The following is a 72,089-nucleotide window of genomic DNA, read 5'->3' on the forward strand; positions in this document are numbered from 1 at the left end:
AGTTAATAAATAACATTTCCCACATGTCTACTTTACATCAGCACAATTTTGGAGCCAAAATTTTTTTTTGTTAGGGAGCTATAAGGGTTAAAAGTTGACCAGCGATTTCTCATTTTTCCAACAAAATTTACAAAACCATTTTTTTAGGGACCACATCATATTTGAAGTGACTTGGAGAGGTGTTTTTGACAGAAAATACCCAAAAGTGACACCATTCTAAAAACTGCACCCCTCAAGGTGCTCAAAACCACATTCAAGAACTTTATTAACCCTTCAGGTGCTTCACAGGAATTTTTTGAATGTGGAAGAAAAAAATGAACATTTAACTTTTTTCACAAAAATGTTACTTTAGACCCAATTTTTTTTATTTTCACAGGGGTAACAAGAAAAAATGGACCCCAAAATTTGTTCTGCAATTTCCCCTGGGCACGCAGATACCCAATATTTGGGGAAAAAACACTGTTTGGGCGCACGGCAGGGCTCGGAAGGGAAGGAGCGCCATTTGACTTTTTGATTGTAAAATTTGCTTGAATAATTAGCGGACGCCATGTTGTGTTTGGAGAGCCCCTGTGTGCCCAAACTTTGGAGCTCCCCCACAAGTGACCCCATTTTGGAAACTAGACCCCCCAAGGCACCTTTATAGATGCATAGTGAGCACTTGGAACCCCCAGGTGCTTCACAAATTGATTCGTAAAAATGAAAAAGTGAAAACAATTAATACAAAAGAGGATAGTGAAGACCTTCAGAGGGATTTGGATAAGCTGGGTAGGTGGAGCATTAAATGGCAAATGAGGTTTAACGAGGAGAAATGTAAGGTCATACATATGGGAAGGAAAAATGGAAGTCACCAGTACTCACTGAATGGGAAATCATTGGGGAATTCAGAGATGGAGAAGGACTTGGGCATCTTGATTGATAGCAAACTAAATTGGAGTGCCCAAAGTCAGGCCGCTGCTGTAAGGGCAAACAGGGTAATGGGATGTATCAGAAGAGGTATAGCTGCAAAGGATGAGAACATTGTTCTTCCACTGTACAAAGCACTGGTCAGACCACACTTGGAATACTGTGCTCAGTTATGGGCCCCAATATATAGAAAGGATATAAATGAGCTTGAAAAGGTACAAAGGAGGGCAACAAAATTAATAAAGGGAATGGAGGGACTGCAATACCGAGAGAGGTTGGCAAAACTAGGACTATTCAGCCTGGAAAAGAGAAGGTTGAGGGGGGACATAATAAATGTGTACAAATATGTTAGGGGACAGTATAGAGACCTTGCCCGGGATTTGTTCAAAAGGAGGGATATTACGGTAACAAGAGGGCACTCACTAAGACTGGAAGAGAAAAGGTTTCAGCACCAGCATAGGAAGGGGTTCTTTACGGTAAGAGCAGTGAGAATATGGAATTCACTGAGTGAGGAGACGGTAATGTTGGATTCACTACACCAGTTCAAGTGGGGACTGGATGCTTTTCTAGATACCAGGCAGATTTCTGCATATACTTAAAAATAGAATAAAATAGTAGGTTGATACAGGGATTTATTCTGACTGCTGGTTTCAGAGTCGGGAGGGAATTTTTCCTCAGGTGAAGATTGGCTAAATCATTTGGGGTTTTTGCCCTCCTCTGGATCAACTTTAGCAACTACAGAACTTACAGGTCGAACTTGATGGACGCAAGTCTTTATTCGGCTTTACAAACTATGTATCACTATGTAAAAAAAAAACAACACTTTTTCATTTTTACGAATCAATTTGTGAAGCACCTAGGGGTTCCAAGTGCTCACTATGCATCTAGATAGGTGCCTTGGGGGGTCTAGTTTCCAAAATGGGGTCACTTGTGGGGGAGCTCCAATGTTTGGGCACACAGGGACTCTCTAAATGCAACATGGTATCCGCTAACAAATTGAATGGAAAATCGGCTCAAATTGTTAGCGGACACCACATTGCGTTTGGAGAGCCCCTCTGTGCCCAAACTTTGGAGCTCCCCCACAAGTGACCCCATTTTGGAAACTAGACCCCCCAAGGCACCTTTCTAGATGCATAGTGAGCACTTGGAACCCCCAGGTGCTTCACAAATTGATTCGTAAAAATGAAAAAGTGAAAAAAAAAACACTTTTTCATTTTTACGAATCAATTTGTGAAGCACCTAGGGGTTCCAAGTGCTCACTATGCATCTAGATAGGTGCCTTGGGGGGTCTAGTTTCCAAAATGGGGTCACTTGTGGGGGAGCTCCAATGTTTGGGCACACAGGGACTCTCTAAATGCAACATGGTATCCGCTAACAAATTGAATGGAAAATCGGCTCAAATTGTTAGCGGACACCACATTGCGTTTGGAGAGCCCCTCTGTGCCCAAACTTTGGAGCTCCCCCACAAGTGACCCCATTTTGGAAACTAGACCCCCCAAGGCACCTTTCTAGATGCATAGTGAGCACTTGGAACCCCCAGGTGCTTCACAAATTGATTCGTAAAAACGAAAAAGTGAAAAAAAAAACACTTTTTCATTTTTACGAATCAATTTGTGAAGCACCTAGGGGTTCTAAGTGCTCACTATGCATCTAGATAGGTGCCTTGGGGGGTCTAGTTTCCAAAATGGGGTCACTTGTGGGGGAGCTCCAATGTTTGGGCACACAGGGACTCTCTAAATGCAACATGGTATCCGCTAACAAATTGAATGGAAAATCGGCTCAAATTGTTAACGGACACCACATTGCGTTTGGAGAGCCCCTCTGTGCCCAAACTTTGGAGCTCCCCCACAAGTGACCCCATTTTGGAAACTAGACCCCCCAAGGCACCTTTCTAGATGCATAGTGAGCACTTGGAACCCCCAGGTGCTTCACAAATTGATTCGTAAAAATGAAAAAGTGAAAAAAAAAACACTTTTTCATTTTTGTGAATCAATTTGTGAAACACCTGGAGTTCCAAGTGCTCACTATGCATCTAGATAGGTGCCTTGGGGGGTCTAGTTTCCAAAATGGGGTCACTTGTGGGGGAGCTCCAATGTTTGGGCACACAGGGACTCTCCAAATGCAACATGATATCCGCTAACAAATTGAGCCGACAATTTGTTAGCGGATATCATGTTGCATTTGGAGAGTCCCTGTGTGCCCAAACATTGGAGCTCCCCCACAAGTGACCCCATTTTGGAAACTAGACCCCCCAAGGCACCTATCTAGATTCATAGTGAGCACTTGGAACCCCAGGTGCTTCACAAATTGATTCATAAAAATGAAAAAGTGTTTTTTTTTTCACTTTTTCATTTTTACGAATCAATTTGTGAAGCACCTGGGGGTTACAAGTGCTCACTATGCATCTATATAGGTGCCTTGGGGGGTCTAGTTTCCAAAATGGGGTCACTTGTGGGGGAGCTCCAATGTTTGGGCACACAGGGGCTCTCCAAACGCAACATGGCGTCCGCTAACAAATTGTCGGCTCAATTTGTTAGCGGATATCATGTTGCATTTGGAGAGTCCCAAAATGGGGTCACTTGTGGGGGAGCTCCAATGTTTGGGCACACAGGGGCTCTCCAAACGCAACATGGCGTCCGCTAACAATTTGAGCCGATTTTCCATTCAATTTGTTAGCGGACACCATGTCGCGTTTGGAGAGCCCGTGATGTGCCTAAACAGTGGAGCTCCCCCACAAGTGTCCCCATTTTGGAAACTATACCCCTCAAGGATTTTATTAAGGTGTATAGTGAACATTTTGAACCCAGAGGTACTGCACAGAATTTGTTTACATTAGGTCATCATATTGAATAAGTTGTCATTATTCTTGAGCGCAAGTGCTCGCTAATTGTGATTACAGCAATGCCAGAATCATATGGGGTTTTTATGACTGACAGCTGTCACACACTAAAAGACGCATTTTTTGTAAAATCTAGTTTTTGCATCGCCATATTTTGAGAGCTATAATTTTTCCAGATTTTGGCAGACAGTCATGTGATGGTTCGTTTTTTGCGGGATGACTTGACGTTGTTATTGATGCCATTTTCAGGCACGTGACATTTTTTGATCGCTTTCTATTCCGATTTTTGGGAGGCAGAATAAACAAAAACCAACAATTCAGGAATTGTTTTTTTTTTTTTTTTTATTCTGTTCCGCGTGTGGTAAAATTGATGAGGTAGCTTTATTCTTCGGGTCAGTACATTTACAGCGGTACCACATTTGTATCATTTTTCTATGTTTTGGCGCTTATACACAATAAAAGCTATTTTATAGAAAAAAATATTTTTTAGCATCGCTTTATTCTGAGAGCTATAACTTTTATATTTTTCGGCTGATGGAGCTGTATGGCGGCTTGTTTGTTGCGGGACGAGATGACGCTTTCAGCGGTATCATTTTTATTTATATGCGTCTTTTTGATCGCGTGTTATTCCACTTTTTGTTTGGCGGTATGGTGATAAAGCATTGTTTTTTGCTTCGTTTTTTTTTTTTTTTTTTACCGTGTTCACTGAAGGGGTTAACTAGTGGGACAGTTTTATAGGTCAGGTTGTTCCGGACGCGGCGATACCAAATATGTGTACTTTTATTGTTGTTTTTTTTTTTTTTTTATAATAATATTTATTGATGGGTACATTATATTTTTATTTTTGGTGTATTATTTTTTTTATTTTTTTATAATATTTTTGCACATTTTTTTTTTTTTTCCACTTTCACACAGTTTATACACTTTATTACTTTGTCCCACTCTGGGACTTTCACTTTTTTTTTTCTGATCACCTGCATGGCACAGGAATGAAGCACCATCCCTATGCCATGAAGGCTGTCAGAAGTGCAAAGTGTGAAGATTGCTTGGAGATGCACTGCGCATGCCCAAGCAATCTTCCTGCTCTCTGGTGACCCGGATGTTGTCATGACGACATCCGGTCGTCATGGCAACACCCGGGAAGCCTTTGCAGACTGCGCTGGAAGCCGGAAGAGGAGGTGAGTATCGCCGATCACCTCCCCTTGCCCCCGCAATGCCGCGATCGACGTCGATCGCAGCATCGCGGGGGTTAATGTGCTGGGAGCGGTGCAGGACCGCTCCTTGCACATAGTACCGGGTGTCAGCTGTGACAATCAGCTGACACCCGGCGGCGATCGCGCCCGCACAGCCTGTGTGCGCGCGCGATCGCCATGACGTACTAATACGGGTCTGGCTCTTAAGTCCCAGGGCACAGACGCGTATTAGTACGTCAGATGTTATTAAGGGGTTAAAAACGGGTCTTAGAAAATTGAAACACAAGCCAAACAATTTGTTTGCAAAGTTTAGAATTTTTTGAAAGCAGTAAAATGTTTTTGTTTTTTTCTTCTGCACCATTTCACTTTATTTAGAATTCATTGCCCTTGTTTTCTATATCTTGCACAGTAAAGTGAATGGTGTCTTTCAAAAATGCTGTAATTTTGTCCCACAAAATACCTCTCAACCCTGCTGTATTGAGTAGTGTCTGTGTTATTCAGCAAGTAAGAAAAAGATCTTCAGCTCACCTGGCCCAGCCTGCCAGTCCTCCTTTCCATGATCTCGGTGCTCGGAATTAGTCCATCCCCATCTGGGAGAAAAATCCTCAGTGAAAGTAAAAAATAGTTTTCCAGCACACGATGTAGAAAAATTAGAAAAAGCCTTTATTTAATCAATCGTTAAAAAATACAATTCCAACAGAGATAAAAGCATGTGTAAGCTTCCGCGTTTCGGATCATATTTGACCCTTAGTCATAGCATAAAGTACTGAATAAATGTTGCACTTTTCAAGGAAAACAGTCAAGGGAAGCTGCCAAGGGTAACACCCACCAAAATCAGCTGTGATATTAGCTCACTAATTCAAGGCTAGCAGTGATCTAAACACTAGTATAACCCTATACTACATCCATCCTCTACAAACATATTACAATGTGAACTGTCACTTAGTAATGCACTAATTATTTGATCACTTTTTACCCAAGTTTTTTATATATATGAATTCATTGAATAAACAATTGATGCACTATTTAAATATATATGTAACAATAAGAGCTTCTAAAGATATCATTACCTATTTTCTAAAAATTATTGTTCTAACATTTGATTTCAAGGGCATACTTTTCCCCCCAAAAAATAAAATAATATCTCTATTTTAAAACCATATGAGAATGGCTGGAAATTATTACAAAACGTAATTAGCATGCTTTGTTTTGTATACTATTGATTATAGAGTCCCCTAGATTGATCACAAAAAATAAAAAAAATAAAAAATGTATTTAATAAATTCCTCAATTTGTTCCAACTTTTTTAATATAGATACATCAATTCATGTCTTAGATTTAGTCCTGCTGGGTATCTGGTATTTAGTTTTAGAATCTATCGAGCTTCAGTCATCTGGAGTAATTTAACCCTATCTCCACCTCGCCGTGGAGCAGAAACAAATTCCAAAGCACTTACTCGCAGGCTACTTAAATCCCCCTTGTGTTCATTCAAAAAATGTTTGGAAGCCCCCGAAAGACTGCGGGTAGTGACATTGTTAATGTCATAAATGTGCTCCGACAGTCTTTTTCTTACACTGCGGCTTGTAGATCCCACATATTGTTTTCCGCATATCGTGCAAAAAATGATATAAACCCAGTGGTCAGTAGCACAGTTCATGAAAGTCTTAAGATGAAATACTTGACCCTCATTACTTATGACAGACTTGTTATTATTTATCATGAATTTGCATAAACCACATGACTTCTACCCGCATCTAAATGAGCCCTTAGTGGACTCATTTAAAAAATGGTTGTAAATTTGTTCCAAAAAAATCCCTGACAATAGGAAATGTAATCTCCCTGAGTGAACCCAGAGAAAATACAGGCAAAATAGGTCGTACATGGTTGTCCACTCAGTATCAGCAGATTCTTGACAATAATGTTCAAGAATCAGTGACAAAGTTGAAGTTACGCAGGGGATGGATCTTTCAGCAAGACAATGATCCAAAACACCGCTCCAAATCTACTCAGGCATTCATGCAGAGGAACAATTACAATGTTCTGGAATGGCCATCCCTGTCCCCAGACCTGAATATCATTGAACATCTGTGGGATCATTTGAAGAGGGCTGTCCATGCTTGGCGACCATCAAACTTAACTGAACTGGAATTGTTTTGTAAAGAGGAATGGTCAAAAATACCTTCATCCAGGATCCAGGAAATCATTAGAAGCTACAGGAAGCGACTAGAGGCTGTTATTTTTGCAAAAGGAGGATCTACTAAATATTAATGTCACTTTTCTGGTGAGGTGCCCATACTTATGCACCTGTCAAATTTTGTTTGAATGCAGATTGCACATTTTCTGTTAGTACAATAAACCTCATTTCAAGGCAGAAACATTACTGTGTCCAACAGTTATTACATATATCAAACTTAAATAGCTGTTGCAAAAACACCAATTTTTATAAAACATTAATAGGGGTGCCCAAACTTTTTCATATAACTGTATATATGTTCATTCTAATATCAAAAAATATACCATTCTAGTACACAGAATGGTGTTAGAATGTAATGTTGAACAACTACCCACTCTCCTAACTTAATTGGGGTGCGGTGTCAATCCTAATCAATTCAACCAAGTCAAGGAAAGGGAAAAAAAAAAAAAAACACGACATCTTAAGAGTAACCAGTCTATAAAGATTGTCTTTCCTTAAAGTCCTTACAAGTGCATATTATACCTGATGAAGGCCGTTGCTGGCAGAAACGCGTTGTTTGTTCTTAATATAGTGTCCGAATAAATCTGATTTTGAGAAAAATAATTCATCTGTAACGATCCTTATCCTCTGGAAGCGCTGAAAAAGGGAAATCTTCTCTCCACTACAATATCCAACATGCAAGCCTTATACCAGGGCTGACATACTTCCCGCATTTGTGCTGCAGACCAGAGGATTGCAAAGAGCTGATCCACTATACGGATCATTTGAGTGAAAATACAAGACATCTAAAGGGTGAGTGCAAAAAACAAATATTGTTGTGGCAAATGCACATATTCATCTACACTTAGACTCTGCACCCCTTGTCTCCCCTTTTATTCTTTTTTTATATCAATGGAATTTATGGAAGACCTCCTCTTGGCAGTAAGAAGAACGATGGAAGTGGAAGAAGAGAAGCCCTCTAGATCAGTCCAGGAAGAGATGTTCGGTGGTCTCCGCTCAAAGAAAAAGATGGTGTTCCCGATACATATAAACATTCAGGATCTAATCCTGGACGAATGGGAAAATCCTGAAAGACGACTGAATACACCAGCGGAATTGAAAGACAGGTTTCCCGTAGATGAAGAAACCTCAAAAGGTTGGACGGAGATACCTAAGGTCGATATTCAGGTGACAAGAGTCGCTAAAAAGACAGTATTGCCATTCGAAGACTCATCGCAACTAAAGGATCCTCTGGACCGCAAGATGGACAGCCTTCTCAGAAAATCCTGGGAAACATCAGCAGTCCTTCTGGACACAAACAGTCTCCACGTGTGTTGCACGGTCCATGTCAAGATGGCTCAACCAGCACATCCAGAGAGGAGATACAAGCTTCCCTACCTTTACTGCAGAAAGCCACTGACTTCCTGGCGGATGCTTCAGCGGAATCTGTGAGGGTTACGCCAGGGCAGCAGTCCTATCGAACTCCACAAGGCGAGCACTATGGCTGAAATCGTGGAGCGGTGACGTGGCTTCTAAAACAAAACTTTGTTCCATTCCCTTCAGGGGAGAATATATGTTTGGCCAGGCCCTTGACCCTCTCCTGGAGAAGGCGACTGATAAAAAGAAATCCCTGCCTGAACCCAGACACTACAAGAAGACCCCCTTTCGCCCCCCTCGGGAACAGAATCCCCAGTACAGGGGGAACGGCAAGTCTGGTCGGTGGAGCTACCCCAAAGGGGGGAAAGATAGGAATATTTTTTTCCCAAAAGGACAGCGACAACAGAAGCGGTGACGCCAGAGCAGTGGGGGGACAAATCATGAAATACCTTCCCCAGTGGCAAAAGATCTGCTCCAATCAATGGGTCTTGAAGGTAATTCAAGAAGGGGTAAAGATCGAATTCTCCTCATATCCTCCAAGAAAAGTAAGGATAACTCGTCTAACCTCCCCGAGATTAAGAACCGCAATGATGTCAGGCCTAAAAGACATACTATCCTTGGGGGCTATTTCACCAGTCCCAAAAACAGAAAGACACACAGGCCACTATTCACGCCTGTTTATGATAAAGAAACCAAACGGCACCTACAGAATAATAATAAATCTGAAACCCTTAAACCAATACATCATCTACCGAAGATTCAAAATGGAGTCCATCAGATCAGCAGTTCCCTTGATAGGACAAGGATATGTGATGGCAACCATCGACTTACAGGACGCATACTATCACGGTTTGCGGTGGTTCAAGAGGATCAAACGCTGCATTTTCAATTCAATGTATTGCCGTTCGGGATATCCTCAGCACCAAGAATATTCACCAAAATTATGTCAGAGGTAGTGGCTTCAATCAGAAAAGAAAAGATCTGCATCATTCCCTACCTTGACGACTTCTTACTAGTATATCCCTCGGTGGAATCACTCCAGGAAGATCTGCAGAGAAGAATCCTAATCCTGACCACCCTAGGGTGGTTGATAAATCATCAAAAGTCAGACCTGGTCCCTGCCACAGAAAAAACATTTCTGGGTGTTCTACTAGACTCCGCCAGACAAACCTCCTTCCTAACGAAAGACAAACAGATACTTTTGAGATCCAAGATATCGAATCTGAAGGCCCTGAACAGAGTGTCCCTAAGGTCTGCCATGTCAACCCTCAGCTCCATGACAGCCTACATCCAATCCATAGCCTGGGCTCAGGCTCACACCAGGGTGTTGCAAACCCATATTCTTGCACAGTGGGACGGATCCCCAGACTCCCTAAACAGGATGATCATGATCCCTCATTATGTGAAGACATCCCTATCATGGTGGCTCAGCCCAAAAAACCTAGGAACAGGGGTTCCATGATCTCAGTTCCCTCTGATAACAGTCACGGTAGACGCCAGTGACCAGCCCAGGGGATGGAATGTGACGCCCAGCTGCACTTGGTATCACAGATCCTGGAAGAGTGCATTGATGGATTCCTCCACAAGAGGCCCCCATAAACATTCACACATCTCCACCTTTCACCTCAGACCACCAGAGGGAGCCTGTTAGGGATATAAATAGGGAAGGTGGAGCCAGGCAGTTCAGTCTGGAGTGCACAGAGAGTGATTCAGCAGTTCCTCTGGAGAGTTCAGCAAGTACAGGTCTGAATACAGAGTCGAGCTCAGGTCAGTTGTAGCTCAGAATAGTGAGCTTTAGGTGTGCCGGCGTCATAAGATGGGTGAAGCGCGGCAAGCTGCCGTTAGTGTGTATAGCCTAGTGAGGGCCCGAGTTGGCCGAAGGCGAGGGGAGAGTTAGTACCAAGGGGGCAGAGGAGCTTAACTAGCTCACCCCGAAGAAGTTACCGGACACCGGGTCCAAGCTTACCGGGATCTCTATGACCCAGTAAGGCATAACCGGAATCCCTGGAGAACTACAGGTCCCAGGATCGCTGAAGTACTGATACGTAACAGAGCCAGGAGACACATAGGCCCCGTAAGGCTTTCTTACCCGTAGAGATGGCAGAACTCCTTGAACAACTCAGCCTCAAAGGCCGAGCCTTGGTCTGTCAGCACCTGCTTAGGATAACCATGGGGTCTGCAGAAATACGCTTGGAACGTCTTTGCTGCTGTCTCTGCCGTCAGGTCTTTGACGGGGGCGACCACCAGGAAACGCGAGTAGTGATCCACCATGGTCAGAGCATAAAAGTACCCTGACCTGCAGGGGGACAGCTTGACATGGTCCAGGGCCACGATCTCCAGGGGTCGAGTCGTCTTGATGGGTTGCAGGGGTGCCTTCTGGCTGCTGTAGTCTTTTCTTCTAAGGCCACAGGGTGCACAGTCCCGGCACCACCTCTCAATTGAGCTGCGCATTCCTACCCAGTAGAATCGACACTTCAGCAGGGTCTCTAACTTTTTCCAGCCAAAGTGCCCTGCGTGATCGTGGTAGGCCTCCAACACTATTTGGATGTCTGTCTTGGGGACCATTATCTGCCATACCATCTCATGGGTTTTTGGATTGACGTACCTCCGGCACAGCTTCTCACGGTAGATAAACAGCCGGCTTCTCTCGTTCCACAGCTGCTTTGCTTGCAGAGATGTGTCTTTTTCCAGGGAAGAACCTTCTTGGGTTATCAGTTCCTTGATGTGTCTGACAACCGTGTCACTGTCCTGGGTCTCTTTCCAGCTGTGGTGAGGCAGAGGGTTTAACGTCTTTCCACGCTGCCTTCTAGAAGCTCGTTGCTCGTGGATCATCCCATTCCGGTGAAAGGCAGGTAGCTCAATCTCTTCCAGGTCATCCACTTCTTCTTCTGTGTCTGACTGGCGAGGCATCCTGGACAGGGCATCGGCGTTGGCGTTCTTGCGGCCCGCCCGGTATTTAATTGTAAATTTATAATTTGACATCCGAGCCATCCATCGTTGTTCCAGTGCTCCTAGCTTAGCTGTTTCAAGATGGGTCAAGGGGTTGTTATCAGTGAAGGCAGTGAACTTACTGGAGGCTATATAGTGCTTGAACCTTTCAGTGATGGTCCAGACCGGGGTCAGGAACTCCACCTTAAAGCTGCTATAGTTCTCTGGGTTCCTCTCGGTCGGGCGGAGCTTCCTGCTTGTGTATGCGATCACTTTCTCTTGGCAAATCTGCTTCTGACTTAAGACAGCTCCCAGTCCTTCGTTGCTGGCATCTGTATACAGCAGGAACAGTTGGCTGTAGTCAGGGTAGGCTAGGATCTCATCGCCTGTCAGTATCTCCTCAATTTCCTGAAATGACTCTGCTTGCTCCTTACCCCAGTGGAATGGGGGATTTCTGCCTTTGGGGGACTGCCATACCAGGAGGTCTTGCAGAGGAGCTGTTTCTTGATGTAGTCTTTTACAAACCTCCGGTAGTATCCTACTAGTCTCAAGAACTGACGCACCTCTTTGAGATTCTTCGGCTCCGGCCACTTCTGGATGGCAGTGACCTTCTCCGGGTCTGGTGCTACCTCTTCCGGACTAACGATGTGCCCCAGGTACTGTACCTTTCTCTTGAGCAGGTGGCACTTTGAGGGCTTCAACTTCATCCCGTACCAGGACAGCGACTCAAATACCTCTGCCAGGTGTTTCAAGTAGTCTTCGTGTGTTCTGGAGTACACTATCACGTCATCCAGGTATAGTAACACAGTCTCAAAGTTGCGGTGCCCCAGGCAGCACTCCATCAATCTCTGGAACGTTCCGGGGGAATTAAGAGTCCAAACGGTATACTGTTGAACTCGCAGAGTCCCATCGGGGTTGTAAAGGCCATCTTCTCCCGATCCTCCTCAGCCACAGCTAATTGCCAGTACCAACTAGTGAGGTCAAGGGTGGAAAACTAATTTGCAGACTTTAAGGCAGCTAGAGACTCCTCTATGCGTGGTAAAGGGTATGCATCTTTATGTGTAATGAGATTTACTTGTCGGTAATCTACACACATTCTCATGCTCCCGTCCTTTTTCCTAACTAGAACTAGGGGAGCTACCCAGGGGCACCCTCCCATTGCGTACATCTACCACTCCCCTGGCGGTTAAGAGCGTGGGTCTGTGCTCGGAGCAAAGGGGTTCTACTACTGCCTGATAGCTCTGTCCTCTAAGACCTATAGCAGCTCTACACCAGATAAGCATTTCATTCATTGGGGGGATGACAATGGGTATGGGATCCGTCACCCACACATTACCGATTTCACCGTCTGTGAACCTTACTTGCTGTTGTTACATCAGGACTCGGATCTCCTTCTGCAGCGCCCTCCTCTGTCTTGGTCTGGCAGTGTCAGCTATCTGTTGGAGCAAGAACACAACTTCTCCCAAACAGTTACCAACATTGTTAGTGCCAAGTACCATATACGGATTGGTGTCATCAGGATTAGTCTCCAACTACAATTAGCCCCTGGTCCTTCAGCTCCACTCTCCCCACCTTTACAGTCACATTCTTAACCCCGATTAGGTTAAGGGGGAGTCCATTTGAGGCATAAACAGAAAGATTTGGAGCTGGCGGACGTAGATCGTCCATGGACCAGAACCTCTTGTAGAGGACATCAGGCATGATGGTTACCTGAGATCCTGTGTCCGACAAACCTGTTGTACCAGTCTGCTGAGCCTGGGGAATTTACTCCTGGGTGTCGGCCCTCGGACCCAGGGTTTTCTCATTTAAAGGACAATTCTGGGCGGTGTGTCCGGTCTTGCGGTAGCAGGTAGGGTCCTTTTGTGAACAGCGCTGGTCACTGGTCCTCGTAGAGGGTGGTGTTGGTCACCTCCTTCGCATCCAGGGGACATCCTCAGGGCTATCGGCTAACAGGATTTTCCCTCCTTCCTCGGGCTCCGTCCGCAGCTGCAGAGCACTCAGCACAGTGGTCAGGGTTTTGCTCAGCTGGCGCACCTCAGAGCGCAGACTGTCCAGCTCTCTAGGGGACGTTGCTGGAACCTTAGCTTCAGCAGCCACTGGGGAAAAGGTGGGTGTAGCAGGCACTGGGGTAGCCCCACCCTGGTAACATTGGATGGCATTTGTCTCCAGGGGCTGCAGTCCTTTTATAGCCATGCCCTTGAGATTGTCAAAGGTGGCATCTGGATGATCCAGGGACCACCAACGCACAGTCTCCTCTGGAGACCACAGTCCCCGGCCAAACTGGTCCTTTAGCATTTTGTTTTCATTTTCGATGCTGGTCGGACTAACCTGTTTCAGGGCCCGCAGGGCCCCTTGTAAACGCCAGGCGTAGTCCCGAACATTGTCCTCCGACTGTTGGGAACAATTGTAGAACCTCATCCGGAGGTCCGCCTCAGTAAGATCCTCAAAAACAGTCTGTAGCTTTTTAAAGATTGTGGACACTGACTCCTGGTCTGCGGCCGACCATGTTTCCACTTCCCGTTCCGCAGCACCAGTCAGTTGTCCTAATACAACAGCGGCCCTCTGCTTGCCTGTCATAGAGTACATGTTCAAAATGCCGCATATCTTCCATTTGAATCCAGACAGGGTATCTGGTTTGCCGTTGTACTGGGGGAGCCACTTTGCTCCAGGAATGTACGGTAGAGTTATGGGAATGACAGGACTTACAGGCGCTGCTGGTGAAGCGGCCGCCTTGGCCTGCTCAGCATCGGGCGCGGGTTGAACATCAGGGCCGTTGACCGGTATTCCGGCGTTGTGCTGTTCGTCAGACATTCTGGCGCCCCCCTAGCTAACCGTGGTCTACCTTCTAGTTTTTCTTCCGGTAGGCCGCAGCTCCGCAGGTGACGGTCGTCTTCTGGACCTTGCGTTGCTTGCGTCCTACGTCAGAGCGTTCAGAGACGCTCCTTACAGGACCTGGCGCTTCTTGGTTTGACGTCGAGGCGTGGGGCGTGTCCGGGGCTTCGCGCTCTTTTGCAGGTACGCCCCTCAGTTTCCCGCGGTTACACCCTTCTTCTCGCTCGGCGACCCAACAATGGCGGCAATCTTCACCACAGTCAAATATGCAGTTCACTTCAACAAAGGCGCACAGTACCCGGTGGCAACGGGCATAACACTCCGTCGTTGCAGCGTGCACGCGATCCTGTTCATGACGCCAGAAGAGATGACCAGCCCAGGGAATGGGGATGACTCGGTACCCGGGCCTTTGCCTTGGGGATGTCGCGGTGGTCGGCTCCCGGGCCCGTACCCTGGGGTCACTCTTTGAAAGGGTGGATATTTATTAATTTTATAAGAGTTCATGATGCCACCTGTGGTTTCTGGTGAGAATCACCAGTGCTGCGCAGTCCACTGAGGCCGGTGATAAGGCAGCTTGATGGTATAGCTCCCCACAGGTGGAGCTAGGCCTCAGGGCAGCGTACAGAAAGGAGAAGCGGGACAGGCGAGACCCAGCCGGGTCAGAGCAAGAACAGGGACAGACACGATAGTCACTTCAGTACCTTTTACTGATGGAAATTCAGGCACATCCCGGAGCACTGTAGGGTGAAGGGTGAATATCAGGATCCTCCCCAATGAGCAGGTGTAGGGCCTCCTGTCTCTTGCCTCTGCGTACTAAGTTTCTGACCTGTCTGGAGCTAGGCCTAACTTTGTCTCTGTCCTGCGCTGGCTGACGTAGTGGTTGGGCCTTCTCTTGGAGTGCACGCTCCCGGCTTACGGGGCCTATGTGTCTCCTGGCTCTGTTACGAATCAGCACTTTTGCGATCCTGGGACCTGTAGTTCTCCAGGGATTCCGGTTATGCCTAACTGGGTCGTAGAGATCCCGGTAAGCTCGGACCCGGTGTCCGGTAACAGCTTCGGGGGAGCTAGTTAAGCTCCTCTGCCCCCTATGTACTAACTCTCCACTCACCTTTGGCCAACTCGGGCCCTCACTAGGCTATACACATTAATGGCAGCTTGCCGCGCTTCACCGATCTTATGGCGCCGGCACACCTAAAGCTCACTATTCTGATCTACATCTGACCTGAGCTCGACTCTGTATTCAGACCTGTACTTGCTGAACTCTCCAGAGGAACTGCTGAATCACTCTCTGTGCACTCCAGACTGAACTGCCTGGCTCCACCTTCCCTATTTATATCCGTAACGGGCTCCCTCTGGTGGTCTGAGGTGGAAGGTGCAGATGTGTGAATGTTTATGGGGGCCTCTTGTGGAGGAATCAATCAATGCACTCTTCCAGGATCTGTGATACCAAGTGCAGCTGGGCGTCACACCAGCAAGACAGGATGGGGAGCCGTCGTGGCTCAAACCCCCTTCCAAGGGGTCTGGACAGAAGAGACCAGCAGGAGATCCTCCAACTTCCACGAGTTAAAGGCGGTGGAGGAGGCACTCAAAATGTCGGCTCCAATCATTACGGGCAAACACGTAAAAGTCTATTCAGACAACATGACTACCGTAGCTCACCTGTCCCATCAAGGGAGTACAAGGTACGAGAATCTAAAAAGTATCTCGGCAAGAATATTCTTCTGGGCAGAAGGACATCTTCGTTCCTTATCAGGTCTGCACATAAAAGGCTCAGACAACATCCAGGCCGATTTTCTGAGCAGAAGGAATATCCATCCGTGGGGATGGGAGCTGGACTCAGACATTTTTCACATGCTGACCAGACAATGGGGTCGTCCGGAGGTGGACCTCTTTGCAAGACGCAAGAACACCAAAAATACTTCTCCCTAGATCCAGACAACGTATGCCTGGGGATAGATGCATTCTCTCACCCGTGGCGTTTCCATCTGGCTTACGCTTTTCCCCCAATTCCATTGCTAGCCAAGACCTTACAGAAAGTAAGGACCGAGGAGGTCAAGATAATTTTGACAGCCCCGCTTTGGCCCAAAAGGAGCTGGTTCTGTGCACTAAACAGTTTAAGCATAGAGGGACCCCTCATTCTGCCAGCAATCAAGAACCCCTGTCCATCAGGGTCCAATACTCCATCCAGATCCAGAGAACCTCCATCTAGCGGCCTGTCTTCTGAGTTCACAATCCTGAAGGCCAAAGGACTCTCAGAAAGAGTAATTCACACCCTACAAAAAAGTAGGAAACAAATCACAAACTCCATATACAGCAAGATATGGAAGACCTTCCTAACATGGTATAAACCAAATATACCAGATCTTCGGCATCCTGACATGACCCAGATCTTGGATTTTCTACAAGAAGGGCTGGAGAAGGACCTTAGACCTAGCATCCTCAAGGTTCAGATCGCAGCACTGAGTATTTATTTCGACAAGAGCCTAGCCGAACCCCGATGGGTAAAAAGGTTCATGACAGCAGCTAATCGCCTGCGCCCCAGAATAATTAACCACGTTCCCTCCTGGGATCTTAATATCGTCCTTAAAGGTCTGACACTACCACCGTTTGAACCTTTGGCCTCAATAGAGCTGGATAAATTAGCCTGGAAAACAATATTTCTAGTAGCGATTACCACTGCCAGGAGAGTGGGAGAAATCCAAGCCTTCTCAGTGAATGACCCATATCTGAGAATCCTGGATGATAGGATTATTCTACAACTGGACACATCTTTCTTGCCAAAGGTAGTCTCAGACTTTCATAGGTCTCAAGAGATAATTCTTCCTTCCTTCTGTCAAGACCCAAAAAATAAAAGGGAAGAAGAATACCATACTTTGGACGTAAGGAGGGTTGTTCTTCACTACCTCCAAAAAACAGAAGCCTCGAGGAAGGATCAGAACCTCTTTATTCAGCCATTTGGTCAGAACAGAGGGAAGAAGGTCTCAAAGGTTACCATCGCCACTTGGATCAAGAAAGCAATTATAGAATCATATCAGATCCAAGATCTCTCACCACCAGAGAAGCTGAAAGCACACTCTACTAGAGCCATGTCTGTCTACTGGACAGAGAAGGCTAGCGCTTCCCTCGAGCAGATATGTAGAGCAGCTACATGGTCCTCGGTTCATACCTTCACCAAGCATTACAAACTTAATTTAATGTCCATTAAAGACTTGGCCTTTCGGCGGAAAGTGCTTCAGGCCATTGTCCCTCCCTAAACATGAGTCTTTGGTACTTCTCCTATGGTGCTGTCGTGGGAGGTTATTGGAGAAAATAGAATTAGACTTACTGGTAATTTGGTTTCTAATAACCCACCACGACAGCACTGGTAATTCCCTCCCAGGCTTGGTTAGCCAATCATTTAATTTGAATAAATATAATTTGAAGCATCCATACTTGTGTGGTCCTTTATAAAAACACTGGAGGGAGGATGAGGGAGGGGCTATTTCACCTCTTTGTGTTTCCTGTCCCTATTAGGGAGGGGTGACATCCTCCTTTGGTGCTGTCGTGGTGGGTTATTAGAAACCGAATTACCGGTAAGTCTAATTCTATTTTTTTCACAAATAAACACAAGTTATATCGAAGAAATTTTACCACTATCATGAAGTACAATATGTCATGAAAAAACAATCTCAGCATCAGGGGGATCCGTTGAAGCGTTCCAGAGTAATTACCTCATAAAGTGACAGTGGTCAGAATTGTAAAAATTGGCCTGGTCATTAACGTGCAAACCACCCTCGGCGGTAAAGGGGTTAAAGTGTATCCATCGTTTTAATTTTTATTTCATAAATGAATAGTTTACATGAAAATAAGAAACTTTGTAATATATCTTATCAAAGAAATTTGCTTCTTTATTTGCTAAAATTGATCAGTCATCATCAAGTCTCAATTCTGAGGTTTTAAATTTGTATTCAGTGAACACAGACTTTCCCATTACTGAGATAGGAGATGGCAGCTGCTACTGATAAGGGGGAAAAGCTGTCTCAAGCTCCTCCCTCTTCCTGCCCACATAGAATTGTATCAGTAGCAGCTGCCATCTCCTATCTCAGTAATGGGAAAGTGTCTTCACTGAATACAGATTTTACCTCAGAATTTCATAATGAATGATACATTTTGGCAGAGAATGAAGAAAATTATAAAGTTGTTTAATTTCATGTGTACTATTGATTCATGAAATAACAATTAAAATGAGGGTTACTCTTTAAGATAATCGGGAGCCTTAAAGGTCATATGCTGGAGATGTCGGCTTCACTGCTGATGCCAGTACCTTAGACACATGAATGATGTAGGAAAGTCTGCAGGAAGTAAGCGGAGACCAGTGCGGACTACTGGAGCAATAGTGATGGAGCCAAGGGTGGAACAAAGAGGAGAGAATAGGGATTTTGAATTGAACACCTTTCCTGCTGTTTCCTGAGTTTTTGGAAAACCATTTTAAGCTATGTGCACACGGCTTCTCTTAGATTTCGGCACCGCCACCGAGATTTTCCAGACAAAGCCGCTTCAGGAAGACCTCGACGGTTGTTTTCCTGAGGTGTCCTTTCCAGCGGCTTTGCAGCTTTTTCACTTTATACTGGTAACTATAGAGAGCAGGCGGCTTCCTAGCGAAAACGCTCAAAGAATGAACCTGTTCCTTATTTTAACCACTTCAGTTTCCGAATCCTAAAGTGGTTAAAAGACATAAGACAGAAGATGTGCACAGCCATGTTGCTTTGACATTGCTGTGCATTATGTTCATATTATGGGGTGCTTTATCTGGCAGATTCCAGGCTTGGGGTAAGTTCACACACAGTATTTTGATGTGGATTTTTTTATGTGCATTTATTGAGTGGCCATACCCACTCCCAGTTGAGTTCTGACCACCGTTCAAAAACTTGGCAAAGTGGTCCTAGATGGGAGAAAAAACCCACAAAATTTTAAGCAATTTTACACTAGAAAACGAACGTAAACTGCTGGATGAATCGGCCCCTTCGTTTTCTGAAGCAGTCAAAAAACTCAGTGTGAACATCCCCTAAATGTGGTTTTTGGAGCAGAATCCACTTCAGAATATTGTGGGAACATACCCTAATGGTTTCTTTTAACTTTCTGTTCCAGGAATGTTTCCAGTTGACCAATCCGAATACAGCAATTTGAAGAGTGCGCTGGAAAAGCTGACCTTGGACTATTCAAGTGTGTCTGTTAGTTGGGACAGTGTAGCGTCGGCGTCCCTGCCTCCTGCTAGGCAGGGACGCTGTTCCCCTCACCTCTCCGCTCCGTGCCCGGCGTCTTCCTCCCTCTCTGCTGGCAGCGCGCGGTGCTTCCCGGCCACGGTGCTTACAGCGCGCGCTCCCCCTCTCTTAAAGGGGCCGCGCGCGCCGTCCTAAAGAGTCCCCGGCCAATGGCCGGAGGACTTCACCATATATAAGGCACCTCCTCCAAAATGGAGGTGCCCGAGCAATGTTGTAGCACAGTTCATCACTCTGCTTCAGCCCCCAGGTCCCGTTTCCAGTTACCTGCCAGTTACCTGCCAGTTACCTGCCAGTTTCCTGTCTGATACCTGCCTGACTCTTGTCTACCTGCTGCTATTCCTGCGGTCCGACAGTCTGCCTACCAGCCCTGCCAGTCTGTCTATGGATCCGTCTGCCCGCTCACCTGGGAGCGCACATCTGCTACCTGCCTGCTAGCCTACCTGGAGGCTCCGCCGTCACGTGCTGTGACCACCTGCCTGTCCAGAGACTCTTTCCCGCTCACCTGGGAGCGCTCACCTGCTACCTGCCTGCTAGCCTACCTGGAGGCTCCGCCGTCACGTGCTGTGACCACCTGCCTGTCCAGAGACTCTTGCTCGCTCACCTGGGAGCGTCCACCTGCTACCAGTCTGCTAGCCTACCTGGAGGCTCTGCCGTCACTTGCCGTGACCACCCGCCTGTCAAGAGACTGTCCCGGTCACTTGCTGTGATCCCTGCCCGTTAACCCAGAGACTGTCCCGGTCACTTGCCGTGACCACCTGCCCGTTTACCCAGAGACTGTCCCGGTCACTTGCCGTGACCACCTGCCCGTTTACCCAGAGACTGTCCCGGTCACTTGCCGTGACCACCTGCCCGTTTACCCAGAGACTGTCCCTGTCACTTGCTGTGACTACCTGCCCGTCTTCCCTGGGCGCCACCCGCTTCCTTACAAGGACCGCCCCCTTGTATAGTTGCTCAGAGGTTCCGCCTCCCAGACCCGTTACAGTTTGCTCAGGCCATGGAACCCGGTGGCACCCAAGCTCCCTCGCTCTCGGACCTATGTCATGAACTGTCCCGTCAGAGGTCCCAACAGGAGTCCATCCTGGGTCACCTGCGGAATGTCAACTCTCGCCTGGACACTCTGACTGCTCCACCAGCAACCACCGCTAGTGTCATGACTCGCAACCCGGCAGCACCGCTGCCTACCAATACCATGGTATCCTGCCCCAGACCCCGGCTTTCTGCACCTCCTCGCTTCGGAGGCGACCCCGCTCAAGCTCGGGGCTTCATAAACCAGTGCACCCTGCACTTTGAACTCCTGTCCCACCAGTTTATCTCCGACCGGGCCAAAGTTGCCTTCATCATGTCCCATCTCACGGGGGAGGCACTGGCTTGGCTAAATCCTCTATGGGAGAGAGGAGACCCCCAGGTGTCCGACCTGCCAGCCTTTCTCACGGCTTTCCAGAAAGTCTTCGACGAACCCGGACGGAAGACCTCATCCGCATCGCCTCTGCTACGCCTCCGCCAAGGAAATCTCACCGTGGGCCAATATGCCATACGGTTCCGTACCCTTGCTTCAGAGCTGGCCTGGGATAACGACGCTCTGGTGTCTGTCTTCTGGGAGGGTCTGTCCGGCCGTATTAAAGATTAACTCGCCGGTCGGGACATTCCTACCACTCTCGACGACTTAATACCACTTGCCACCCGGATTGACATCAGGTTCCAGGAGCGCGCCAAAGAGGTCACCCGTTAGAGGAGGTTTCCACATCTAGCCCCCACCTTCCAGAAACCCGTCATTCCCTCCGTTACTCCCCCGGCACACTCACCTGAGCCTATGCAGGTCGACCTGACCAAGATGGTCAAAACCCGTCAAGACTCTCGCCGTGCCGAGGGGAGCTGCTTCTACTGTGGCAGTAAGGAGCACCGGATCCGTTCCTGCCCTGAGACGTCGGGAAACGCCTGTGTCTAGGGTCGCTCAGGGAGGTCGCCCTAGACAAAAGTAAACCCTCTCCATCCCTGATGCTGTCAGTCTCTATCACCTGCGGAGAGAACCGCTATTTCGAACTGGCTTAACTTGACTCAGGAGCTGCTGGTAATCTCATCTCTTAATCCCTGGTAGAGAAGTACCGCATTCCCACCAAACCTCTGGCTGTACCTTTATCTGTCGCCGCCGTGGATGGGGGCCTTTTACCACATCCCATCCAACTCATCACCGAATCCATAACTCTGCAGGTGGGAATGCTGCATTCTGAGAGCATCTCCTTTCATGTTCTGCCTGGACTCTCTCACGCACTCTTGCTGGGCCTACCTTGGCTCCAGAAACATGCACCCGTGCTTGACTGGCAGACCGGAGAAGTCCTTCGCTGGGGACAGGACTGCCATAAGACTTGTCTAGTTCCCGTTCATCCTGCTCGTCCTTCTCCTACCCCAGTCAATCTACCCGGTCTACCGGTTCCCTATTGGTCTTATGCGGATGTCTTCAATAAAAAAGAAGCAGAGACATTACCCCCTCATAGACCATACGACTGTCCAATCGACCTGATACCCGGCTCTACTCCTCCCCATGGGCGTATCTACCCTTTGTCCGCAGCAGAGACCCGGTCCATGTCTGAATATATTGAGGAGAATCTTGCCCGGGGATTTATCCGGAAATCTACCTCCCCGGCGGGAGCAGGCTTCTTCTTCGTCAAAAAGAAGGACGGCTCACTCCGTCCATGTATAGATTATAGTGGCCTTAAACAGATTACAGTGAAGAATAAATACCCCCTCCCGCTCATTCCTGAATTATTTGACCGCCTGAGGGGGGCTAGAATCTTCACCAAACTGGATCTCCGTGGGGCGTATAACCTGGTCCGTATCCGTCAGGGGGATGAGTGGAAGACGGCATTCAACACCCGGGATGGCCACTATGAGTACCTTGTAATACCCTTCGGTCTCTGTAACGCTCCTGCCGTCTTTCAAGAGTTGGTCAATGACTCCTGCTAGGCAGGGACGCTGTTCCCCTCACCTCTCCGCTCCGTGCCCGGCGTCTTCCTCCCGCTCTGCTGGCAGCGCTCGCTGCTTCCCGGCCACGGTGCTTAGGGCGCGCTCTCCCCCTCTCTTAAATGGGCCGCGCGCGCCGTCCTAAAGAGTCCCCGGCCAGTGGCCGGAGGACTTCACCATATATAAGGCACCTCCTCCAAAATGGAGGTGCCCGAGCAATGTTGTAGCACAGTTCATCACTCTGCTTCAGCCCTCAGGTCCTGTTTCCAGTTACCTGCCAGTTACCTGCCAGTTACCTGCCAGTTTCCTGTCTGATACCTGCCTGACTCTTGTCTACCTGCTGCTATTCCTGCAGTCCGACAGTCTGCCTACCAGCCCTGCCAGTCTGTCTATGGATCCGTCTGCCCGCTCACCTGGGAGCGCACATCTGCTACCTGCCTGCTAGCCTACCTGGAGGCTCCGCCGTCACGTGCTGTGACCACCTGCCTGTCCAGAGACTCTTTCCCGCTCACCTGGGAGCGCTCACCTGCTACCTGCCTGCTAGCCTACCTGGAGGCTCCGCCGTCACGTGCTGTGACCACCTGCCTGTCCAGAGACTCTTGCTCGCTCACCTGGGAGCGTCCACCTGCTACCAGCCTGCTAGCCTACCTGGAGGCTCTGCCGTCACTTGCCGTGACCACCCGCCTGTCAAGAGACTGTCCCGGTCACTTGCTGTGATCCCTGCCCGTTAACCCAGAGACTGTCCCGGTCACTTGCCGTGACCACCTGCCCGTTTACCCAGAGACTGTCCCGGTCACTTGCCGTGACCACCTGCCCGTTTACCCAGAGACTGTCCCTGTCACTTGCTGTGACTACCTGCCCGTCTTCCCTGGGCGCCACCCGCTTCCTTACAAGGACCGCCCCCTTGTATAGTTGCTCAGAGGTTCCGCCTCCCAGACCCGTTACAGACAGCAGTGCAGCTCTGGGTGCTGGCTGGAGGTGCGTCTTCTACTGCCATTATCTGACTTATTTTATATCACTATATATTTTATTTCAGTCATTTCCTATACTTATGATGAAAATATACCATGCAGGCATTAATGTGTCCTACAGTGATCATAAGGGCACAGTTATCACCTACTGGGCGATTAATTGAGCATTAGATAGACATTTCAATAACTTTAATTTCTGAAAAGGGGTCATTTGTGAAAGTTTAATTATTGATTTAGTGTGTAAGGCTGTAAAAAAACATCTTCAGCTCAGAAAATTCTTCTGTAACAATGATCAGGAGGAAAGCAAAAAAACGTTACAAGATAAAGGCCAATTTTTGGCAGAACAAACCACTGGCTCAACAGTTCATCTTGGTAATGTGTTAACCACTTGTATATTACACTCACGAATGGTATCTAGTCCCCTAGTAAATTCAGCATTGTATCACGCAGAGAGTTGCACAGTCTCACACTCTTACAGTAAAGAATCCTGGTCTTGGCCCTTTTGTTATAGATACGGTACTGAATATACTACACTAGGTCACTCCTTAGCATTTCTTTTTAACTAATAATTTAATAATAATTAATAATTTTAACTCATAATTAATTGTATTACTCTTTCCTTGTATTGCAGTCCACCTATTCCATCTTTACTTTAATTTCCCACCTTGTACGTGCTAGACCTCGGCTTTGTCTTTTTTGCACACTGGTGGCTAAATCTGTGCACCATGTTCCATATGGAGTCTGACTAGAGAAAATGTATTTTTCATTGTTAAATCACATCTGTCACTTCTCGGCCCAAACCTCCAGCTTATCCAGATATGTTTGTGACATATTATCCTGCAATTCCATAGCCAGGATTGTTATCGGTACAGTATTGTGTAGATCTGAATCCTCATATCCTCATCAATACACATGTACATGTACACATGAGCCTTCTGGACTTCCCATAGAGAAGTCAGAAATGGTTTATTACCACCTCTGCCTTCCTGATTGTTTCCTAAACAAGTGCTGTGCGTATAGTTTAGGAAGCAATGACGATGATCATGTGAGTACCGGTTGCTGGCAGCATGCATTGCTAGGTTAGCCCCAGATTGACTCAACAGTTTGCAGGAAGTTGAATTTTGTCATGTTTTATTACTGAATTCCCCTGTAACTTGGCCTGGCATATAAGCCCCAGTTACAGGGGAATTCAGTAATGACAAAATGAAGGCAAACGTTATTTGGATGACTGAACCAGAGACATTTTTAAAGATCTTAAAATCCCATGTACGAAAAAGAAAAAATATGCCTGGTGATGATCAGAAATAATCTGGTCTTGAACTGGTTTATAGTTCATTCTACTACCTGCCTTGTGTATAGTAGGCAGTGCAAATAGCGTGGTGTTTCTCTGTTATGATGGACACCGCGTTACTGGTATTTTCCAGACCAATTTCTATTAGAGTGGTGGATCCCTATCGAGCACTAAGTAGTTTCCCATTTTATTAACACTTTCGGTATATTTGCCTCTCTATATAAATTATAACTAATGTTCATGTCCTGCACAGGTTGGGCTTCCTGTTGCTTTAACACATGGAGGTGTTTAACCAGAGACCTGAGCAGGAATACAATGTATCTGTCATAATGACGTCCCCTACAGTCCCATACAAGGCTGTGCTGTCCTCTCCAAAGCTGATTAAGGTACTTTCTGTCTATGGCTTCCATGATGCAGTAATGCCTTATACATGGATCTGGTGGATCATAGGCTGCGAAACGTAACCACTCTGCGCTGTATTGTCGGCCACTCTGATTTGTTGTGCCATACGCCAAAACTAACTATCAGGGTGTTTCATTACTTCTGGGGGAAACAAAATCAGTAAAATTGGACTTGGATGTTGAGATGATGACATTTTTTGTTCAGTATTTGCAGTTAAAGTGGTTTTCTGCTACTGTAACATTAATGACCTAATCCCCGCACTGGTTATCAATGTCAGATCGATGGAAGTCCCAACAACTGGCATCACCAACTATCTGCTGTATGCAGCGGTGGCCAGATGGTGTTCGGAGCGGATCCACACCACTCCAGCACGCTGGTCACTAGTCACTGTCGGGTTCTGCAGATCAGCTCCAATTGTATGATCCCATCTAATTTTTCGCATTATTCCTTTAGGAATATGGAGAACGGAGATTACTATTGTAAATCAATCTGAAATTCCTGACAAATCTGTAGTAAAGGAATATCTTGAACCTATGATTTTGGGTACAATTATTTCACCAGATGACTATCTTGAAAAGATCACGTCACTGTGTCAGGTCAGTGACCATTGGATCACAAAGATTTGAGGTGATATTATTGGGAAATTATATCATAAACATTAATTTTGCAAACACATTATATGTGTTATCTTAAGCTCTCCATATGTTAAAGGGGTTGTCCAAGACTTAGATATTGATGACTTATCCTTTGGATGGGTGGAGGTCCGCAGCAGCTCCCCCGGCAGCTGGGTGTACACAGTATACGGAGGTGGAACACCTAAGCTCTGTACATTGTGTAAAGACCGTTATCAGGTTCTGCAGCTCTGCTCTTATTTACTTCAATGGGAGCTGAGCTGTAGTACCTGAGAATGGCCACTACGTGGTGTCCTGACTCCATACACTGTTCACTTTTGGGTGCCATGTGAGCTGCAAACAATGGATCAGTGGGGTGCCGAGTGTAAGAAGCCCCCTGATATATCAAAGTCCTAGATAACCCCGTATTATACAAGGACGGCAGATTATAGGAAATATCACCCTATTTTGGGGTAGATGTAGCAAAATACTAATGTAGGAGCCAAGTGGAGCAGAGACACGTAGCAGGCAATTTGGTTTCTGCCACCCTCCATTACATCAGGTTTCCACTCCCTTTTAATGTAGTGGTCAGTGGCGTACCGCCAATGGCGGCAGACCATGCGACTGCTATGGGGCCCGTGAGCCGGGGGGGGCCCCATAGCAGTCCAGGGGTGAACATACCGCTGCCGGTGAAGCTGTGCCGGGTCCCCACCATGCAGCTGCACCAAGGGGCCCACAAGGTGCAGCTGCTCCCTGCACGTGGCGGTCAGTGAGGAGAATAGCAGCGGAGCTGGAGGGTTCGTCCTCTGCTTGCTCCCTGACCCAGGCGCACGCAGCTTGATGATGTCATCATGCCTTGGTCAGGAAGAAAGCTGCCGGCAACCAGGAGGATGCTGAAGGGGAGCGAGCTGAGGTAATTTGTTGTTTTTTTTTTGTTTTTTTACTGAAATGGTGGGGAGGGGAGGTGGAGGGAGAGCAATGGTGGGATGGTGTTGCTGGTGAGAGCAATAATGGGGCTGATGGGGCTGGGGAGAGGAATGATGGTGCTGGGAAGAGCAATAATGAGGCTGATGGGGCTGGGGAGAGAAATATTGGGGCTGGGGAGAGGGCTGCTGGGGAGAGGAATAAATGGGGATGATGGGGCTGGGGAGAGCAATAATGGGGCTGATGGGGCTGGGGAGAGGAATGATGGGGCTGGGGAGAGGAATAATGAGACTGATGGGGCTGGGAAGAGCAATAATGGGGCTGGGAGAGGAATGATGGGACTGGGGAGAGGAATAATGGGGTTGATGGGGCTGGAGAGAGGAATAATGGGATGGTGGGGCTAGGTAGAGCAATGAAGGGGGCTGGGGAGAGGAATGATAGGGCTGGGGAGAGCAATGATAGGGATGGTAGGGCTGGGGAGAGCAATGATGGGATGGTGGGGCTGGGTTGAGCAATAATGGGGCTGATGGGGCTGGGGAGAGGAATAATGGAGTTGATGGGGCTGGGGAGAGGAATGATGGGATGATGAGGCTGGGGAGAGCAATAATGGGGCTGGAGAGAGCAATAATGGGGCTGGGGAGAGCAATAATGGGGCTGGGGAGAGGAATGATGGGGCTGGGAAGAGCAATAATGGGGTTGATGGGGCCAGGAAGAGAAATGATGGGGCGGATGGGGCCAGGGAGAGCAATAATGGGGCTGGGAAGAGCAATAATGGGGCTGATGGGGCTGGGGAGAGCAATTATGGGGCTGATGGGGCTTGGGAGAACAATGATGGGGCTGGGGAGAGGAATTATAGGGCTGATGGGTCTGGGAAGAGCAATAATGGGGCTGATGGGACTGGGGAGAGCAATGATGGGGCTTGGGGAGAGGAATGATGGGGCTGGGAAGAGCAATAAGTGCTCATCACACACCTAGATAAGTTCATTGGGGGGTCTAGTTTCCAAAATGGGGTCACTTGTCGGGGGTTTCCACTGTTTAGGCACATCAGGGGCTCTCCAAACGCAACATGGCGTTCGCTGATTATTCCAGCAAATTTGAAATTCAAAAAGTCAAATGGCGCTCCTTCCCTTCAAAACTCTGCCGTGTGGCCAAACAGTGGTTTTCTGACACATATTTGGTATCAGCATGCTCAGAAGAAATTGCACAATACATTTTGTGGTCCATTTTTATATGTTTCTCTTGTGAAAATAAAAAAAATTTCGGCTAAATTTAATATTTTGTGAAAAAAAGTTAAATGTTATTTTTTTTCTTCTTCATTGCTTCAGATACTGTGAAGCACCTGAAGGGTTAATACACTTCTTGAATGTGGTTGTGAGTTCCTTGAGGGGTGCAGATTTTAGAGTGGTGTCACTTTGGGGTATTTTCTGTCATATAGACACCTCAAAGTCACTTCAAATGTGATGTGGTCCCTAAAAAAAATGGTTTGGTATATTTTGTTGGAAAAATGAGAAATTGCTGGTCAGCTTTTAACCCTTATAGCTCCCTAACAAAAAAAAAATTGTTCCAAATTTGTGCTGATGTAAAGTAGACATGTGGGAAATGTTATTTATTGACTATGTTGTGTACAATATATCTCTGATTTCAGGGCAGAACAATTCAAATATTGAAAATTGCAAAACTTTCAAAATTTTCGCCAAATTTCCATTTTTTTTCACAAATAAACACGAGAGTTATCGAAGACATTGTACCACTATCATGAAGTACAATATGTCACGAAAAAACTTTCTCAGAATCAGGGGGATCCGTTGAAGCGTTACAGAGTAATTACCTCATAAAATGACAGTGGTCAGAATTGAAAACATTGGCATAGTCATTAACCTACAAAGTGGCTCGTTCCTTAAGGGGTTAATGGTGCTATAAATAATAATAATAATAATACTGAGAATTACTTATTACTGTGCCAATCATTCCTAAGTAAGGGGATGGGTTACAAAAAGCTATCTAGTAACCCATTAGAGGGGTTCATGAGTGAGCTAAAAGGTCTTATTAATGAGGGCTACAGCCAGGGGGCGCTAGACAAGAGCAAGAGGGAGTTTTTGATACCTCAACAGCTGCATCTATAAGAGTGTTATCCCCTTTGCCCAAAGTAGACAGGTTTATAGTGGATGTCTGACTGATATTATTGTCATCCTACATACAGGTGCATCTCACTAAATTAGAATATCATCAAAAAGTTAATTTATTTTAGTTCTTCAATACAAAAAGTGAAACTCATATTATATAGTCATTACAAACAGAGTGATCTATTCAAGTGTTTATATTTGTTAAATTTGATGATTATGGCTTACAGCCAATGAAAACATGAAAGTCATTATCTCAGTAAATTAGAATAATTAACAAAAACACCTGCAAATACTTCCTAAGGCTGCGTGCCCACGATGCGTTTTTCATGCGTTTTCGCAGCGGAAACACATCAAAAACGCTTGGTAATCCGCACCCCATGGTCCCCAATGGCATTCCGCAATGTCAATGCACATGCTGAGGATTTTTCCGCAGCGTTTCTGCAGCGCTCATAAATTCGCAGCATGTTCATTAATTTTGCGGAAGCGCAGCGGAATTGCCGCCATTGACTTGCATTGAGACGCATATAATCCGTGTCTGTACATTTGTACACACGGATAATATGCGTTTCAATGTGCGTATGGTACCCAGTTCTGGAGGAGAGAAGACTCTCCTCCAGACCTGGGTACCATTGTACCTGTGAAAAAAAGAATAAAATAACAAATAAAGTTTATATTCACCTTTCCGACGGCTCTCTCTGCATGCCGGCAGCGCTGAAGGACCTTCGGTGACGTCACAGTCATGTGACCGCAGGCCCTTCACCGCTGTGTCTCCCGATATGCCGGCAGCCAGGAACCAAACAGGAACGAGCGCTGCAGCACACGCCGGGGCATCGGGGGAGAGTATAGCTTTATTTTAAGCATTGTTTTACGGTCACACTATATAAATCCATGCTGTTTGCATGGATTTATATAGTGTGACTTAGTTGACAAGCACTTTCCAAATGATGCTAATCGCCTGGAAAGCGCTTGTCAATCTGCATGCGGAAACGCATGTGAATCCGCATGTATTCCGCATGTATTCTGCAGGAAAAACGCATGCACAATCTGCATGCGTTTTTTCTGCCAGGGAGATGCAGAAATGCTGCAGAAATTTTCTGCTTCATTTCTGCATCGTGGGCACATACTTCCTAAGAGTTTAAAAAGGTCCCTTAGACTGTTTCAGTAGGCTCCACAATCATGAGGAAGACTGTTGACTTGACAGATGTCCAGAAGACAGTCATTGACACATTAAGTAATGCAAAGTGCATTTTGCATTTCATTTGGAAATCAAGGTCCCAGAGTCTGCAGGAAGAGTGGAGGGGCACACAATCCAAGCTGCTTGAGGTCTAGTGTGAAGTGTTTTATCAAGACCAAAGTCAGTGCAGCCGTCTACCAGGAAATTTTAGAGCACTTCATGCTTCCTTCTGCCAACAAGCTTTTTGGAGATGGAAATGTCATTCTCCAGCAGGACTTGGCACCTGTCCACACTGCCAAAAGTACCAGTACCTGGTTTAAAAACAACAGTATCACTGTACTTGATTGGCCAGCAAACTCACCTGACCTTAACCTCACAGAGAATCTATGGGGTATTGTCAAGAGGAAGATGAGAGACACCAGACCGACAATGCAGACGAGCTGAAGGCTGCTATCAAAGCAACCTGGGCTTTCATAACACCTCACCAGTGCCACAGGCTGATCGCCTCCATGCCACAACACATTGATACAGTAATTGATGCAAAAGGAGCCCCGACCAAGTATTGAGTGCATTTACTGAACATACATTTCAGTAGGCCAACATTTCAGATTTTAACCCCTTTCTGACGTATGTGGTAATAGTACGTCCTTGTGCCATGGGCTTATTGGGCCAGGGACGTACTATTACTTCATACTGTGATCGCGCCCACACACAAGCGGTGCCGCGGCGATTGGCACCGGGTGTAAAAAACGGCGCAAAAAAAACCCTCTAGGGTTAAGGTTGAGCTGGGGTTACGGTCGGGCTAGGGTTAGGGTTAGGGTTGCGCTAGGGTTAGGGTTGGGCTAGGGTTAAGGTTATGGTTGGGCTATGGTTAGGGTTGGGCTAGGGTTAGGGTTAGGCTAGGGTTAGGGTTGGGCTACGGTTAGGCTAGGGTTAGGGTTAGGCTCGGGTTAGGGTTGGGCTACGGTTATGTTGGGCTACTGTTAGGGTTGGTCTAGGGTTATGGTTGGAGTAGGGTTAGGTTGGGTTTGTGCTAGGGTTGGAGTTGTATTAGGGTTAAAGTTAGGGTTGTGTTGGGGATGGGATTTTTTCCAAAGTAAAAAAAAAAGACGACGATATGGTGACTAGTGTTGAGTGTAAGTGCTCGCTACTTGAGTTTGCATCGGGTGCTCGGGTATATACTGAGTATCGCGTGTGCTCGAGTCTCCGCTCCATATGTTTTGCAGCTGTTATACAGCCAAAAAAAACTCACAGGTATTGCCTGCCATGCACGATGTTGTTCGAGACTCCGCGGCTGCATGTGTCATGGCTGTTAGGCAGCTGCGACACATGCAGGGATTGCCTGTTTGTTATGTGATCCCTGCATGTGTCGCAGCTGTCTAGTGGCCGTGACACATGCAGCGGCAGCTCGAACACAGTTGTTGAGCATGCCGAAAATACTCGGGCAGCACTCGAGCGTGTTCAGTGAAGGGTTAACCGAGCACACTCACTCAACACTACTCGGCTCTCTTCCCCAGGTCACACAAAATTCTCTGCCAATACCTACTGTGATTACAAGTGCCCGGAGGAGGACAAGAGCTGTAAGTCATTACATACACCACTTTGTAGTATTCGCTGATGCAGAATGGTGAATGTAATGTCATACTGCTATGCTCTACTCCCCTTGCACTCATAATCACAGGTAGTGATGACGGTGAGATCCATGTGACCCAGTTAGACTCATCAATTTTACCAGATCTAATAGAGAAAGCTTGGTCTAACCTTCACTGGGACATCTTATTTTTTCCCTGTGCAACGCTGCTTGTTTATTACTGGGCAACATGATACAGGGGAAAAAGAGAAACGCCCTCAGAGAAGAATCTGTGATCCTGCCGTTTCTTAGTTGTAACGTTAATTAGTATATAAACTTTACAAGCTAACAGCTGTGCAAAGGAGATGAGGAATAAAAAATTATGTTTTATTCCGATTTTCAGCCACTTTATCATGATATAGCCAGTTTAGCATCTAAAAAATGGTGAAACATCTTCTTTAAATCAGAACTTGGGCTTTCATTTGATGGAAAAAAAGAAAGTTACACTTGGCAACAAGATTGGTATTGTTAGCTTTCATAAATAAGTTGTAAAAATGAAAATTTTATAACAATTGTTTCACAAGTCTAATGAAAAATAACCCTTTAGTTTTTCTTGCCAAAACAGTTTTTTTTTAACTTTCTGCTTTTTATATTTTGTTGACAACAATAAAAAGAGTGCATTGAATAACATGCTTTTCAAGTGCAGCCTCAACAGTAATGCCCACAAGAAGCAAAGAAACTGGAATGCAATCAATCGGTAATGTTTTGTTTTTTAATTAGATAACTTTGTATCAAAAACAAAAGGGCAGTTAAGTATTCTTAACACACTTGTATGTAGTTGGAATTACAGAATATTCATTAGCGAAATTACTATAAATAATTACAATGAATATCTTATAAGTTACAAAATATAATTTTTTACTTATCCTTTTTTTCATTATAACCTCACATCCAGCCTCACAACACACCAGAGAGAGAAATAACCATGATGAACCCTTTTACATATAAAATAAATAATATTTATTTTTAGATACATATAATCCTGCTAAAGTGAAAGGGTCACAAAGAATCAGGCTGTAAACATCCATAGCTCAGGATAAGGGATGAGCGGACCTGTTGAAATTTGGATCTTGGTACCCGACCCAAACTGTATTCCAAACTTCGGTTCGGGTACCAGAACTGTACCCAAACTTGAACCAGGACCCGAACCTCATTGAAAAACAATGGAGATCCGAACTTTGGGTCTGAGTAAGAAAAATAAACTCTCTACAACGGACTTCCCCCACAACTCCGAACATTGCAACAGACTTCTAGAGAAAGTCCATGTTCGGCGTTTAGCATTGGACTAACTATCCGGTATGAATGCCGAACTTTTAAGTTCATGGAAAACAAAAGCAGTTGGAGCGCCAATGGTGAAGAGCCTGAGGTTTGGGGGGGGGGATGAAGGGGGAGATGTTGTGACCACTCACCTGGTCCTTGTGCAAAGGAGCCCCTCACAGCAAGGGAAAACACTTCCAGGTGGGAGTCTGTAAGATGACTGCAGCTTAGCAGGAACTGCTGTAGGGAGTTTCTGTCTGCTTCAGCGGTCACATGACCATGACCGCGTGACCGAAGTGGGCGTTCCACAGTGACAACACGGCAGGTCCTGTAGTAGGCTAGTTGTAAACAGAGCAGCTTCCACCGCTCTCCACAGGGGAGATTAGCAATCAAGAAAGAAGGAATTGTGCGGTGTTAGTGAAGCGCTAGAACAACTAGACAGGGGATTAGGTTATAGCACACAAACCTTTTATTGTTTAGTACGCTCTCTAACGCCACCACGCGTTTCAATAGCAGACGCTATCTTCCTCAGGTAGATTAGAGAGCAAATGAAAGAGCAACCATTATATAGGGTAGGTGCACCAATCAAAGGACACTAACAATTATGACAACACAGGAAATACAAAACAGGAAGTAAAAAAAAAAAAAATAAGTAAAAGAAATGAATATCATATAAATATGAATATAAGTACTACATTAGATCAAAAGGTTAAAAAAGAAAGGATAAAAGATGCCACAGTATACCCAATAAGTGTCATGATGTACTAAAAGCAGGGATTATAAATAAAATATAAAATTAATAAAAAAAATAAAAAGTGAATAAAAACTAGTAATGTGTGAATAAGAACCAAGAGAGAAATAGGGTTAATGAATCGCATTCTCAATTGTTAAATTAAGGCCCTCAGGGGACAGAGTGCCCAATCTAAAAATCCAATAACTCTCACGATTAATTAAACGACCCAAGCGGTCAGTCGTGGTTTCAGCAATCTGAACAATAATTTTAAGCCTTAAGTCAGTAGGATCCTTATTATGCGCCACAGAAAAATGTTTAGAAATGCTATGTAGAAGGAAACCACTACGAATGTTAGACCTATGCTTATTCATCCGTGCATGCATGGCCTGTATCGTACGGCCCACGTATTGTAGGCCGCACATATATTCAAGAAGATATACCACGAACATGGAGTGACAGTTTAAAAATTGTCTAATGGTATATATTTTACCAGTGGTATTAGAGGAGAAAGTCTTTGAACCACTCAAGATGCTCTGGCAAAACATGCCTTTTGGGGACCCACAAGAGAAACAACCACTGATCAAATTGCCCTTTTTTTTGCAAAAGTTTGTTCTTAAGTTAGAGTCCTATCTGAAGGACTCATCCCAATTGATCAGTCACCTTAGAGATGTTCCTTCAGTGCCAGGTTGTTCGCTGATGACTTTAGACGTCACAGCTCTTTATTCCAATATTCCTCACGAGCTAGGCATATCTGCGGTAGATCATTTTCTGTCCTTGGATGATACTATCTTGGAGGACCAGAAGGAATTTCTTAAGATGGGGATCCTATTCATTTTGAACAACATATTTTTACTTTTGGGACATCTGTTTACAGGCAGTTGAGGGGCTGTGTGATGGGGACGAGATTCGCCCCCAGTTACGCTAACCTGTTTATGGGGGTGTTTGAGTCTGTCTTCATCGCGCAGTCCCCCTCTGCAGCTGGATATGTTCTCCTCTACAAGCGTTTCATTGATGATCTCTTCTTTTTGTGGTCAGGGACTAAAGAGGAGGCATCTATGTTTGTGGAAGAATTAAATTTGAATACATGGGGTCTTACCTTTACAGCAACTGTGTCAGAAACAACCCTCCATTATTTGGACCTTTTGGTGCGGGTGGACCAGTCGGGGAGGTTGTCCACGTCTACCCATTTTAAACAGGTTGATGTTAACAGCTACCTTTGCTTTGACAGTGGACACCTCCCTAGATGGGTCAGAAACGTACTGTGTCACCCTACCTGGATGCCACAAGTGTAATTAAAGCTGTGTCTGAGAGCAAGGGGGAGGTTCTCTGGTCAGGGGAACATTAGCATACAATGCCTCCTGTCTCAGGCCAGTAGGGGGAGCAGGCTGCCCCCATAAAAGCTGGTACTGGGGACAGGGTTAGAGAGAACTGGATTGCCTGTCTCAGCTTTGAGACGTGTCCCAGAGTGGAGCAGGGACAGAAAGTTGATTGCACCTAAGAGGAAGTGTGGCAGTAGGAGAGAGCCAACTGCCATAGACAAGAGGCGAAGAGAGCCTGTCTTGGCAGAGAAAAGACTTAATTTTACCAGACTTTGGTGTCTGAGGCTGGAAGGATTCCACATCCCCCAGCAGAGAACCAGCCCGCAAGGGACTGTACATTCCTTGGCCTAAGAAGCCTGGAGGCCCTGCCACAACAGAAGGGACCAGTAAAGCCGTACAAGGCTGGGAGCAGAAAGGAACCCACGTCGCAGGCCATACAGGCAAGAAAGCACGGAAGCTCGGAAACGTGGGCTGTTATCCTATCAGGAGGAGATAGTCAGAAGGAGCGCAGAAAGCACGGTAGGTCTACACCCTCACCCTGACCAGGGCCAATTTCCCCGTTGCTCTCAGACATCCAGGTCCCCTCCTAGCTGGGACTGTTTGTGGGTCAGTTTACCTGTTCAAGTAAAGACCCTGGACTGCAACCTGTTGTCTGTGTGCTCCTTGCTCCTCCAGCACTATCATCACTGGGACTCTCACTACCATCACTCCCACCATCCACTATACTGCCCTGGGGCCGCACTCTTCCCGTGGGGAGTCACACTACCATAGCTGCACATCTCATCAGCCCCAGCGGTCTGCATGCAGCGGCGGTTCCTAATAACCGCAAATCCACGGGTGGCGTAGTCGGACATAATCAATATAACGGACTACCACTGGCCTGACCACCCTGAGCCACGGAACCGGGTTGCCACTACTACTCTCATCGTTCCCTATTGCCCGGATCCGAGTGCCCCACGGCCCAGGGGGCGAGTCATACTATGTGGCCAATACTGGAGGATCAGAAAAAGCTGCACTAATAATTCTGATTCTGCCCTGGAGGCCAAAATCCTCAACAAACGGTTCAGGCAAAAAGGATATTCACGGAAATTACTGAGTGATGCCTTTCAGAAATGTAGAGCATTATTTCAAGAGTCCTGTATCAAAAAACTCCAGCTCCGTTCCCAAGACAGTATTGTTAAGAGTATGACTTCGGCCAGTGATAAAAACCATGATGATGCTACTGAGTTGAGTAACTGGAGCCTGGTGACTACTTATAACCAGTCTCACAGGAACATGCAGAAGTTACTAGACAAATTCTGGTTTATCCTTTAGAGCGATCCAGTCCTCTCTAGGCACCTTCCTGATAAACCAAGGGTGGTGTTCAGAAGGGGTAAGAACCTCCGCAATATGGTGGCTCCTAGCAATATTCTATGTGAATCCTCGCCAACCCAACCTATAGGCATGAGCAATTTGATCAGTGGTTGTTTCTCTTGTGGGTCCCCAAAATGCATGTGTTGCCAGAGCATCTTGAGTGGTTCAAAGACTTTCTCCTCGAATACCACTGGTAAAACATATACCATTAGACAATTTTTAAACTGTCACTCCATGTTCATGGTATATCTTCTTGAATATACGTGCGGCCTACAATACGTGGGCCGTACGATACAGGCCATGCATGCACGGATGAATAAGCATAGGTCTAACATTCGTAGTGGTTTCCTTCTACATAGCATTTCTATCATTTTTCTGTGGCGCATAATAAGGATCCTACTGACTTAAGGCTTAAAATTATTGATCAGATTGCTGAAACCACGACTGACCGCTTGGGTCGTTTAATTAATGGTGAGAGTTATTGGATTTTTAGATTGGGCACTCTGTCCCCTGAGGGCCTTAATTTAACAATTGAGAATGCGATTCATTAACCCTATTTCTCTCTTGGTTCTTATTCACGCATTACTAGTTTTTATTCACTTTTTATTTTTTTTATTAATTTTATATTTTATTTATAATCCCTGCTTTTAGTACATCATGACACTTAGGCTGAGTGCCCACGTAGCGTTTTTCAAGCGTTTATGCTGCGGAATTTCCGCAGCATAAACGCTTGTGAAACGCTAGGTAATCTGCACCCCATGGTCCCCAAGGGGATTCCGCATGTTCTATGCACATGCTGCAGATTTTTCCGCAGCGTTTATGCTGCGTACAAAAATCCGCAGCATGTCATTTAATTTTGCGGAAGCGCAGCGGAACTCCCGCCATTGACTTGCATTGAGACGCATAGAAACCGCGACTATACATTTTTACAAGCGGCTTCTGTGCGTCTCTATGTGCGGATGGTACCCAGTTCTGGAGGAGAGGAGACTCTCATCCAGACCAGGGTACCATTGTACCTGTAAAAAAAGAATAAAATAACAAATAAAGTTTATACTCACCTTTCCGAAGGTTTCTCTCTGAATGCCGGCATCGCTTGAGGACCTACGGTGACGTCACAGTCATGTGACTGCAGGCCCTTCACCGCTCTGTCTCGCGATATGCCGGCAGCCGGGAACCAGCCAGGAAGCAGCCCTGCAGCCACCCGGGCATCGGGGAAGAGTATAGCTTTATTTGTTTTAATTTTTACGGTTCACACTGTATAAATCCATGTTGTTTGCATGGATTTATACAGTGTGACCTAGTTGTCAAGCACTTTCTAAGTGATGCTATCGCCTGGAAAGCGCTTGTCAATCTGCATGCGGAAAAGCATGTGAATCCGCATGTGGATCCGCATGTATTCTGCAGGAAAAACGCATGCACAATCTGCATGCGTTTTTTCTGCCAGGGAGATGCAGAAATGCTGCAGAAATTTTCTGCATCATGGGCACATAGCCTTATTGGGTATACTGTGGCATCTTTTATCCTCTCTTTTTTAACCTTTTGATCTAATGTAGTATTTGACGCGCCCCCTGGGCCAGTGTTGTTGGGGATACCCGGAGCCGGATCAGATGGGGGTTGTAGTCTCCGAGTGGCTGTGACCCGGTCCGTGCCCAGGGTGTCAAGCTCAGTGTGTGGCAGTCCTTACTGATGTTACTAAAGTTCTTTATGTCGACTACGCCACCCGTTGAATTGCGGTCACTACGGCCGCCGCTGCAGCAGGGTCCGCTGAGGCTGATGGTGTTTGTGCAGCTTCGGTAGTATAACCCCCAACGGGAGGGGTATAGCCTCAGGGGGTCAGGTGCAGAGGATGGTGGTTGTGGAAGTGCAGGGAAGATGGTAATGAGAGTCAGAGTCGGGTTGTGCAGTTCAGGGTTCTTTACTTACTGCTGTTCTTGTACCGGTCACTCCGGCCTTGAGTGACCACCCGAGCCGTGCTGCGTCCACCAGGTCCTGGACTCGGCCAACCCCCAAGTAGTTCTGGAGCGTGGTTCTGAGCTCCCTTTCTGTCCTGTCCTCGTCTCTGGCCTTCCCCACCAGGGATCCACCTAAGTCCGGCTCCCTCGGGCCTCTTGTTGGCGAACCCTTGCCTCTGGGTTCCCTGACCCTATGCGTGGTCTGCCTTCCGGGTGGATATAGTGGGTGGCCGTGGCAGATTCTGCCCACGGCCTCCGGTCTCTGGCTGAGGTATGCTGTAGCCCCCACCAGTTTGGGATCTGGTACCCTGTTGCCAACTCTTCACCCTTTGATTTAGTTTGGGCTCTCAGAGTTCCTTCTTTCTCCCCCTCTGGGTCTTTCAAACTCCTCTCTCACTCTTGGCTCTGGGGCTGCTCTGCTCCTCTGCTTTCCTCCACTGCTCTGCAAAGACTTACTGACTAACTTCTCACAGACTGACCCTGATCTAAGATGGTGCCCACCTTTTATACTCCCTCTATGTGTGAGCTCAGGTGACCAGCACCCAATGAGCTCCTATCTTTACCCAGACTGCTCCCCCTATCTGCCCCTACACTACTGGGATGGTCCACCCCCCTCCCACTCCAGCCAAGGACAGACTTGGTCGTACCTGCACATTTCTAAGTGGGAGTACCGTTGGTCTGCCCTCCGGAAATGGGATGTGTGTAGTGCATGCAGCTAACTGAGCTCAGTTCCACACTCCATCCTTACCCGGGAGTGGAATACCACACCTCTGGCTGAGGTGCAATACCCCTGTAGCAGCCGAATCCTCAGGGTGCTACATTCCCCCCTGGTAAATCACAGCACGTCCTCGGGCTGTAAGATATAAAAACATCCAAACATACAATTTTTTTTCATAACATAAACATATAAAACATATAAACATTATCAGCAGCATAAACTTTTCATATAAATAACATTCTTGTCTTCTGGTTCCTCCGGTCACGGTGCAACTTGTGACCGGGTAAAGTGCGACAGTCTCTCTTGGAATAAAACAGTTCTCTATAAAACCGGTAGGGGGCGCTTTAGGAAGCGCAACTATATACAAGGGGATATGGGCGCTCTCAGTCCTCGGCCAGGTATCAGGAAGGAATGACCGCTCTCAGTCCTCGGTCAGTGGGAATAGGGACACACGGGTTAACAGTTCAGTTCTCTGGTCCCAACGGGGACTATATTAGCAGCAACGGTTCACTGTGCCCCGACGGGCAACTATATACAGTCTCTACTCTGCCGTACTCAACGACGGCGTCCTCCTGCTCTTTCTTTGTGATTGGTTCCAGGTTCTGGTTCAGACCCGTCCGGGTCCTCTTGCTCCTCCTCACACCGCAGCTCCTCCTCCGTCAGGCGATGCACATGGAGGGCGTAGGGTCCTTTGGCACACTTGTGCCGGGTGAAGGTGACCTCGTCCCCTAAATACAGGTCACGACCTCTGTGTCCCTCCGGTAGGTGGGACTCAACGTCTCTCCTGGTCACGAAGACGTCGCCTGGGGTGCGGTGATCCCTGATGAAACCCCACCCATGCTGCAGATTAAATTTTATTACAGTCCCGATGGTTCGGGGACCATGCGCTGCACGGGGGTCTCTCCTGGTCCGGCTCTTCTGCTCCGCGCTCCTGACTTGGGCTTGCTGTTCCCGGACCCGCCTCTCTCTCCGCTCCCTCTCAAAGACCTCGAGCTGCTGGCGGCAGCACTCTGCACGCTCCGCTGCGGCCGCCCGAGTCTCCTGAGTGAACCCCATGAGGTCTTCTCCGGTGGGGTCCCACTCAAACTGGGTCTCTTCTAGCGGGGGCGAGATCCTCTTCATGGGCTTTGGAGCCGGGATCAGGGGTTCGCACATGGCCCTTGCTTTTTGCAGCTCCAGCTGGATGTATTCCTGGGGCCATACGAAGGGCTGCCCATCCGGGCACGTATGCTGGGCGAACAGGTCCTCACCCAGGTGCGGTACTTTAGGTGTTATGGGCGCCGTGGTGGTAGCGGCGCCCGGGTTGCCCAAGCCTTGCGACCAGGCTTGGGGCACTTTGAAAGTAAAGGGCACCGTAAGGACGGCGGCGCCCTGTGTTACTTGGCCCTGCGACCAGGCCGGTGGCTCCGCGGAGGTAGGGGGCGCTGTTGGTATTGCGGCGCCCGGGGGTACTAGGCCTTGCGACCAGGCCGATGGTACTTCCTGCTTGGTCACGCTCGGGGTCGAGGCGTGTGACGTCACAGGGGTCGCGGCTCCCGTTTGAGGCCTAGTCTGCGGCGGTGACGTTGCAGCGACGGGCACGGCAGGGGATACTTCGGGCTCTGCGACGGGGAGCTGGGGCAGGTACGCGGTTTCCCGGTTTGGGGTAGTGACGTCCCCTTTACCTGCCTCCATTCGTTCGGCTCCCTTCTCGGCGCCGTCTCCGGCCTTCAGTCCTCCTGCGCCATCCTCAGAGGCGGTCTGTCTCCTCGTCTCGGGTGGCGTGCTCCGCTGACGGGTTCTTGTCTGCTGGGCCATCTCACGGCTCCATTCTGCTAACGTCTCTCGCTGCACCCGGGCCATCCTCCGTGCGAGGCCCTCCAGCGCAGTCTGTGCACACTCCCGATCTCGGGGGAGCTGTGCCAAGACCTCCACTAAGCCTAGTGGGGTCGTTGCTTCTAGCAGGCTCCTGACCAACGGGTCGGTGCTGCTCTGCTCTCCTCCCGTTGTCTCCAGCAGGCCTTCTGGAGTGGCGACCGGCAACAGGCTCCTGACCACTGGGTCGGTGCTGCCTGGAGTGGCGGCCCGCATCAGGCTCCTGACCACTGGGTCGGTGCTGCCTGGCTCTCCCTCCATCTCCGGGTGTGCTTTCTCTGGACTCTCTTCCAGACGTCTTGTCTCCGGGTGCGCTCTCTCCAGACTGCTCCAGGCTGCACCCATCTTTGTTCTCTTCTTCTGTCTCCGCCCACATCGAGGGTGGTCCCGGGGCAACTTCAGTTCCAGGGGCAGTTCTCTTACGCTGATGGACACTTCCAGCATCACAGTCTCTGTTGGTGGGGGCGGTTTCCGCTTTTGGCGCCATTCTTCGACCTGGCCCACGATGGGAGGTGGCCTTTTGCCACCCTCTGGCACGCCCATAATGGCGTCCGCTCTTCCAAGGCGGGAAATCTTCGGAAATGGTGGGAATCGCTTCCCAGTGGCGGGAAACACTGCAGATGGCGGGAAAAAGCTGCAAATGGCGGACAACCGGCGGGAAACGACCTGTGATGGGGCCCGTTGGCGGGGACCCTCCGGAACCGGCAGGAGACTTCTTTTTAAGGTAACGGTGTACTTTTCTTCAGGCACGCAGTACCCGGTTGTTGCGGGCACGTGATCCTGCCGACTACGCCAAAGTTGACGTGCCCCCTGGGCCAGTGTTGTTGGGGATACCCGGAGCCGGATCAGATGGGGGTTGTAGTCTCCGAGTGGCTGTGACCCGGTCCGTGCCCAGGGTGTCAAGCTCAGTGTGTGGCAGTCCTTACTGATGTTACTAAAGTTCTTTATGTCGACTACGCCACCCGTTGAATTGCGGTCACTACGGCCGCCGCTGCAGCAGGGTCCGCTGAGGCTGATGGTGTTTGTGCAGCTTCGGTAGTATAACCCCCAACGGGAGGGGTATAGCCTCAGGGGGTCAGGTGCAGAGGATGGTGGTTGTGGAAGTGCAGGGAAGATGGTAATGAGAGTCAGAGTCGGGTTGTGCAGTTCAGGGTTCTTTACTTACTGCTGTTCTTGTACCGGTCACTCCGGCCTTGAGTGACCACCCGAGCCGTGCTGCGTCCACCAGGTCCTGGACTCGGCCAACCCCCAAGTAGTTCTGGAGCGTGGTTCTGAGCTCCCTTTCTGTCCTGTCCTCGTCTCTGGCCTTCCCCACCAGGGATCCACCTAAGTCCGGCTCCCTCGGGCCTCTTGTTGGCGAACCCTTGCCTCTGGGTTCCCTGACCCTATGCGTGGTCTGCCTTCCGGGTGGATATAGTGGGTGGCCGTGGCAGATTCTGCCCACGGCCTCCGGTCTCTGGCTGAGGTATGCTGTAGCCCCCACCAGTTTGGGATCCGGTACCCTGTTGCCAACTCTTCACCCTTTGATTTAGTTTGGGCTCTCAGAGTTCCTTCTTTCTCCCCCTCTGGGTCTTTCAAACTCCTCTCTCACTCTTGGCTCTGGGGCTGCTCTGCTCCTCTGCTTTCCTCCACTGCTCTGCAAAGACTTACTGACTAACTTCTCACAGACTGACCCTGATCTAAGATGGTGCCCACCTTTTATACTCCCTCTATGTGTGAGCTCAGGTGACCAGCACCCAATGAGCTCCTATCTTTACCCAGACTGCTCCCCCTATCTGCCCCTACACTACTGGGATGGTCCACCCCCCTCCCACTCCAGCCAAGGACAGACTCGGTCGTACCTGCACATTTCTAAGTGGGAGTACCGTTGGTCTGCCCTCCGGAAATGGGATGTGTGTAGTGCATGCAGCTAACTGAGCTCAGTTCCACACTCCATCCTTACCCGGGAGTGGAATATCACACCTCTGGCTGAGGTGCAATACCCCTGTAGCAGCCGAATCCTCAGGGTGCTACATATTTATATTCATATTTATATGATATTCATTTCTTTTACTTACAAAACAGGACGTAAAAAAAAAAAAGTATTTCCTGTGTTGTCATAATTGTTAGTGTCCTTTGATTGGTGCACCTACCGTATATAATGGTTGCTCTTTCATTTGCTCTCTAATCTACCTGAGGAAGATAGCGTCTGCTATTGAAACGCGTGGTAGCGTTAGAGAACGTACTAAACAATAAAAGGTTTGTGTGTTATAACCTAATCCCCTGTCTAGTTGTTCTAGCGCTTCACTAACACTGCACAATTCCTTCTTTCTTGAACTTTTAAGTTCAGGTACACTCATCTCTACTCAAGATTACTTGATTTAATTTTAGTACACAGAATCTAGAGCAATCTAATAAAACTAAAAAGGACAAGTAACTGAAGCATTCTGTCTCTCAACAAGACTCGGGTGGGTAATCCTAGAACATCCAACAATGGTTGCTGAATGTTTTCAAATTTCTTAATTGCATTTCTCTTTCTATAGACTCCTATTTACAACCACATATTGTCCATTTTATTCCCCAATTGTTGGTGGTTGGACATCTAACCAATGTTTTTGTGCCTGATATATAAAATATGTGATATACCTATAGCAATCAGAGATTCCAAGTCAACCGAATCCTTCAGAAACCCCCGATACACAAATCCTGAGATGCGCCTAAAATCGGATTTCAAATATGCTTTCTTTTAGGGACAGAACATCTTTCCAAAATGGGCCTGAGTGTATTCCCAGAACATATTCATCAATTGTGCATTCTGCACTCCACACCTCATTCTGCACTCATTCTCATTCTGCACTTGAGTAAACCCCAATTTTATGAAGGAAACTGGGTTTTCTATAAACCCTATGAATAAAAAAGATCTGTGAAAGCCTCTGTGATTCACAAGGGGATAACCTGGGAATGAGCTCCAACAACTCCCTCTACGGTTCTTCAGAAATTGGACCAATATCTGCTTCCCACTTAGATTTAAATCGGTATTCCTATCTCCAAGATCCTATCCCAATATATAGTAGGTATAATAATAATATTAGCAAATACCTCCAATTAGAAATGTAGTATAGTTCTTCTGATTTGCTTTGTCACCTACCCCATGGCAGGGCATTGCAGCAGCTTAGATATCCATGGTTATGGCTTATCATAAAGTGACAATTAGTAAGTTTTTAATTTTTGTAACCATGGTGTAACGGGTGTGTCACAAGTGACAGACAGTCACCCTGCAGTTGGTTGCAGGAGATCTCTACGTTTGGCTTTACAGACATTTTCTTAGACGCTGTCTCTAGGACCCAGCGGCTACCTTCCTCTGGCTATTTAACACCCTGCCTGGGTGTATAAATACCTGCTATGTATTCATTACTACTTGTGGAGGCTTTAGCAAGAGCAGTACTTCATGCTCTCTGGAGCTTGAGAACGGGTGCGCATTTGTCCTGAGTTCGTCTAAAGCTAAGCAATTTCCCCCTGTTTGTCTACCTCTGTTGTCTATAGTGTTTAAATGAGATCAACTAGTGCTCATTTCCTCCCTTCCCTAGCCTTAGTCATATGCCAGGGAAAGACAGGACAAGGCACATGTGCGGCGATTGGTGAAGAGCCAATACAAGGGAAGATAGGGTGATGCTAGATCAACCTAAGAGGTCTTCACTTCCCCCCTTTACTTAGAGTCTGGGCTTCCTTTCCCTCTTCCCTTTGTGATGCACTATGTCTTTCCTACATCTTGCGTGACACATGGATGCCTAAGATGTTGCAATGATCTGTGCATGGGGTAAGCAGCATAGTGAATCAGAAGAACTATACTACATTTATAATTGGAGTAATTCGCTAATATTATTATTACAACTGATACATATTGAAGTAGGATCTTGGAGATGAGAATAAACCTTTAACTGTCAGAGGGTTCTCATCTATGCAAGGTCACAGAAGTTGTTAATATTTAGTAGAAATTAAACCATGTGTGTGGTTCACAGGTAGGATCATATCTGGGATAAAGTGATTGTGTATTAGCATCCTTGTCATAGTTGACTGGGTCTAATATGTGTGCCTAAATTGTAGGTATTTTTAAAAAGATGATAAGGCAAGTTAATCTCCTTCTGGAGTTTCTACACCCCATCTTCAAGCAGATAATCTATTATCTGGATTACTAAGGTTACTGTATTAATGGTTAGTGGCCACATTAGAAAAGTAAGTACATGCCAAAAATGATTTTGCTACTGAGAGAAAAACATTTGATTTATTGTGATTTACACTAAATTGAATGCGCTGATTCCAAACATGAACTCCGAATTTTCCTGACACATTTAGATTTTAAGTTATACATGCAAAACCTATTCATTTATAATGTTAATGCATTATATATTGGAAATATTCCAACGTACATGCCCAGACCTCTCCGAACATTCTCATACAGGTCTATCGGTTATGTCAGCACGGAGTATATAAGGCAAACTGGACAGAGCTCAATAAAGTGATCTGTTATAGAGCTATCAGTTTGGAAACTTAAGGCTGGAGTCATACTAGCGTATAAAAAATTGGTCCGATGTTGATCCAGAAAATTAGGACGAGTGTATGGCGCTATGTTATGCATACTGCTGAATAAAAAGGATTCATTAAATATTATGCACCCAAAAAAAAATGTTTTTAGTGTGAAAAAGCAGGAAAACATTAAAAATCTTATATTAATCTGGTATCGCTGTAATCGTACTGACCTACAGAATAAAGCCATAGTATCACTTATACCCAGGCCCGGCGTCAGCACGCGGGCAAGTGTCGGGGCCCTGAGCTGGCGGGGGGGCTCACTCACCCGCCGCACTATGGGACCCGTGAGCAGAGGAGGGCGGTGTCAGCTCCCGCTCCCCCCGCTTGCTCAGGGCCCCACCCCGTCAGCCGTCGGCACAATACTTACCTCTCCCTGTGCTTCCGCAGCAGGTCCGATGTCTTCCGCAGCTGCAGCACTGTGACATCTCAGGTCAGCGGGTGTGGTGACGTCTTTCCACCGCGCTCTCTCCTGAGCCATCACAGCGCAGAGTGGGAAGACGCCGGCGATGCTGGAGTCCAGAGCAGCGGCAGCAGGTGAGAAGTTAGGTGAGTATTTTATTTTATTTTTTTTTAATGTATGGAGGCATGGGGCATTATAAGGGAGGGGGGAGAGAGGTGACATCCTGCATGGGGCATTGAAAGACGGGGAAGTGACATCCTGCATGGGGCATTATATGGGGGGAAGTAGCATCCTGCATGGGGCATTATAAGGGGTGGTGACATTATGTATGGGGCATTATAAGCGTGGGTGACATCCTGCATGGGACATTATAAGGGGGGTGACATAATGCATGGGGCATTAAAAGGGGTGGTGTTACATCCTGCATGGGGCATTATAATAAGGGGGAAGTGACATCCTGCATGGGGCATTATAAGGGAGGGGAAGTGTGACATCCTGCAAGCGGGAAATTAAAAGCGGGGTGGTGTGACATCCTGCATGGGGCATTATAAGGAAGGGGGGTTGTGACATTCTGCATGGGGCATTATAAGGGAAGGGGGAGAGAGGTGACATCCTGCATGGGGCATTAAACAAGGGGGAAGTGGCATCCTGTATGGGGCATTATATGGGGGGGGAAGTGGCATCCTGCATGGGGCATTATATAGGGGGGAGTGACATCCTGCATGGGGCATTATAAGGAAGGGGTGTTGTGACATCCTGCATGGGGCATTATAAGGGAAGGGGGAGAGAGGTGACATCCTGCATGGGGCATTAAACAAGGGGGAAGTGGCATCCTGCATGGGGCATTATAAGAGGGTGTGACATCCTGCATGGGGCATTATATGGGGGAAACAGCCTCCATGAGGCATTATGTGGGGGAAACAGCCTGCATGGAGCATTATATGGAGGCCAATATTCTGTATGGAGTGTTATATGTGGGGCAGTATCCTTTATGGAGCATTATATGGGGGCCAGTATCCTGTATGGAGCATTTTATGGGGGCCAGTATTCTGTATGCAGCGATTCGCTGGTTTCTGAGCTATTGTGGAATTTCCAATAGATATTGGTCATGTAATGTAAGAAGTGAAATCTTCTGCATTGTATTATATATATATTTTTCTGCGGCATCTGTGCGTCATGAATCGTGGCATGTGATAAAGGGGCCCACTGAGACTCTTTCGCCCAGGGCCCACGAAAACCTGGAGCCGACCCTGCTAATACCGCACGGCGAATGTCATGAAAGAAATAAAAAGCAATTCTTGAACTTTTGTTCATATTTATCCTGTGAATGCTGGGAGTTGTTGTTTCACAAAAACTGGAATGTCCATAGTTCCTGCACCTACAAAATGTGTGAAAATGTGTAACAATGGGAATGGTTTCTCTCATAGACAATGATTCCTGCTCTTACCTGTCATTTGTCCATTGCTAGATGTATCACCAGCAAACAAAGCACTCAATGTTCTTGATTTCAGGCCTTAAATACACTAAAGCTGGAATTGGACTGGTTGCTATGGGCTATAGGTCTTTGTTCCTATGGTAACAGTGTAGTGTTGTCATAGAGCCTAGAATTTAATTAAATTTGAAGTAATATAAAGTTATTTATTTTTTTCAGTCACAGTAAATGCAGTTTACTTTTGGGAACTTTTCCTTATTCGTCCTGCTCCTCCAGCCTTGATGCTAACCAATGTGATCTGCCATATTATTACTACTTGTTATAAATATTAATTAATACCTATGGAGATATCACTCATGGTCATATGTGACATCATCAAATCCAGGAGGCCATTGTTACCTCACAGCATGATGTCACAATGACTGTGGGTCTATATAAACGGGTGTTCAGGGGGCAAATGCTCATTTCAAGAGATGAAGACGAGGAGAGCAGAGGATCCAGGATCGAGGACACAGATTCTCATTTCAGGAGATGAGACGAGGAGATTGGAAGTTCCTGGATTGAGGATACAGGTAAATGAGAAACTTTACAGGGATTTGTTAGTGAACTTAGCGCCAACATGGACATCGATCCCCCAAGTCTACAGATTGTGGCTGTAAGGTTCTAGCTTTCTCCAGTCCTTGCTGGCAGAATCTCTAGACTTGGGTGATGAAGGTTCTTTGTGAGGTCACACAGCGGAATGTTGGACACAGAGTTCTATGCAGCAAACATGGGGACATCCCTGGGGCTATCACAGAGGTCAGTAACAAGATGGGACCTTGGATGGAGACACTGTATAGGCTACTTCGGTCAGTGACAGTTCCAGATTGCTGGTGATGGTTTTGTCATTTTAATTTCAGATTTTTGAGGCAAAAAAAATCTACCCTTAGTCCCCCACATGGGAGAGAGGTTGGTGTACATACATTGGGGGACATATATTTATTTATTTCACTCTTTATTTTACATATATAAAAAATTGTGGAAAATGTGCATATATATATATATATATATATATATATATATGTACACATTTTCCTCAGTTTTTTTTTAATTAAATCTTATTGCACCATTTTTAAGTATCTACATCAAAAATTAAAAATGCAAACAAAAGGGGGCATAAAGTACAATATATATATATGACTGATTTTCTATGGGTCTTTGCCTGATCCGTCTTGTATTATTTTTTTTTTCTTACCAGGAAGAATATCTGGATCCTGGAAAGAAGACAGAAGAATTTAACAAGAGCCACGGGATTATTTAGTGTTAATCATTTAATATGTCTGTAGATAATATTTGTTGTCTTATGAGGTCATTATATACTGATTATGTAGATCTAATTCTGGAATCAGTGCATCATGACATCATATTACATAGGTGTCTGCTGTCTAACCTAATTGTATAAGGGACCTGATATGATATAACTGCCCTATGTCTGTATCTGAAGGGCTAGTGTTTGTGGGGTGTAGTGTTTGTGGGGGGTAGTGTTTGTGGGGGTTAGTGTTTGTGGGGGGTAGTGTTCTGTATTGTTACAGGGGAGATCAACGTAGACAAGCTATGAGCTCAGAGTCCGATCTGATAAGGAGAGGTGAGGCGTGTTACCAGGACAAAGAAGATCTGCTCTCCGGAAACGAGTCATTGCTCTATATATCAGTTAGTTAGTTGTAGTATGGCCTTGGTCCAGGGTTCTCGAACTGATCGCCTTTTCTCGGGGTTAAGAAGGAATTTTTTCCCTGTGACACACATTGGCTGAACGTGTCCAGGTTTTTTGCCTTCTTCTGGATCATTGGCTTTAGGTAGGGGTAAACATTTTATTTAATAAAATGTTTAAAATTAATGCTCTGTCTCCTTGTGTCTTTATTTTATAGCACTCAGGTAGTTGTATATGTCAGTTCTCATTTTTATGATCCACGGCTGCCACAATATGAAGCAAACTGAAATACAAGGGCGGTAATTATGTGTCTACTAATGTAATGACTGTATCTATGATGCATAAAATATAGTCAAAAAAGCAAGGGGTAGATGCCCAAACAGATTTAAGTCAAGAAAAGCAGTAATTGGACTAATTAAAAATATATTTTTATTAGAATTGATTAAAAAACCTCAATAAAAATCACCTAAAAACGCCAATAACAAATATCAACAGAGATGAGATAGGTCTGTGACGCCCTGCTGTGCATGGAGTCACAGACCAAAGGGGGGTGCATTTCAGGTTTTCTCCACAAGAGGCCCTCAGAGCATACACACACCTCCACCCTACCTCAGAAATCACCAGAGGGAGCCCTTTAGTGAATATATAAAGGAGGGTGGAGGCAGGAAGAGAGGGAGTTCAGTCAGTTGTCTAAGGAGTGAGTCCAGTCAGGAGTCTCTGCTGAGACACAGAAGGTTAGTGACTCAGCAGGTTTCTGCTGAGAGGAGTTGTTTGGAGTCTGCTGCAAGCAGCTGAGAGAGAGACAGCTAGGAGCGTTGCCGACGCTCTAAAGAGCGGCAGAAGAGGCAGCCAGCTTACTGCCAGTGTGTATAGCCTAGTGAGGGCCCAGAGTAGGCCGAAGGCTAGTGGAACAGTAGCATCGGGGACCGAGGAGATTCATAAGCTCACCCCAGAAATATACCGGACACCGGCTCCGAGTCTGCAGAGCAGTATACCCTCTGTGGAAAACAACTGGATCTTTCCTGGAAGACTTCAGGTCTCAGGATAGCCCAGGAGCTGACACGTAACAGGACCAGGAGGCACGGAGGCTCCGCCATACCAGGAGCGTGCTCTTCAGCAAAAGGCCCTAACACCAGGTCAGCCGGCGCAACACAAGGACTAAGTTAGGCCTAGTTTCAGACAGGCCATAAACTACACAAGCGGCAAGGATACAGGAGGCCCTATACCTGCTCACTGGGGAGAGACCTGCAGTGCACCCCTCACCCTACAGTGCTCCGGGTGGTACCGCAACTCCACCAGTAAAAAGGTACTGAAGCCAAACGTGAGTGTGTCTCCCATTTTTTCCTTGGACCCGGCTGGGTCACCACCATATAGTGCACCTTACCGAACACCGCTGCCCTGAGGCCTAGCTCCACCTGTGGGGAGCTACCCCATCATAGCTGCCGTAACACCGGCCTCAGTGGACTGCCGCAGCGCTGGTGGTCGTCACCAGACACCACAGGTGGCTTCACGAACTTTCATTTTCCATTTAACCCCTTTTTTTTTTAAGAGAGACCCCAGGGTACGGGCCCGGGAGCCGACCACCGCGACATCCCCCAAGGCCAGGCATTAAGGCCCGGGCGCCGAGTAGTCCCCATCCCCTGGGTGCCACATCTCTCTAACTGGCGTCACGAACAGGATTGCGTGCCCGCGGCAACAGAAAGAGTTGTGCCCGTTGCCACCGGGTACTGTGCGCCTTAAGAAACTGTAAAAAAACTCACAGTGGTGAAGCTTTTCCCGCCATTTTCTGGAGTTTCCCGCCATTGGCCGCCATCTTTCCGGTCGCCATGCGAGAAGAAGGGCGTAACCGTGGGAAAACTAGAGGGCGTAACCCCTGAAAGCGAGCGAAGTCGAGGACACGCCCCACGCACTGACACAGCGTCAGGTCCTGGCAGGAAGCCCAAGCGAACGCTCTGACGTGGAACGTAAGCGACGCAAGGTCCTATCAGAAGACCTCCTCCTGCGGAGCTGCGGCCTACAGAAGGAAGGTAGGCCACGGTTCACTAGGGGGGCGCCAAGATGTTGCAGCAACAGCCCGACGTCGCTGACCAGGCTGACAGCCCCGATGATGCGCCCGCAGCTGCCGCCGCGCAAGACGGAGCAGCCGCCCCATTACCGGCGCCTGTAGCCCCTATTGTACCATTGACTTTACCGTACATGCCTGGAGCAAAGTGGCTCCCCCAGTACAACGGCAAGCCGGACACCCTGTCCGGATTCAAGCGCAAAATATGCAGCATCCTGGACATGTATTCTATGACCGGCAAACAAAGAGCTGCAGTAGTTGTGGGACAATTGACTGGTGCTGCGGAGAGAGAAGTAGAGACTTGGTCAGCCGCAGACCAGGAATCAGTGTCCACAATTTTCAAAAAGTTACAGACTGCCTTTGAGGACCGCACTGAGGCAGACCTCCGGATGAAGTTCTACCAATGCTCTCAGAAGCCAGAGGACAGCGTTCGGGATTATTACTGCCGTTTACAGGTGGCCCTGCGAGCTCTAAAACAGGTTAGTCCAATTAGCATAACCAATGAGAGTAAAATGCTAAAAGAACAATTTGTCCGGGGGCTGAGGTCCCAAGCGGAGAGCAGGACTGTGCGTTGGTGGTCCTTGGACCATCCAGATGCTACCTTCGACACCCTTAAGGACATGGCTATCAAGGGACTGCAACCCCTGGAGACAGCAGATACGTCTATCCAGCGTTACCAGGGTGGGGCCACTCCAACGCCAGCAGCACCCACCTTTTCCCCGCTGGCTGCTGAAGCCAAAGTGCACACAGCGCCCCCTACTGAGCTGGACTGTCTGCGCTCAGAAGTGCGCCAGCTGACCAAAAACCTGGCCACTGTGATGAGTGCCCTGCAACTACGGACTGAGCCAGAGACGGAAGGAAAGATCCTGCTAGCCGACTGCCCTGAGGATGTCCCCTGGATGAACCGGAGGAGAAGGAGGACGTCGCCACCCCGGAGGAGGACAACGCCACCCCCAGGAAGGACCAACAACCAGCGCCATCCTCACCAAGAGTTCGTCTGCCACCGCTGCCAGAAGGCAGGTCACACAGTGCACCAGTGTCCTTTAAACGAGTAAACCCTGGGTCCGAGGACCAGCACCCAGGAATAGACTCAGCAGGCCCCTCAGACTGGCACCGCAGGTTCGTGGGAGGAAGACCTTTCCTATCCATCATACTTGACGGCATTGCGATACCTGCCCTGCTGGACACCGGATCCCAGGTAACAATCATACCTGATGTCCTCTATAGCAAATACTGGTCCATGGACAGTCTCCAACCCCCAAACCCAGACTTTTCAGTATATGCCTCTAACGGCCTCCCTCTTGACCTACTCGGGGTTAAGAATGTAGCAGTAAAAGTGGGGAGAGTGGAGTTAAAGGACCATGGACTTATTGTAGTGAAGACTGTCAATGAGGAAAATGGACTGAATATGGTACTAGGCACTAACATTGTTGGTAACTGTTTGGAGGAGGTTGTGTTTTTACTCCAACAGCTCGCTGACGTTGCCAGACCAGGGCAGAGGAGAGCAATCCAGAAGGAGATCCGAGCCCTGACGTACCAGCAGCAAGCGAAGCTGACCGGCGGTGAGATTGGTAACGTGCGGGTAACTGACCCGATACCCATTGTAATTCCCCCAATGAGTGAAATGCTTATCTGGTGTAGAGCAGCAATAGGTCTTAAAGGACAGAGCTACCAGGCGGTAGTAGAACCCCTTAGCTCAGAGCACAGACCTACACTCTTAACCGCCAGGGGGGTAGTAGATGTACGCAATGGGAGGGTGCCCGTCCGTCTTCTTAACTATCGGGAAGACGAGGTTAAATTACCACGTTATGCCACTATTGCCAAACTCTATACTGTAAATAATAACTCTATTCACACGGCGGAGTCCTTAACCTCCCCAGACCAAGTGGGGGATAATGACCCTACAACACAGGAGGGGGATTGGTGTCAACAGCTCCACGTTGGGACAGACACCACTCCTGCCCACCAGAAACAGGGAGTACACTGGGTGGTTCAGGAATACGAGCAGGTATTCAGCAAACACCCGCTTGACTTTGGGAGGATTAAGGGGGTACAACATCACATCCCCACAGGCAACCATCCCCCCATCAAGGAACGGTACAGGCCTATACCTCCAGCACACTACCAGAAAGCCAAGGAGATGTTGCATGACATGAAGAAGGCAGGGGTAGTAAGGGATAGTTGTAGTCCCTGGGCAGCTCCCCTAGTTCTAGTCAGGAAGAAGGATGGAAGCATGAGAATGTGCGTAGATTACCATCAAGTAAATCGCATTACACATAAAGATGCATACCCTTTACCACGTATTGAGGAATCCCTGGCTGCCTTGAAGTCTGCAAATTACTTTTCCACCCTTGACCTCGCTAGTGGGTACTGGCAAGTAGCTGTGGCTGAGGAGGATCGGGAGAAGACGGCCTTCACCACCCCGATGGGACTCTGCGAGTTCAACAGTATGCCGTTTGGATTCTGCAATGTCCCCGGAACGTTCCAGAGATTGATGGGGTGTTGCCTGGGACACTGCAACTTCGAGACTGTGTTATTATACCTGGATGACGTGATTGTGTACTCCAAGACGTATGAGGACCACTTGAAGCACCTGGCGGAGGTATTTGAGTCACTGTCCCAGTATGGGATGAAGTTGAAGCCCTCCAAGTGCCACCTGCTCAAGAAGAAGGTACAGTACCTGGGACACATTGTCAGTCCAGAAGGGGTAGCACCAGACCCGGAGAAGGTCACTGCCATCCAGAAATGGCCGGAGTCGAAGAACCTCAAGGAGGTGCGTCAGTTCCTGGGACTGATAGGATACTACCGGAGGTTTGTAAAAGATTACACCAAGAGAGCAGCACCTCTGCAAGACCTCCTGGTAGGACAGTCCCCCAAGGGCAGAAATCCCCCGTTCCACTGGGGTAAAGAACAGGCTGAATCATTTCAAGAAATGAAGGAGATCCTGACAGGTGATGAGATCCTAGCCTACCCTGACTACAGCCAACCGTTCCTGCTGTATACTGAGGCCAGCAATGAAGGATTGGGAGCTGTCCTAAGTCAGAAGCAGAATGGCCAGGAGAAAGTCATCGCGTATGCAAGCAGGAAGCTCCGGCCGACCGAGAGGAACCCAGAGAACTATAGCAGCTTCAAGTTGGAGTTTCTGGCCTTGGTCTGGGCCATTACAGAAAGGTTCAAGCACTACCTAGCCTCCAGCAAGTTCACTGCCTACACTGACAATAACCCCTTAACTCATCTTGAAACAGCCAAGCTGGGAGCCATGGAACAACGATGGATGGCTCGGCTGTCAAACTACCAATTCACCATAAAGTACCGGGCGGGCCGCAAGAACGCCAACGCCGATGCTCAGTCTAGGATGCCTCACTAGTCAGACACAGAAGAAGAAGTGGATGACCTGGAAGAGATAGAGATACCTGCCTTTCACCGGAGTGGGATGATCCATGAGCAACGAGCCTCCAGGAAGCCGCGTGAAAAGACGTTAAACCCCCTTCCTCACCACAGCTGGAAAGAGACCCAGGACAGTGACCCGGTTGTCAGCCACATCAAACAGCTGATAACCCAAGAAGGTGCTTCCCTGGAGAAAGATGCGTCTCTGCAAACAAAGCAGCTGTGGAACGAGAGAAGCCGGCTGTTTATCTACCGTGAGAAGCTGTGCCGGAGGTACGTTAATCCAAGAACCCATGAGATGGTATGGCAGATAGTAGTCCCGAAGACAGACATCCAGATGGTATTAGAAGCTTACCACAATCAGGCGGGGCACTTTGGCTGGAAAAGGCTAGAGACCCTGCTGAAGTGTCGATTCTACTGGGTAGGAATGCGCAGCTCCATTGAAAGGTGGTGCCGGGACTGTGGAACCTGCGGCCTAAGAAGGAAAGACTTCAGCAGCCAGAAGGCACCCCTGCAACCCATCAAGCCAACTCGGCCCCTGGAGATCGTGGCCCTGGACCATGTCAAGCTCTCCCCCAGCCAGTCAGGATACTCCTACGCCCTGACCATGGTGTATCACTACTCCAGGTTCCTGGTTGTCGCCCCTGTCAAAGACCTGACAGCAGAGACAGCAGCCAAGACGTTTCAAGCGTACTTCTGCAGACCCCATGGATACCCTGAGCAGGTACTGACTGACCAAGGCCCGGCCTTTGAGGCTGAATTGTTCAAAGAGTTCTGCCATCTGTACGGGTGTAAAAAGATCAGGACTACACCGTACCACCCCCAAACTAACGGTCTCTGTGAAAAGATGAACAACATCATCATCGATCTACTGAAGACCATACTGTAACATACCTGGCGGCGTCCTTGCATGGTGGTCCATCTCCCACTGTGCAAGAGGGCGCACTTGATCTCCTGTCCAGAATGTCTCTCTGGCTTCCCTCCATGCTGTCTGTTTGTGTCTGTTTCTGCTGCTTAAGGGCGGCGCCCGATCACTTCCTGCCTTTTGTACATGCTGTGGGTCACACCCCTTGTGCGTCCTCAGCCTATTGCTGTCTGTCACTTGGTATATAGCTCAGCAGCTCCCTTCTATCCCTGCCTGAGCATAGTGTTTCCTTCAGTGTGTGCTTGCACTCTGAAGTTGCCAGGTCCCGTTCTTTGTTTCCTTGTCTGCCTTTCCTGGAGGCTGTATTTCCAGGCCTGTCTGAACTGAGTCCTGTATGTCTTCTGCTTTGCGGTATCAGCTCCCGTGTCTGAACTGAGTCCTGTATGTCTTCTGCTTTGCTGTATCAGCTCCCGTGTCTGAACTGAGTCCTGTATTTCTCCTGCTTTGCGGTATCAGCTCCCGTGTCTGAACTGAGTCCTGTATGTCTCCTACTTTGCGGTATCAGCTCCCGTGTCTGAACTGAGTCCTTTCTGTGTTCTCTTGTCTGTCCTGTCTGAACACGCTCCTAGCCTGTTCCTCCTGCCTTCTAGGGGCCGATTACCTAGACCCGTTCCTGTATCTTGTCTGACCTGTCTGAACTCGCTCCTAGCCTGTTCCTCCTGCCTTCTAGGGGCCGATTACCTAGACCCGTTCCTGTATCTTGTCTGACCTGTCTGAACTCGCTCCTAGCCTGTTCCTCTCGCCTTCTAGTGGCCGATTTCCTAGACCCGCTCCTGTGTCTGGTCTGTCCTGTCTGAACACGCTCCTTGCCTGTTCGTTCCGCCTTCTAGTGGCCGATTTCCTAGACCCGCTCCTGTGTCTGGTCTGTCCTGTCTGAACACGCTCCTTGCCTGTTCGTTCCGCCTTCTAGTGGCCGATTTCCTAGACCCGCTCCTGTGTCTGGTCTGTCCTGTCTGAACACGCTCCTTGCCTGTTCGTTCCGCCTCTCTGGGGGCCGTATTCCCAGACCCGCTCCTGTATCCCTCTGCAGTGTCGGTCTCCTCCGTACACTCAGTTCCAGTCTGAACTCTCTCCTGTCCTTTACCTGTTTTGCCTCTATGTCCGTTCCCTTCCTTTTTCTGCAGAGTCTGAACTCGTACCTAACTCCTGCTTGTTGTCTCTGCAAGTACTGTGTGAGTATCTGGCTCTGTCTTTCCCTTCCTGTCTGTTCCGTGTGAACAGAGCCCTGTCCTCCCTGCTCAGCCTTGTCTGCACTCTAGCTGTGCTTGCCTGTAACCCTCTGCCTGTATTGTTCCTGAGTCCCGGTGTGTACTGGGTCCTATCCCGCCTGTGTTCCTACCTGCTAGTGCCTCCCTGTCTGCACTCTAGCTGTGCTTGCCTTTACCCCCCTGCCTGCATACCCGCCTGCCTGCATACCAGTCGTGCCTGCCTATACCCTCCAGTCTGTGTGCCAGCCTACCAGCCTGTTCCTGTATTTCCCTGTGTGGGTCAACAGCCGTGTCCGGGGTCTGTCCTGGAGTAGCACCTGGTCCCTCTGCTCGGTTCCTCCTTGGTGCTCTGGCGTCGTATGCCGTCGTGCGACCCTGGTCGGATCGGGTGAATACTTAGTCACGCCCCTCCAGGCATTCACTCTCCGGCACGGTCCAGTGGAATCACTACCAATCACACGCACACGCCGCTTAGCCCGGGCGTGTGCATAACACATACCACTAGAAGAGAGAAACCAGTGGCCAGACTTACTATCTGACTTAGTGGATCTGTATAATCACATACCAGTAAGCTCCACCAATTGCACTCCGGCATATCTAATGCGGGCAAGACCTGGGAAGTTGCCCATGGACCTGGAGCTTGGTGTGGTAGAACCTGAAGCTGATGCAACCACTGAGGACTGGGACACAGCCAGACAGGAGCAGTACAGAAGAGTACAAGCCTGTGTCGAAGACAGTCTCACTCGGGTGAGGGATAAACAAGAGGCGCAATACAACAGAAGGTCACCAGCAGAACCCTTCACACCAGGAGAAGTGGTATTGAAAAGGAAGCGGAGGAACCACAAGCTTGATGACCAGTGGGAGAGAGAACCCTACACTGTGTTGAATTCAAGGTTTGACAACAGGAAGACGTGTTTGATCAGCAAAGATGGAGGGAGAACCACTGCAACAGTATCTCGGGACCATCTAAACTTGTGTCCGGATCTGCTAAAACCCCAAGAAGAAGTGCCCCTCATCATCCAGGAGGAACCTGAAGAAGCAGTAATCCATACTGACTTAGGTGACTTCCCGGCAGATTGGCCTCAAATAGGAGGAGCGGTGATCGTCCCAGTACTCCACTTCTTCCAGCAACCAGAAAACTCTCTACAGCAAGTTGGACCTGTAAGTGCTGCTGAAGAGCCAGCTCAAGAAGGATCTCCGGCTGGAGCAGAGCAAGAAGGCCCAGCCAATGGTACACTTGCCAGTCCCATAGAGAGGTTAAGGCAATTTTACAACTTACCCACACGAAGGGCAGACAGGGTAACTGATGATACAGACATTGATACCCCACAGACCACTGCATTACGCAGATCAGTACGCAGCACGAGAGGTAAACCCCCTGCTAGGTACATTGAATAAAATAGTACAATTTCTGAGAATGTAGATAGTTACCCCTGAGGTATTATGTATTATACTACGTATTGTATTAATGTGTGTAACTTATATTTCTTCCCTTTGAATGGACAATTCAAGTGATATGGACACTTTAACCGTAACCTGTTTATTCCTTATATATGAACTCTGAGGATGAGGACTTTGTGCAGCCCAAAGATTTTCTTTGTAAATATTTGCGCTCCCTGGAGTGCCCCTTTGAGCAACTTCTCCGGAAGAGACTTGGACTTTCTGGTTGCTCACTGCCTACTGCTTTTGCAATGTATATATATATTTTTATTCATGTTTTGTTATGCAACGTTCAAGTGTTCTAACCTCCCATAAAGGGAAGCTTGTTATTTCTATTGTTTACAAAATGTGCTTCAGCCCGGGAGTGCTGACTTTAACTAGGGGGGAATGTGACGCCCTGCTGTGCATGGAGTCACAGACCAAAGGGGGGTGCATTTCAGGTTTTCTCCACAAGAGGCCCTCAGAGCATACACACACCTCCACCCTACCTCAGAACCACCAGAGGGAGCCCTTTAGTGAATATATAAAGGAGGGTGGAGGCAGGAAGAGAGGGAGTTCAGTCAGTTGTCTAAGGAGTGAGTCCAGTCAGGAGTCTCTGCTGAGACACAGAAGGTTAGTGACTCAGCAGGTTTCTGCTGAGAGGAGTTGTTTGGAGTCTGCTGCAAGCAGCTCAGAGAGAGACAGCTAGGAGCGTTGCCGACGCTCTAAAGAGCGGCAGAAGAGGCAGCCAGCTTACTGCCAGTGTGTATAGCCTAGTGAGGGCCCAGAGTAGGCCGAAGGCTAGTGGAACAGTAGCATCGGGGACCGAGGAGCTTCATAAGCAAACCCCAGAAATATACCGGACACCGGCTCCGAGTCTGCAGAGCAGTATACCCTCTGTAGAAAACAACCGGATCTTTCCTGGAAGACTTCAGGTCTCAGGATAGCCCAGGAGCTGACACGTAACAGGACCAGGAGGCACGGCGGCTCCGCCATACCAGGAGCGTGCTCTTCAGCAAAAGGCCCTAACACCAGGTCAGCCGGCGCAACACAAGGACTAAGTTAGGCCTAGTTTCAGAGAGGCCATAAACTACACAAGCGGCAAGGATACAGGAGGCCCTATACCTGCTCACTGGGGAGAGACCTGCAGTGCACCCCTCACCCTACAGTGCTCCGGGCGGTACCGCAACTCCACCAGTAAAAAGGTACTGAAGCCAAACGTGAGTGTGTCTCCCATTTTTTCCTTGGACCCGGCTGGGTCACCGCCATATAGTGCACCTTACCGAACACCGCTGCCCTGAGGCCTAGCTCCACCTGTGGGGAGCTACCCCATCATAGCTGCCGTAACACCGGCCTCAGTGGACTGCCGCAGTGCTGGTGGTCCTCACCAGACACCACAGGTGGCGTCACGTACTTTCATTTTCCATTTAACCCCTTTTTTTTTTAAGAGAGACCCCAGGGTACGGGCCCGGGAGCCGACCACCGCGACATCCCCCAAGGCCAGGCATTAAGGCCCGGGCGCCGAGTAGTCCCCATCCCCTGGGTGCCACATCTCACCTCAGTGACCAGTAGGTGATTAGAATAGTGCCAGTATTCCAAAACCAATTGTCACTGGACATGCAGCCAAACACACAGCAGGTACAAATAACAATTTAGTGACCAGCTAGGGGTGGCCACAAACTGTACAATAAATGCTCATATCCTTATATACACACGTGGTCAAAATTGTTGGTACCCCTCGTTTAATGAAAGAAAAACCCACAATGGTCTCAAAAATAACTTGAATCTGACAAAGGTAATAATAAATTAAAAATCTATGAAAATGAACAAATGAAAGTCAGTCATTGCTTTTCAACTCTGCTTCCACAGAATTAAAAAAAAAAATAAACACTTCAAATAGGCCTGGACAGAAATGATGGTACCCCTGAAAATAATGTGACAAAAGGGACATGTTAAATGAAGTTGTGTCCACTAATTAGCATCACAGGTGTCTACAATCGTATGATCAGCTAGTGGGCCTGTATATAGGGTTACATATACTCACTGTGCTGTTTGGTGACATGGTGTGTAGCACACTCAACATGGACCAGAGGAAGCAAAGATAAGAGTTGTCTCAGGAGATTAGAAAGAAAATTATAGACAAGCATGTTAAAGGTAAAGGTTATAAGACCATCTCCAAGCAGCTTGATATGCCTGTGACTACAGTTGCACATATTATTAAGAAATTTAAGATCCATAGGACTGTAGCCAACCTCCCTGGACGTGGCCGCAGGAGGAAAATTGATGATAAATGAAAGAGACGGATAATACGAATGGTAACAAAAGAGCCTAGGATAACTTCTAAAGAGATTAAAGGTGAACTTCAAGCTTAAGGAACATCAGTGTCAGATCGCACCATTCGTCGTTGTTTGATCCAAAGTGGACTTCATGGGTGACGACCAAGGAGAACATCATTGTTGAAAAAAAGTCATAAAAAAGCCAGACTGGAATTTGCCAAACTACATGTTGACAAGCCACAAAGCTACTGGGAGAATGTCCCATGGACAGATGTCTATGTTCACGGACAGAAAAATTAAAGGGATTGTCCACTACTATTGAAAATAGTCCAATGTATTTTTATGATGACTAGAAGCTTCTTTGTAAATACCTTACTCTGCTGTTTCTGCCTGTGAGCGGCGCTATCACTGGCTGCTCACAGGCATCACGTGATCCCCAGCTGCAGTCGGTGCTGACAAGTTCAGGCTGCAGCCGAGGGTCCCTCTTCTGCTTTCCATGGTGGCTGCTGGGTTGTGGGCGGGGTTACCCCGCGCATCACACCCGGCATCCACCGCGTGCTCTTCCTCTCCCCATTCATTGGGAAAGCAAGTGGTGGATGCAGAGTGTGACGCGGGGGTAACCCTGCCCACAACCCAGCAGCCACCGCGGGGATCCCAGTGTTGAGTCACGCCTCACTTGACATGACCTCAGCGGGGGTCACGTGCTACCTGTGAGTGGCCAGTGATAGCGTTGCTCACAGGCAGAAACAGCAGAGGAAGGTAATTACAAAGAAGCTTCTGTTCATCATAAAAATACATTGGGCTATTTTCCATAGTAGTGGACAACCCCTTGAATCATATCAATAAAAGAACACTGTCCCTACTGTTAAACATGGAGGAAGCTCTGTTATGTTTGGGGCTACTTTGCTGTGTCTGGCACAGGATGTCTTGAATCAGTGCAGGGTACAATGAAATCTCAAGTCGACCAAGGGATTCTAGAGAGAAATGTGTTGCCCAGTGTCAGAAAGCTTGGTCTCAGTTGCAGGTCATGATTCTTGCAACAGGATAATGACCCAAAACACACAGCTAAAAACACCCAAGAATGGCTAAGAGGAAAACATTGGACTATTCTGAAGTGGCCTTCTATGAGCTCTGACCTAAACCCTATTGAGCATCTTTAGAAAGAGCTGAAACATGCCGTCTGGAAAAGGCAACCTTCAAACACGAGACTACTGGAGCAGTTTGCTCATGAGGAGTGGGCCAAAACACCTGTCGAGAGGTGCAGAAGTCTCATTGACAGTTACAGGAATCGTTTGATATCAGTGATTGCCTTAAAAGTTTGTTCAACAAAATATTAAGTTAAGAGTACCATCATTTCTGTACAGGCCTACTTCATGAGCTTAATTTTTTTTTAAATTCTGTGGAAGCAGGGTTGAAAAGCAATGACTGACTTTCATTTGTTCATTTTAATCATTTTTAATTTATTATTACTTTTGTCAGATTCAAGTTATTTCTGTGACCATTGTGGGTTTTTCTTTCATTAAACGAGGGGAACCAATAATTTTGACCACGTGTGTACTATTGAACAGTTTTTCTATGTACCTTAGTTCAGAAATGGCAATGCTCATTCAAACTAGGTGAGCATTCAAGTGGTTACTAGTGGAACCCCGGTCCCTTTCTTCAACTGTGGAGCATATTATGCCTTTTCTCAGGTATTTATGTAGGATGACAATAATTAGCATATATCAGTCAGACATCCTCTATAAACCTGTCCACTTTGGTCAAAGGGGATAACACTCTTATAGGTGCAGCTACATACATGCAGCGACATAGGGCTATGATCTCAACATACCACTGTCACCCTGTATGCACAATAATGCGGTATTGGTGTAACTGTGTGCACACATGTGATTATTCACCAACGTAGGAAAAAAAAGGGAATAATCTCACCCAAGTTGAGGATATACCATGCCGGTTCCCTAGTTCATTCATTTCCTCCATTCTCCTGACGCGTTTCTTCAAACACATTGATTCATCAGGGGAGGTACTTATTCCTGCCGTGTAGACGGTAATATCATTACAGACACGTTTGTGGGATAACGTGCTCAATGTTGCAGTAGAGGCACTCACCTCACTGTCTCCATTTTAAACCAACACTGCGCTGTTGTGGCTCCGTCTACAGTGCGTGACGCATTTCCAGTCCGAAGATCTCACTTCCGGTCTGTGAAACGCAGGACATGGCCGCTGGAACTCACTGGTTCCAGAAGCGATGCCTAAGGCGACGCCCCATGGTAACAGTGTCCAGGGCTCACAATCCTTGTCCTTGCCCCCCAGACTCGAGATACAAGGTAGAAGGGTTGTAACCTCCTACAGTGAGTACAGAAAGTATTCAGGCCCCTTTAAATTTTTCACTCTTTGTTTCATTGCAGCCATTTGGTGAATTCTAAAAAGTTATTTTTTTTCTCATTATAGTACACTCTGCACCTTATCTTGACTGAAAAAAAACAGAAATGTAGAAATTCTTACAAATTTATTAAAAAAGAAAAACTGAAATATCACATGGTCATAAGTATTCAGACCCTTTGCTCAGTATTAAGTAGAAGCACCCTTTTGAGCTAGTACAGCCATGAGTCTTCTTGGGAATGATGCAACAAGTTTTTCACACCTGGATTGGGGGATCCTCTGCCATTCTTCCTTGCAGATCCTCTCCAGTTCCATCAGGTTGGATGGTGAACGTTGGTGGACAGCCATTTTCAGGTCTCTCCAGAGATGCTCAATTGGGTTTAGGTCAGGGCTCTGGCTGGGCCAGTTAATAATGGTCACAGAGTTGTTCTGAAGCCACTTATTTGTTATTTTAGCTGTATGCTTAGGGTCATTGTCTTGTTGGATGGTGAACCTTCGGCTAAGTCTGAGGTCCAGAGCACTCTGGAAGAGGTTTTCATCCAGGATATCTCTGTACTTGGCCACATTCATTTTTCCTTCAATTGCAACCAGTCGTTCTGTCCCTGCAGCTGAAAAACACCCCCATAGCATGATGCTGCCACCACCATGTTTCTCTGTTGGGATTGTATTGGGCAGGTGATGAGCAGTGCCTGGTGTTCTCCATACATACCATTTAGAATTATCACCAAAAAGTTCTATCTTTGTCTCATCAGACCAGAGAATCTTATTTCTCATAGTCTGGGAGTCCTTCATGTGTTTCTGAGCAAACTCTATGCGGGCTTTCATATGTCTTGCACCGAGCAGAGGGTTCCGTCGGGCCACTCTGTCATAAAGGCCCGACTGGTTGAGGGCTGCAGTGATAATTGACTTTGAACTTTCTCCCACCTCACTACTACATCTCTGGAGCTCAGCCACAGTGATCTTGGAGTTCTTCTTTACCTCTCTCACCAAGGCTCTTCTCCCACGATTGCTCAATTTGGCTGGACGGCCAGGTCTAGGAAGACTTCTGGTGGTCCCAAACTTCTTCCATTTAAGGATTATGGAGGCCACTGTTCTCTTAGGAACCTTGAGTAATGCAGAAATTCTTTTGTAACTTTGACCAGATCTGTGCCTTGTCATAATTCTGTCTCTGAGCTCCTTGGGCAGTTCCTTTGAGCTCATGATTCTCATTTGGTCTGACATGCTGTTACGCTCAAGCCCGGACAGTTTGGCGTGAGCGTGGTTAGTGGTTCCACTGGGCCACGAACCGAGGAGTGCCTGGAGGGGCGTGACTATGTGCCTTGCAAGATCCGACCATGGACACACAGCGGCTTAATCGACTCCGTAGTCTGAGGAGGGATGAGGGAGGTGGCCCAGGTGCTACTCCAGGTCAGACCTCGGTCACACAGCTGTTGACCCACACCAGGGAATGCAGGAAAGGACAGGTTTGGCTGGTATGCAAACGGGCGGGTACTGGCAGGCACGGCTGGTATACAGACAGGCAGGTACTGACAGGTAGGTAAACAGGCTGGTTAGGGACCAGTACAGACTTGAATACAGGAGCAGAGCCGCAGGAGTGGAGGACAAGCGGAGCAGAGCAGTGCCGCAGGTGCGGAGGACAAGCGGAGCAGAGTCGCAGATGCAGATGACAAGCGGAGCAGAGCAGAGCCGCAGGTGCGGGGACAAGCAGAGCAGAGCGGAGCAGAGCCGCAGGTGCGGACAGACAAAACAGCGCTCTGTTCACATGGAACAGACTGGGAAACACAGGAAGATAGCTGGAACACAGGCGGTAGATACAAAGGCAGGGAAACGGGACAAGCAGAACCAGATACACACAAGGTACTTGTAATGAAGTAGTGAGTGGACACAAAACTCACAAACAGAAGTACAGAGACAATGAGTAGGAGTTAAGTACTGGTTCAGACTCTGCAGGAAAAGGGAAGGATCGGACATAGAGACAAACAGGTAACGTGCTAGGACACAGTTCAGACCGGAACTGACACTGGAAAGAGATACAGGAACAAGCCTGTGCATACAGCCCCCAGAGTGGCGGAAAAAAATAGAAGTCACAGATGCAGGTAACGGGCCTGGGTTCTCAGCCCCCGGGGTGGCAGAAACAGACTAGAAGTCACAGATACAGGACAGGACCTGGCTACTCAGTTGCACAGAACACACCGAAAGAAAGTGTTGCTCAGGCACCCCCCACTGGGTGGAGGAGGTTTAAGTATCCAGTGACTCACAGCAATAGGCTGGGGACACATTAGGACTGTGCACACTGTAACTTTAACCCTCAACTGGTGAGGTGGGGTTTGCCACAACCCAGGGAATTTTTGTTCGGCTGCCATTCATTGAAAAATGCTGGTATGAGGATCCGTGTCTCATTAGCTTCCATCCATTCGTGGATGTCAACAATTTGTTATACTCATGTGTAATCAATCGGCAATAAGAAAACGATTAAAACAAACGTGATCTTTGAATTTTCTGTAAAAATAAGAGATTTCTAAACACTGGGTTATAGGAAACCCCACATGACCAGTTGCGTGACAAAAACCCTACCTCACCAGTTGAGGGTTAAGAATCAGGAAGTGCCAGCGCCGCCGCTCTAAGCCAGCAGACAAGAGACATGCACACAGCAGGTAGAGGAGCATAGTGTGCAGCCTGGACTGGTAGGTAAGTTGGTGGTCTTGCATATTGGGTGATGGTAAGCCATGTCAGCACGCCGCCAGGGATGTTACACATGCGCTGTGAGCTGTGAGGTCTTATATAGAGAGGTGTGTGCCTTTCCAAATTAAGTCCTATCAGTTTAATTAAACACAGCTGGACTCCAATGAAGGATGGAATGCAGCGGCTTGCTGCATTGCCAAAATGTCTGAGGGGGTGTGTTCTGGCTCACCACGTACCTCCCCTTCAGGTGACTGATCACATGACTGTGACCTCATCACAGGTCCTGTGTGCACAGAGTGATATATATTCGGGGGGGTTTTGAAACGCAGTGAGTCAAGAGACCTGATCTCTGTGCCTGGGACCCCTTTAGACCTGGAAGGCACGAGGCCTGTAGGCCACATCTGGTGAGCCTTAAACCACAGCTTTGGCAGAACAGAGATGATGGAAGCAGCTAGACCTGGCAAAGGTAAAAGACCGTGCTTGATATGGACATTGATGTTGTTACTTGGCTTAGGACTGTTTCTGAAGCCAAGCTGGCATAGCTACGACTGAAAAAGGTCTAGGATATTTTGTGTGTAACATTCCTGCGAGCCGCTGAGATGGACTATGTTATAAGCAGTTTATGATGTGTAATAAACTGCTGGACTTTAGATTACAGGAAAACATTGCATGTGTGCTTTAATTGACCTGGTGAAGTGAGTGCCCCTCAACATGATCAATAGCGCTACCTCACAATTGGTTAGAGAATGCGGTTAACTGCAGTCTGGTTGCAAGGGGTAACGGCACAGGACGACCAATATGGATGCAAGCATCTGACTGTGGCTCGACGGGGCCACGAAGATTAAAGCTTCTGGCTGTAACTCGGCGGGGTTATGAAAATTGTCGTCGCACTCAAATCTGGTTTGCTGTGGCTTGGTGGGGCCACGAAAATTTTTCCGGGGAAAGCGGTGTGAAGTGTCTGGTGTGAACAGCGTACTGTGATGGCTATGAATGGAGCAGTATCCCCAGACGGAATGGAGAAAGGGTTAGATGACCGGCTGCAAACGCTCTTCAGCAAAATAGAGTGTGCTAAAGAAATGCAGGAGCTGATAAAGATGGCTGTGAATGGAGCAGAAAATGAGACTGAAGCTATTGAGCGATTAAAGTGCCTGTTAAAATTGCAGCAGGTATTTGGGAAATGGCAACAGGACATGGTGCTGGAACGGCAGGAGCTGTTGGCACATTACAGAATGGCGGCAGCGGACCATTCCTTGAGTTCTCCTGTGTCGCCGGCACTATCCCAGAGTGCCCAGGGAGGTACTAAGATATGTTGTGAACTGGGTCCTAAGACTATGGCGTTTTTTTTTTTAAAGCACCCCCTACAGGTGTGGTTGTCCAAAAGGGGTGGAGTCTCAAAAGGGGGTGGGGCATACAAAACCAGAATCGGTTACCGGTCGTGTGTTGGTACCACCTAAAAATGACAATTCAACCGTTGATAACTGGGTAGCTCCAGTAGAAGGGGTTGACACCATGGGGAGTGACACTATGAAAGTAGAAAGAGAGTTCAGTCAGGAGGAGTTAAATGAGGTGAGAAAGTCCCACTTTCGTCGTCGAAGGTACAAGGGCCACAAAATTTGCTCCTGTAGTCTTTGCTGAAAGGGTAAATAAAGAAAATGCAATGCTGTGTGCCTTTATTCCGAGTGTGGATTCTCGTTTAGAAGCAGAGGAGATCAGGATGGAAGAGGAGGTGATGCTGCCAGTAGCAACCTCTGGTACAGTATCAGACAATAAAGAAGACCAGGAGGAAGAGTTGGATGCAGTTCTGTAGATTCAGTACAAGCAGGATGATCTACTGAGACAGAAGGTTCAGGAACTGACAGCCCTGAAGGGAGCGCTGAAAGAGGAGGTGGCCAATCATGACCAAGAGCTGGAGCCTTTCAGGCAGCAGTATCAGAGTGATGTACAGCAACTAAGGAAAAACATGGAGAATGTGTCCCAGGACCAGCTGAGCCTGGAGTCTGAGCGGCAGAAAATAAACCAGATTTTGAGGAACTTGCAGTGAGAACTGGAGGAAAGCAGAGAGGAAATCAACCAATGGAAGGAAATGTTCCAGAAAAATAAAGAGGACCTCAGCAAAACCAAGGAGGAGGTTTTGCAGTTGAAGCTTGAGAAAGAGGAGTCTGAAGATGAGCTGAATGAAATGAAAAATCGTTTCTCCCTGGTGCAGTCAGAGCTGAACCAAGTGAAGAAAGGCTATGTGGATGCGGAGGAAGCAGAGGTCACAAGAAAGGAAGTGCAGAGATTTCAAGAGCAGGTGAAGCAGCTGATGCAGGAGAAGCAAAGGCTGGACGAGGGTCTACACCAGCGGGATAGGGAGCTATCTGCCTTAAAAGGGGCGCTGAAGGACGAAGTTTCTGGACGCGATCAAGACCTAGAAAAACTGCGCGAACAGTTCAACTGGGAGCTGCGTGAATCCAAGGAGTATGATGAATACAATAGGGACCTGCAATAAACCAAGAGGGACTATGAGGATCTCCTCAAGGTTAAGAAAAAATTAGAGGATGATAAGGCTGATGTGACTCGCCCCCTGGGCCGTGGGGCACTCGAGACCGGACTTCAGGGCAATGCTGGGAGTCGTAGTGGCGACCCGGTCCCGTGGCTCAGGCTAGTCAGACCAGTGGCAGTCTTTTATATGTTTTAGGTAATGTCCGACTACGCCACCCGTGGATTGCGGTCAGGGAGGACCGCCGCTGCAAGGCAGACCGCTGAGACTGGTGTTGGGGATGCAGCGGGGAATAGTACAACTCCCCATGGGAGGAGTGTAGCCTCAGGGCAGGTAGTAGGATGCTGGGGGTGATGGTGCAGGCGCAGCAGTAACCACACAGAGTCCAATAATGCAGTCCAGAGTCTTTTACTGATCTTATCACAGACCCACCAGGAGTACAGGGTAGGAATGGACCTAGGTGTCTGAGGGCATTCGGGCGAGCTCCACTGGTCAGGGTGAGGGGGTAGGCCTACCGTTCTCTCTCTCTGCCCTTGCTGACTATCTCCCCCTTTAGTGGTATGATAGCCCATGTCCCTGAGCTTGCCGTGTACTACGCCTGTATGGCTTGCGACTCGGGCCTTAGGTACCTGTAGCTTCTCCGTGCTGTACCGGTCCCTCTGTGTGGCGGAGCCTCCAGGCTTCTTAGGCCAAGGGACCTAAAATCCCTTGCGGGTTGGTTATCTGCTGCAGGGCTTGCAACCCTGACAGCCACGGACCCCAGTGTCCGGTTGTGTAGTCTCTCTCTGCCAGTACCGGCTCTCGTCGCCTCTGTCCCTGGCTTTCTGTTCCTCCTTTGCCTCCTGGACTCCTCAGCTGCAGCTGACCTGTCCCTCTCTTCTGGGAACCGTTCTGGATACTTCAGAAGTGGGTCCTGGTCTCCCTAACCCTGCCCTTAGTACCAGTTTTTATAGGGGCAGCCTGCTCCCCCTACTGGCCTGGGACAGGAGGTGCTGCATGCAAATGGTCCATGACCAGAAAACCTCCCTCCTGCTCTCAGACACAGCCTTACAAGTTTGTGGCATCCAGGCCTGGGGTGACACAGATGCAGAGCACATGCTACAAATGATTGAGACCATTCAGCAGGACACCCATGATGAGAATGATGATCTCCGTAGAAAGATCCTAGGACTGGAAGCTCAGGTGAAGGAACTGAAGACGTTCTGTGATGATCTGCAAAGGGCAGAGACGTGCCTTCAGGATAGAATCAGCAGGATGGAAGCTGAGTGGAAAAAGATGGAGGAGTCTATCGGAGAAGCCACAGACCAGGATCAGGAGTTTGCCACTGAAGAAGGGAGGTATGAAGCAAATACCTCCTCGAATAATGCGAGCTTGGATGATTCGGTGGTTGTAAGAGCCGAGATCAAGGAGCTCAAGGAGACACTACAAGCCCATTTGAAGCAAGAGAAGCTTGAGAGACTGGCTGTCGAGTGCCGAGTGGGCACATTGGAGACAGAGAGGGCTGAGAGAATTCTGCTGATAAAGGAGCAGTTGAAGCAGGAAGAGCTTCAGAGATGGGCTGCTGAGAGGCGAGTAGCTGAGCTAGAGGAAGACGTTTTCGAGCTCAAAGGTCGCCTGGCAAAGTACCAATCAGTGAACGAGGCCGCCTTGGAGAAGGAAAAGGGCAAACAAGTAGCGCTTAATCCTTTATACTATGAGAAGGTGGAACTGAGGAGAGCTGAGGAAGTGTTAAAAGAAGATCAGTATGGGAAGGAAAATGTCAAGAGGAGAATTCTTGAGTTCATAGCTGTGAGTCAGCTAAGGGGAAGCATACAGGGTGAAGAATCTGGAAGTCAGTTGTCCCTGAAACCTGAGCCAGATGATCGTTTGGAGACCACTGGTTAGACAGAAACTTCTCGGTACAAGTGCCTCATAGATGTACCCGAAGATTTGAGAGAAGAATGCACCAGAGAGTCATTGCATGAAGAGTTTAGGAAGGCCGTGGGAGCCTGTAAGGTGTACTCGACCTCAGAAGCTAAACAGCTGGTGGTCCTGTCCACAACTGAAGTCACAGTGAAGAGGGTGGCTGTCCTAAGTGACATGCACTGGTGATGTGTTTGCACGAAGCGGATTGTCCGGTTGAAGACTGAACAAGCCAATAGACAACTGGAGCTTATGAGAAAAGCTCAAAGTCTGCAGGAAGAAGTTATCTGGGTGCCTCATGCTCTGGTAAGAAAGCTCATTGGGAGAAATGGCCAAGCCATGCAAATGATGGTAAAGAAGTCTGGTGTGATGAAAGTAAGCAGTCCACGTGATCATCAGGACTGGATACCGGATGAAGACAGCATGGTGTCATTCTCCGCTGTAGGAACGGAAGAAAATCTTGCATATATAAGAATGCTGATGGAGTACCGTGTGACCTACCTGCAAGAGGTAGAACAGTTGAATCTCGCCAGACTGTTAATGGAAAGACAGCGTCGCCTAAGCAGCAGAAGATGGCAGCCGTCTATAAATTGTGAGACCAGACAGAGAAAGGGCCCTCCAAATAATAGAACGGCTACAGCAGAAGTTAGAGACCTTTCAAGATGTTCTGAGGATAGTGGGTGTGGGTTTAGAGGTCGTGAGTCCTCCAGTAACTCAGGTCTGAGAGGCCCATACAAACAACCCAATACAGTACGAGACAGTACGGAGTCGGACCTGACCTTAGATACAAGGGCAAGTGAGTCGCACTGCTATATTAAATGCTGGGAGCGAGGGGGGTCTGACAAGGTTACGACTCGGAAATGTGACTTGACGAAGTTAGTGACAATGACTGATCACACGACTGTGACATCATCACAGGTCCTGTGCGCACAGAGGGATATATATTCGGGGGATTTTTGAAACGCAGTGAGTCAAGAGACCTGATCTCTGTGCCTGAGACACCATTAGACCTGGAAGGCACAAGGCCTGTAGGCCACATCTGGTGAGCCTTAAACCACAGCTTTGGCAGAACAGAGTTAATGGAAGCAGCTATACCTGACAAAGGTAAAAGACGGTGCTTGATATGGACCTTGATGTTGTTACCTTGCTGAGGACTGTTTCTGAAGCCAAGCCGGCAGAGCTGCCACTGAAAAGGCTCTAGGATATTACATGTGTAACATTCCTGCGAGCCGCTGAGATGGACTATGTTATAAGCAGTTTATGATGTGTAATAAACTGCTGGACTTTAGATTACTGGAAAACGTTGCATGTGTGCTTTAATTAACCCGGTGAAGTGAGTGCCCCTCAACATGATCAATAGCGCTACCGCACAAGGAGTAGAACCCTCTCAAGGAGGATCACAAGGAAATGGACACCATGTGACTTAAATATGAGTGTCTGAGCAAAGGGTCTGAATACTTATGACCATGTGATATTTCAGTTTTTGTTTTTTTTAATAAATTTGTAAAAATTTCTACATTTCTGTTTTTTTTTCAGTCAAGATGGGGTACAGAGTGTACTTTAATGAGAAAAAAAATGAACTTTTTAAAACTTATAAAATGGCTGCAATGAAACAAAATTAAATATTTAAAGGGGTCTGAATACTTTCCGTACCGACTGTATATTCTGCTCCTCAGACATGTTGCGATGCGGCATAAACAGGTGTACTTCAGACGCATGCCCTGCTATATGGTTTGCAGCTGGAAAATGGAGATCCACGTGAAGGGACACATATTTTTTATTGCTCCTTCAAACCCCCAAGAAGACACATGGTCACGGATCACTGTAAACAAATGGGATTTACCCTGATATTTTTATAAACACACAGTGGTACTCTAAAGAGGCAGACGGTCTCAGAGGTACATCACAGTTATATATATTAATGGGGTATAGAACAAGAAAATGATTGGGCAAAGATATTTTACCATTATTTATTAGTTATGTTGGGGGGGGGTCTATATCAAGAATGAGATTAGGCCCTTAGCTTCCCATTAGGGTCAAGAAATGATACAGATACACATGCATGGATACCCTACATGTGCTAGGCTAGTAGGGTGATACCACCAACCTGCACTATTTGGAAAAAACTGGGAAGGAAAGTGTATATTATTCCCTACTCTCTCCCTATTCTATATTGTCCCCTACCTCACATGGTGGTTGGCACCCTAAAAAGGAAGCTCTTAAGTAGCAAATAGAGGTAACTAAGAAATTCTCATCAGAACTGGACATCGCAAAAAAAGAAACATAGTTACAGAACAAGGTAGAATGGTACCAATACCACCTAAAAGAGTGTAAACACAAGTTCTTTATTACCTTGAAGAATTCAGGGAATACAAGGCATATTAGGTGCCGATTACCAGACAGAATTATATTCCTTAGATAGACATATCCTCCTCTGAAACAGAGGTCTCACATACTGATACAAAATTCAAAACCCAAAAGGGGAAATTAAAAGGAAGGGGTG

This window comes from Phyllobates terribilis, unplaced genomic scaffold (genome assembly GCF_046119375.1).
Source record: "Phyllobates terribilis strain yellow unplaced genomic scaffold, ASM4611937v1 Scaffold_9__5_contigs__length_417890890, whole genome shotgun sequence".
Lineage (NCBI taxonomy): Eukaryota > Metazoa > Chordata > Amphibia > Anura > Dendrobatidae > Phyllobates > Phyllobates terribilis.